Source organism: Ochotona princeps, chromosome 25 (assembly GCF_030435755.1).
Source record: "Ochotona princeps isolate mOchPri1 chromosome 25, mOchPri1.hap1, whole genome shotgun sequence".
Lineage (NCBI taxonomy): Eukaryota > Metazoa > Chordata > Mammalia > Lagomorpha > Ochotonidae > Ochotona > Ochotona princeps.
The window spans coordinates 6,026,988-6,099,076 of NC_080856.1; the positions used below are offsets into that span (position 1 = coordinate 6,026,988).

The following is a 72,089-nucleotide window of genomic DNA, read 5'->3' on the forward strand; positions in this document are numbered from 1 at the left end:
TTCGTAATTGTTTACAAGTATGAAGTTTATCTGTGATGTTAGATATCCTGTATAGAGATCATCTGCAAGAAATCATCTTTTCACTACTAGCAACAAAGAACCAGAAATTCCCAAGTGATGTAAGTGATAGGGAAATTTTCTGATTTCCAAGGCTGGAAATGCCGAGACATTCTGAAATTCAGATATCAGCTTAGTTGACTTGAGACTACCACCACCAAGAAGGTTCCAATTTTTTTTTCTAATTTGGTTTAACTTTTTTACATGACATTCATCTCAATCAGTGGACTGACTTCAACAAGGTTTTTTTTCCCCTTTTTTAATCATGGACCAGCTGCTAGAAATAACTGTCTGCCGCACTGTCATTCTGCAGCAGGATGAGGAAGCCGATTTCTAATGATCAATATTCAGTGAGAGAGAGTTAAAATAACGAAACAAACGAACGAAAAACCAAATGTGGCTGAGGAGTCCCCGTAATATCACAGCTCTGGCCTTCGTTGTTATTAATTCCTAGCTCTATAATTATAGCAAACTGATAAAATCTATCTCCTTCAATTTCTCTGTTCAAGATACATGGCTTGAAATAAGGAATATTTGGCAAAAATGCCAAGAAAAGCAGCATTTCTATAACAAGAAAAATTGTGGAAACTGACCAAGGTTTTTCTTATTTGTATTTGGAACTCAAATATGAATAGAATTAGCATATTACCTAGAGTTGGTAAAATAATCTGATAGACAGGAAGAAGTGGGAAGAAAATTTCCACCAAGCCTAACACTTTTAGAAAACTGCTAAAGAAATGGGATTTCAGTCTTTGGACATGGTTATGCCATCTTCATTATGTGAAAATGAGTAGAAATAGGTAGGCATCTGTTTTCTCTCCCTCCATTCTATTCCCTTGCCAGTGCCAAACTGTGACACCAGGTTCTGTGTGAATCTGCCCTAAATCCAATTTTTCAAAAGTGCTTCCATGGCTGTTATCATTTCTATTCTGCTATAATGATAGGACAGCTACCTTCAACTAATTTTTACAACTCAGAGCTGCAGAAAAGAGAGACAACACAAATTATATTTTATTCTCTAGTTAATATGTTAGCTATAACCCTATAATTCTAGCCATACACAGTCTTTGATGAGAAAGTGATAGGGAGGAAAAATTAGCACTTAGCCATAGAGCATTTCATTGTTTCTGGACACAAGTAGAAAAAATGAATAAACTACCCCCAATTTTCATCAAGGGGACTCTGTATAGCAGCTTTCCGTTCCTGCAAAAATGTTTGAACATAATGAATAGAAGCAGATTTCATTTAAACTAATAGGAGAAACTTCTGACAAAGTTACTAAATGTGTTAAAAATGCATTTTGATCCTTCGGGACTCAGGAGAGGAGCTTTCTGTGGTCCTTACTTAGTTCCAACTTTGAATCTCCATCCTCTCTGGCAATGACCAGAGCCCCTCCCCAAAAACAAATAAACAAACACAATCAAAATAGAGAGCAATGAGGAAAGCTTAGAACCAGATAGGAAACAGTCAGTGTGGATTTACATATACCTTACTAGGCAGGACACAGAGATTAGATACTCCTCACTGGGGAATGGAGGAATTCTCTGCACACCCCTCCTGAAATAGCTCTGCACCTCAACTGTTGACATATGCGTTGCTAGAGTTAAAAGCTAGTTTAGACTATCCTAAAATCAGCCAGGTTCAGCAGAATCATGCCTCAACGCTATGGACTGCTAAATACTAAAACGAGGATAGACATGAGACAGCTGAATAGTACCCTATAGCCATTTTAAGGTGTATAGAAACTGGTTATATACAAACCAAAACCAAAATGTCAAGGAAGTAGTCACAGGATGAGGTTGAGAGCTTGCACCTTGTAACATATTTGGTACTCAATTCCATGACAATTAACACCATAATGTTGTAAACTGTCGTTGATGTTAAGTTGGGGCTTTTTATTGACCACCATGATATCCTGCCAGCTCCATCTCCAGACCAGAGATGATCTCCCCAAAACACCATTGAATGTATCTGGACAAGTAGATGCCGGACTCTTCGCTTGGTATATGCTTGCAATGAAAGACTCTCAACTGAATTTGATTTGTAATATTGCAACAAGGTGGAGGAATCCACCATGGGGGGAGGGGAGGGGGGTTGGGGGAATCCCAGAGCCTATGAAACTATGCCACATAATACAATGTAATTAATAATAATAAAAATGCATTTTGAACCTAAAGCAAATGGTACACAATTATTCCAAATGACCATGCTAAACTTTAAAAATATTCAAGCTCTTAATCAGCTTTCCACTATTCAAAACTACCAGTTTCTAAATACTGCCTATTTTTGATGACCAATAAAGCAGGGGAAGAAGCAGAAAATGTCATGCCAGTCAAGTACTACCTGCCACTGCTTTCTATGACTTCTAAAGCTGGACTACTATTTTTTCAAAACAAGTCATTAACATACATTTTAGTCAGAAGTACGTGTACATGCTATTACAGGTTTTTCTAGAACACATTTTCATGATATAAATGTGTAACATGTGAATGAATGTGACTCTTAAGACATAATCACCTTTCTCTGTGGTGTTAAGTGTTAACCTCCGCTGCACGTCCAAGGCACAGCACATCACCACTCCTGTTCTACTGTGTGTGCTGCCTTAATGACGCTTGCACTAATTGGAACATAAGCCAAGATTCCCACGGGTTTTCTCAAAAGTCTCATTGCTCCTTAAATGCTCCACTGATTTCCTCTATATTACAATACTATCGTCCTTCAAACACCATCCCAAACCCACCGTCCTGCTGCTTAGGTGCATCCTCACAGTGTAGAGTAAGACCATGACAGAGCCCATGGTTCTACTGTGCAGACATGTTTCACAGTTTCACTGAAAGTCTGTCTTTCACTCAGGAGTGGAGACGCACACTGCCATGTGTGTTTGGTTCTCAGTGTATGAGTCCCTGTTACACAGTTCCTCCAGATGAATACACACACATGCATGTTTACCTATCTATCTACTGAGCTTGTTTTTTGTGTCAAGGTTGACTTATATCAGAGAGAAGAGACCTCTAAATTTTGCTGAAGATACTAAGATAGTTCATAGGAGACCCGTTAGTTATTCTAGTGAGAGAACTGTAAAAACCGTAGCCTGGACCTAGCCAAGATTCCTAGATTTCATGGCTCAAGGTAAAACAGGCTTGTTCCTGTAAGGGAATCATCCATTGGTGTATACCATAAAGTCACACACGATTAAGACACCACCCTTACCTCCATCTGAGCTCCCCTGCACGGATAGTCAGCCTTCAAACGTGTCAGCTAAGTACTCCCTTTATGTGGCAAATTAACCTGTATTAAGCATTTTGTTTGACTATATCCATTCTGTTTTCCCTTAGTACATGATGCACTGTTATTTCATTGAACTTGTTTTCATATACACCATTAAACTCCCACAAGAGGTCTTGAAAAAGGAGATGAAGCAAGAATAATATAGTCTGGTCCTGGTGCGGTAGCCTAGTGGCTAAAGTCCTTGCCTTGTATGGGCAAGATCCCATATGGCTTATAGTTCTAATCCTAGCTGCCCTGCTTCCCATCCAGCTCCCTGCTTATGGCCTGGGAAAACAGTCAACGACAGCCCAAAACCTTGGGACCCTGTACCTGTGTGGGAGACGCAGAAGGGGCTCCTGGCTCCTGGCTTCAAATTGGCTCCCGCTGTTGTGGTCATTTGGAGAGTGAATCATTTGGACGGAAGATCTGTCTCCCCTCCTCTCTCTATATGTGGCTTTCCAATAAAAATAAACACATCTGAGAAAAAAGAGAGGAAAAAACATTGAGACACTATTTGAAAAAATTTATGGAAGACACACATTAAAAATTTTTAAAATATACTTGCTAGGCAGAGAGAGCTCTCCCTTCTGTTAGTCCAAGCCCTGAAGGTTCTCAATTCCCATCCACAAAGTCAGGGATCTAATCCAGGGTTTTACGAGAGTGGCAGGGACCCACCTCCATGAGTGGACATGTTGTCTCCCAGTGTGCCTCTCAGCAGGGTGCTGGAGCCAGAGCTGCAGCCTCCATGCGGTGTGTGGAGCCCCTGGCACTCCCATGCGGGACAGCGTGGGCACCTGCGAGCCTAAACACCTGCTTTGTCTCATCGGTGTTTATTATTATTTTTCCCCCCATGGACATTGGGAAGCCCGTGCTGTTACTACTGATGGTAGAGGAGAAGAAAGCAGTGAAGATTCAAAGTTCTTGAGGGGAGCTTGGTTGGTATGAGACCAGAAAAGGCACGAGGCTCCTACGGCTTTCTAACAGCTCTCCTCAAACGCAAACCTCGAAACTTTGGCCCAAAAAGAACTGTTTCCTTCTGCAGATATATAGCTAAGGGGGATATTTTGACCAGTATTAGTCTAAGAAACATCCATGTAATTATTTCAGCGTGTTACATTAAGATTTCACCTAATCAAATGGCGGTGTATACAAAAATCGGCAAAACGGAATGTAAAGTGGATTTTACTAATTACATCCAAAATTATAACCCTATGGCAAAGTTAACCACACCTGAAAATAACGTAACTCATGAGTATGATGATACCAATGGTAGAAAACTGCCATTAAAAACTATCCAGTGGTATACTCCGGGTGAGAACCTCCTTCAGATGCTTTCTTCTGGGGAAAAGACAAAGTGAAAGCGAGCTCAACTTCCGGCCTTCCTTTCCGCCAGGGCGGAGGGCTTTAACAGCTCTCTCACCGGTCACTGCAGCTAAGAATTTCCCGCCGCCACGAGCGGCGGTTCCACACAGCGCCAGCCATCAGCCGGACAGGCGGCTGCACGACCCCACACAGCTTCACGAAGCTTCGCGAAGATTCCCCGGAACGGAGGCCCGCGCACCCTCCGGCCGCGCCGTACGCCTGCGCAGCAGCTGGCGGCCGGCGCCTGCGGGTGACGTCACGGGCGCGCCAGGTTTGGAGTGCGCGGGTGAGTGAGTGGGAAGGCTATGGGGTTTCTGTGTTCTTCGCGGGTCGCGCGTGGGTTGCGCTGGGACCTGGAGTTGTGAGGAGGCTGGCTGGATGAGGTGCTGCTTCCTTCTTCGTGGGTTGAGCAATTTTTTCCCTGACGTTTTGAAATAGTAAATCCAGTCTCGTCAGCTGTGACACAAATACACCCGGAGTTTTCGTAACTCAGAATTTTTTTTTTCCTAAAAAAGATGCCAATTTTTAGATTATGTTTTTATGAATATGTTTTAGAATATGAATGTTTTTATGAATATGTTTTAGAATATGAATGGCTTTGTCCCTGTCATAACGCTTGAAATACAATGTTTCTTATTGCAACATAAATAATCAGGGCTTGTAAACAGTTTGGTTTTTTTTTAAATTGTTTGTTATTTGAAAGAGCAACAGAGAGGGAGGGAGGGACGTGTTGCACCTGCTAGTTAACCCTCAGGTGGCAGCGATCTGTTCTGGGTGACGAGTGTACTGGGAGGACGGCCTGTGCGGGCGGCAGAGGGGACCTTCGCATTTCTCCTGCTGTGTGTAACTGCCCACCTTAGGTGCAGGGGTCTGTTTTTCTTTAAATTTGGAAACTTACTATTCTTGAAACATTTTTTAGGGCATATACATACGTAGCATCTCTGTGGTGTGTGGAAGTTTACATTTCCAGCTGTCAGTTGCACCTGTGATGGCCGGAGGCCGTCCCATACTGCCCCCCAATGTCCCAGGGCCTGTTGGGTTTCCTCCCTTTGCCTTGTTCTGGTGTGTGGGTCGGACACAGGGGGTTATGGAGTGAATGATTTCCACTGGCTTGAAGCTCACTGAATTCCTTCGACACAAACCTAGGGTGCTGTTATGTACATTCAGTGGGTTTTTCCCTGGTATCATTGTCAACTTAAGGACTAAAGAGAAAACAATGGGGAACAGGCAAGGAAGTTAGTAATTTTGATAAATGGGCAGTAGACTACGTCTAGGTATGCCCTGCTAGTTACGATTTTCTGTGTAGACCTTTGTTGTAGCTTTCCTTTTCTAGTTTCCATATCTGGGAACTTTACGTGAAATACAGTTTTCTGAATTTCAGTTGCTTTTTTTACCCCCGCTGAACTGCATTTAAATTATAGCAAATACTTGTTTGAATTCTCAGATTCATTTAACATTTGGTTAATGGGCCCGGCGGCTTGGCCTAGCAGCTGAGGTCCTCGCCTTGAAAGCCCCGGGATCTCATATGGGCGCCGGTTCTAATCCCGGCAGCTCCACTTCCCATCCAGCTCCCTGCTTGTGGCCTGGGGAAGCAGTTGAGGACGGCCCAATGCATTGGGACACTGCACCCGCGTGGGAGGCCCGGAAGAGGTTCCAGGTTCCCGGCTTCGGATCGGCGTGCATCGCCCCGTTGCAGCTCACTTGGGAGTGAATCATCGGACGGAGGATCTTCCTCTCTGTCTCTGCTCCTCTGTGTATATCTGGCTGTAATAAAATGAATAAAATTTAAAAAATTTTGGTTAATTACTGTGCAGTTTCTTGTATACATGTATCTGTGAATAAGCTAAGAATAGAATTTTTGACAGGTCTTTAATGATTGTTACCAAGCTGCTTCTAGGTTTCACACACTTCTGCTTTTCATGTGCTTGCCTAGAAGCATGAAGTGCTAAGGCAGTGGGTTTTTTTTCTCCAATTGAAGCAGTGTAGTAAATAGTCATGTTTTTGTTTATCTGTATTTCTACATATATTAAGGAATGTAATTTTAACATTTTGTTAGTATTTTTAAATAAATCTTCATGTTAGTATCATGGGCTTAAAAGTAAGAAATAACTTTTACTTATTTCTCGTGGTTAGCAAGTTTTTATATGTAATACTCATTAAGAAAATAAGGTTGATAAACTCTTGTTATATAGTTTAATGAAGCCCTTATTTTTAATACTCAGTTTATATACATATACTGTTTGCTAATCAATAGATGCCTCTTATTTTTTTCTTCAATTGTATTAAGTGCATTTTATGACTAAAAATGCATTTATAACTATTCTGATTGTGCAGCAAAGGCGAGGAAACTTATTTCTGCCAAGGGGCATTTGCATATTTATGATCATTTGTGGGTCAGATAGTTTTCAACTTAAAAGTCATCCTGGTGTTGATTTATTGAATTTTGAATTCTACCTGCCATTGCTGTGGCAGGACCAGGCCAGATGGTATCACAGGACTCATGTGGCCTGGGGGACTAGCGTTCCTCAGGCTTGGCTGTGACTTTGACAGCTGTGTTGGAAACATGTAGCCATAATCCTGGAGCAGCCATGTTGTGGGCTGCCCACCCTAGGGCTTTGCCCTTCAGGACGCCTGACACTCTGATGCTGTAATTGCATCTCAGGAACACCTTCCCAATGAGATGATAGTCATGTTAGCCTGGTGTGTTTCTGATTTCTCCAGGCTGTGTTTATCAGCAGTATTCCTTCCTTTATATGGGGGACAAGAATTCTGTTGCAGCCTGGTTATTTTTCATCCTCTATGTAGGAATATTTGTATATTCCATTTATATATGTGTGAGAGAGAGAAAAGTGATGCAAATATTCATGTGTAGATGTTTATGTGAATGTAAGTTTTTTCTTTAATTTGGTTAAATGTCGGCTAACCAGCTAGTTTCTAGACAGCAGTGTATACAGTAGCTTCTCAGCCAATCAGCTGTACTTTAGTAGATTCAGCTCAGAGAGACTCAAATACATTTATATAGCTTAGTATCAATGCTGTGATTTAAGTTTATATCCTAATGTTTCCTGGGAATGATTCTCTGAATGTGTCCTTCCCCTATCCTGCCATGCTGTTTTTCAGCCTGACCCTCCATGCACTCAGTGCAGGAGCCACACAGAGCCTGAGACTGGCGGCTGAGCAGCCTCTTCATAGGAGGACAGTAGAGACGGGCCAGAAAAGACGGGCAGTGTCAGAGTGGTGCAGAATATCTTGGGAGGAGAGAGTGAGTTTACAGAAGGAAGAAGGGTCAGGGACCGAGTTCTGAGCACCACTTGTGGATTCTGATTGTTAGTGTCTCCTGTGATTTGACTTTTATCTTTAATTCATGAAATTTTTAGTAAGAGGATTATGTATATGATGAATTTCAGAGAAAGCATGTCCCTCTATTTGCTGCTCCCTGTTTAAAGTCAGAGTGCCGTATTTTACCTTTGGGTTTCCTGAGCACAAACAGTTGAATATTTTATGTTGAAAAAATAGGACTTATTAACTTGGATGTATGCCAAGAATGACTATAGGTAAAACAGGGAGGATGTCAGAGATGGAGCCTTAATGATGGGGCTGCCTTTTGAGAAATCTGTGGTTAAGTGATTTCCTTGTTATTTGCATGTTATAGAACATGTGCTAACTAAAGACAATGATGATGTCACCAGTCAATATCATGTTAAGGAAGCCGAATTGTACATGCACTCCATTATCGATTGAAATGTCATTATGATGCAAGGCTGTATATATTAATTAACCTTACAAAATTGCATAGACATTGAAGACCTCATTCTGTTCTCTGTACTTGTACCATCAGGTATATTATATACTATACTTGATTCCACTTTAATCAAGCATTTCTGTTTAGGAAAGTTCATTTTCTCCTGTTTTTTAAAATGAGTATATTCATCTGTCCCTCTCTTTTCACACATAGTTATAACGTACCTTCTCTGTGGTTGCTCTTAGGGCAGAATTGGGACAGGCCTTGTGACTCCATGTCACCATCCTCCTGTTTTTCTTTTCACAATGTTCAGTGGCATCCTAAGAGTTAAAGGAGTCAATTCTGATTTTAAAATTAAAAAATTAGGATGGAAGTGGGTGAGGCTTTTAGGTTTGTGGGGTGCTCAGAGCTGCATTTCTGTCCTTTGTCTTTCTGAAACAGTTCATAGTACAGGAAAAATGATTTAGTGACTGATTTTTTTTGCTTCTATGGAAATGGCAGAAGTTTCTTCTATTTTGAGGAAAGTCACTCAATTTGTAAGTCTTAACTGAATTTGTATATTATAGAGTAAATTGTGGCATTCTGTTACAATTGGAAGCCTGTAGTTATATTGGAGCTAATTGTGTACAAGTAAGCCTTTTCTTTTATTTTCAGGTTTATTCTTATCCAATAAGAGATTTTTCTACAGAATCGATGTCTTTGGTAAGATGTTATTTAATTTTAAGTATATATAGAGAGTGACACACATAGGTAGAGATATAAAGTCATACCTATGCATGTAAATATATAGTCTGATTTTTTTTAAGGATTTCTTTATTTTGTTGGAAAGGCAGATTTACAGGAAAAGATCTAACACTAGTTTGCTCCCCAAATGGCTTCAGTAGCTGGAGCAGAGCTATGTGGAGCTAGGAGCCAGAGCTTCTCCCAGGCTCCCCACGTGGGTGCGGAGAGCCAACCTCCACTGCTTTCCCAGCAACTACCAGGGGAGCCATATGGGAAGTGGACCAGCAGGTACCAATATGGGTTGCTGCCACTTGCAGGTAAAAGACTAGCCAGTGAGCCCTGTACCAGCCCCTGTAATTTATAGTTGGTGTTTAGCAACTTTCCCCCCAGGTGTGGCATCACCTTTTTTAGGCTACCACTTCTTTTAGACACTTAAATAGATAAAATAGTTACATGGATTTGCTAATTGACATATCTGACTATAGCATGATTCTAAACTGTAAATTCTTACTACTGATGTATTTGCTGTTTTTTCATTATTTAGATTCCAGCAACACATTATACATATACACCCCTGAATCAGCTTAAAGGGGGTACAATTGTCAACGTGTATGGTGTCGTGAAGTTCTTTAAGCCTCCATATTTAAGCAAAGGAACTGGTACGTAATATAATTGGTAGATTGTTTGTGGACCAACCTGTCTTATTCATTTGAAACACAACTCCTTCTGTTTCTAAGTGTTACAACAGAAGCTTAATTCTGATTTGTAATTAACAAAATGAATATATATTCTTGAGCCTTTTATCAATATAATAAATATGGTCTTGACACTAAAGTCTAGTTGAAATAAATGAAAAGGATGAAAGTAAATACAGAAACACAGAATACTGCAGTAATATGAGTGGTGAGTAATGTTAATTGCATTGTAGATATTGAAAGACAAATGTATAGGAAATAGTGTTTAACTGAAGTTAAATTGTTTTCGGCGTAAAATAGATAGTTATAACCAAAAGATGTTTTGTGTAAGCCAATTTGTAAGCACAAAGAAAAAAATGAAATAAAACACACAAAACAAAATGAGAAAGTAATTAAAATGTATTTTTAAAAAGCCAATCACTTAAGAGTTGGCATGAAAGAAAATGAGAGGAAGCAGAATCGTAGGACAGTTAGGAAACAGGCAGATGGCCGTCCTGAGTCCTTCCTGATCAGTAATTAATCACAAGTGGAGAAAATTCCCAAGTGAAGGATATGGAATAACTGAGAACTTTTCGAACTGGAAAGACCAACTTTCACTTTCAGTGCACGTGTATCCTGAAAGTGAAAGAATCGAAACATTATTTTGCACACTTCTGTGCTGTTGGGGTGCACTGAAAGTGTGTGCATTTTTTTCACATGTCAGTTTTTGAAATGATTATGAAAAAGCAAAATCTATTATAGCTTTTATTACAAATGGTGTTAGAAGTGACTGCTCTCATTGCAATGCAAATATTGGTTCTTGTTTTCATTTGTAGTATTTTATACATGACTAGCAAGACTATCATTTTCCCATTTGAGTATTTTGTTATGTATACTATATATATATTTTAAAGATTTGTTTTTATTACAAAGTCAGATATACAGAGAAAGGAAGAGAGATAGAGAGGAAGATCTTCCATTTGATGATTCACTCCCCAAGTGACCGCAACGGCTTGAGTTCAGCCAATCCGAATCCGGGAGCCAGGAACCTCCTCCAGGTCTCCCACGCGGGTGCAGGGTCCCAAAGCACTGGGCCGTCCTCAACTGCTTTCCCAGGCCACAAGCAGGGAGCTGGATGGGAAGTGGAGCTGCCGGGATTAGAACCGGCGCCCATATGGGATCTCGGCACATTCAGGGCGAGGACTTTAGCTGCTAGGCCACCACACCGGGCCCAATATCATGTATAGATATATATATATGCATATGTCATGCTCACCCACTCCCTATAATACATTCCTATTATTTTTTCCAAAGTTATTATAATAGCATAGTCATTTATTTCACCATTACAGGCCTAACTTTCTGTTATATAAATATATCATGATATGGGAAGTATAGGAGAAGGAAGAAAATAAAGTAACCTAAAAGTGTAAATATTAATGAAATCCTACTAATGGTCAAGAAAAGACACGTGCTATATGGATCCATTATTCCCCGTGTGCTAATGTACTGTCTTCCTTGAACACTTTGTGTATATACACATAGATATATATGTGTGCATACATGTTACCACTTTTTATAAAGTGTTTTTTCATTCGTATTTGACAAATGTAACTATAAAATCTAGGTTTTTGCAACAGTTTTCATAAAATATTGTGGACATTACATGACTCTTCATCATATATTTTACAAATACTTTTGTATTTACTCTAAATTTAACCAGATTGAACTTACAAATAAGATTTATATGTTAGAATGTACTTTATCTGTTTCATGATTCCTGAACATTGAGGCTAAAAAAAAAAGAAAAAAGCAATTACCTGTCCATACAATTTATATTAAGTAGGATTTCTGTATGTTTCACACAACTTTGTAAGAGTCATTTTTGTAGAGTAATTGATGAAATCATCTGGTGGTGTGTGTTACCAACCAAGAACATGTCTGCTGCTCTTCTTCGGGAAGACTTAAGTAAGGACTCCCATCTGTTTGTTGCTCTGAAGTGAGCATATTCGTGTTTTTATCGAATGCTTTGAAACGCTAACAGGATGCATTCTTCTGCTTCCCAGATTATTGCTCTGTTGTCACGATCGTGGACCAGACAAATGTCAAATTGACCTGCCTGCTCTTTAGTGGAAACTATGAAGCCCTTCCAAAAATTTACAAAGTTGGAGACATTGTTCGCTTTCACAGACTGAAGGTATAACATGTACTACCTAGACCTGCGTATTTGAAGGAAAACTCTGTGTTGTTCACTAAAAGCTATCACTGCTCGTGTAGTTGCTTTGTTCGTGAATGACATCAAGTATTTCAGAAAAGAAGAGGAAATGTAAGAGAATTAGACTTAGAGTTATGATGAGAGAACTCTTTTTTTTTAGATGAGCTTTCTGCCTTTCTTCCCCAGCAATATATTAGATGGCGTTATTTAGGCTAGTTCCATTCTGGCTTCCTGCTTTCAAATATACAAGTATGGATTGATCCTGTAAAAACTTCCCTTAAAATATTTGATCAAGGATTTTGTTTGTTTGTTTGTTGTAATTTTTTATGAAATCAAGACTGATGAAATTTGAAAACATTAGGTATAAAGCGAAGTAAAATTCTCATATAGGAAACAAATGTTAAATATAAGCAGAAAGTTTTAAAATGGTGCTTTCAGTTCAGTGAATGTAAGGAAACCTTTAATTTTCTATATTTAGCTGTTTTTGTTAACTTTTGTTGAACTGTTCTTTGGAAATCATTACATCCTACATTTTTGTAGTACTTTTAATATTTTGTGAATCTTATATTTTAAGCATTTCAGTTTCTTTATCTTCCTTCTGCTACATGGATTTCCATGTAAACACTACATTATCTTTTTTTCTTTTTTTTTTTTTATTGTTCTGATTATTTCCTGTGATGCAGCTTTGTAGCTATAGGGACCCCCCCCAGCCCTCCCCCACCTACACCGTTTTCCTCCCATTCTTACAGTAGTGTAGCCCTTCAGCAGCACTCCCAAGTCCAACCTGCTGCTATTTCAGTGTCTGCTGGCACTGTAGGTGTCGTTAATAAATGAGTGTGTTGCTTTTGGAAGTTTAGTTTCTGCCCTGTGAGAAATGAGCCGACAGATAGGCTCTCTCCGCCTCTCAGTGTGCAAATGCTTAGTGTCACCTGCATGTTTTCACCTCATGTTTGTATCTTAGGTGTTGTACTTTCCTAGTCATACATGTAAATGCCATGGGTTAGCCTTTAAAAAAAGATTTTATTTGTAAGGATGTCTGGAAAAGACAGAGAAAGGAACCTTCCATCCACTGGTTCACTCCCCAGACGGCAGCAATGGCCAGGGCTGAGCCAGGCTGAGCCAGGGGCCAGGAGAATCATCTGCATCTCCCATTAGGAGGGAGCTAGACCGCTAACTGGTGGCTGTGTGGGATGCCAGAACTCAGGTGGCAGCCTGCCCTGCGGTGCTGCAGTGTCTGCCTCACAGGGGCAACCTCGGAGGGACTCGAGGCACTGGTTCCCTAATGAATATAAACAAATTGTCAAGTTTTACAATTTACATGATACTTGTGCATTTTAATGTAATACCAATTGACTTTACAATTTCATATGTTAGTGAATTAAGGAATTATATCGTCAGTAAATAATACTGGAAATATTGATGACTTCTCAGATTTCATCAATTGCAGGGTTCTCTGTTATTGAGCTGTGTGTGTCTGTTTTCTACTTCACTGTACCTTCTCAGATCCAGCAATATAAAAATGAGATTCAAGGTATCACCAGCTCTGGGTTTGCATCTTTGACCTTTGAAGGAACTTTGAGTGCACCTGTCATACCTCGCACTTCAAACAAGTATTTTAGCTTTACTACTAAGGACCACAAGATGGTAGAAGCCTTACGTGTTTGGGCATCTTCTCATATTTCCCCTTCTTCGGCCTTATTAAAATTGTGTGATGTTCAGCCAATGCAGTATTTCGACCTGACTTGTCAGCTTTTGGGCAAGGCAGAAGTGGATGGAGCATCATTCCTCCTAAAGGTACGGAAGGTCATACTTGTAAGTCTTAAAGCCTAAATCTGTCAGCATTTTACTGCGGTAGATCTGCATAATGCATAAAGTAACAAGAACTCTAAGCTTAGTTTGCCACTTATGCTGAGCATCTCTTCTCTTACACTCAATTCCTTTCCAAGGGAAATAGTGTCTATGTCTTATATATAGTGTTTTCTATTTTAGGGTCTTTAACACATGGGCTTTTATTTATTTTTTTTTTTTAAGATTTATTCATTTTATTACAGTCAGATATACACAGAGGAGGAGAGACAGAGAGGAAGATCTTCCATCCGATGATTCACTCCCCAAGTGAGCCGCAACGGGCCGGTGTGCGCCAATCTGATGCCGGGAACCTGGAACCTCTTCCGGGTCTCCCACGCGGGTGCAGGGTCCCAATGCATTGGGCCGTCCTCGACTGCTTTCCCAGGCCACAAGCAGGGAGCTGGATGGGAAGTGGAGCTGCCGGGATTAGAACCGGCGCCCATATGAGATCCCGGGGCTTTCAAGGCGAGGACTTTAGCCACTAGGCCACGCCGCCGGGCCCAACACATGGGCTTTTAAAACATGTGGGTTTTTTTATCTTCTTTGAGTACAGATAGAAAGGGTGATAGGGAGTGGGGAAGAGAGAGACAGAGAGAGATCTTCTATTGATGGTTCACTTCCCAAAGGCCTCAGCAGCTGGAGCTGGCCTGGTCTGAAGCTGGGAGCCAGTAGCTTCTTCCAGGGCTCCCAGCTGAGAGCAGGGGGCCAGGGACCATGTGCCTTCCCAGGCCATAAGCAGAAAGCTGGGTCAGAAGTGGAGCAGCTGGGACTGGAACTGGCCCCCGTATGGGATGTCCCACGAGTGAAGAATTAGCTTCCTGTGCAACCACTCTGACCCCTGCGCTTGTGTTCCAGTGTTAGCTTTAGTTGTGTTTTACATATAATTATTCTGCTTCCATGTCAAGGTCACGTTCCTTGTCATTCATTTGCTTTCTTGGATTTCCCATTGCCTTCATTTATACGTGGATCATATTAAGGAACAATATAGAGAAACATGAGGAAATGTTGAAGTTGAACACTTTAGCACATTGTATGCTCTGAAAACATGTAGGCACGCTCCACAGTGAATAAGTCAGTTGTGACTTGATGAAGATAAAGCAGCAACATCCAAGCAGTCAGATGATCTCTCTTAGGTAAGCCAGCCAGATTTACCGTTCTAATAACATCGTTAACAAATGAGCATTTGTTTACCAGTGTGACTACAGAGCATCATCTTTTGACTGCTGTGGTGTTAGAAAATGTATAAATATTGCATAAGTGAGTCTATATTTTTATCATTAAAAAATATATCATATGCCTGCATCCCATTTTTAGATAAATAATTTTGCTAAATACAAACAACTCTTATATTACTACTGTTTTAAAATACTGCATTGAGAATTGAATTTAAGAAAGTAATAAGGTCTCTTGAGGATAATTTAAGAAAAGCAGGATATTAAGTCAGTTTATTGTCTCAGAATAAGATACATGTCTACACACACATATATCAGAATCAGACATATACATGTCTTATGCATACACACACACACGTTACAAATACACAGAGCAAATTATGAGATACTACCGATAGTATGTTAGTATGTCATCTAGGCTTATAGCAGTGTGACTTCTCTTCTTTCCATTCTTCATTTGTACATTACCCGAACTTCATATGTAGTTCTTTTATAATCAGAAAGTGAGGTGGATCCTATTTGTAATAGAGGCATACATGTCATTATTGTTAGTATTGATACCAGGAAATAAACTTCTCCCCTCAGCAGGCTGCTGTGTTTGTTTTGGAGCGCGGTCGAGCTCTGTGTTTCCTCTCGTGCCAGGTGTGGGACGGCCACAGGACACCCTTCCCGTCTTGGAAAGTTCTGATACAAGACCTTGCACTGGAAGGTGATTTAAATCAACTCCATCAACTGCAGAATCTGACGATAGACATCTTAGTGTATGATAACCATGTTCAAGTGGCGAGATCTCTGAAGGTGATACCGAGTCGCAAAAATACCTCCTACTTTGTTGCTCTATACGTGGTGGCGATGATTGCATTTACAAGTGATATTTGCCAGAGTGGGGGGGAAGTGGGCAGTCACTATACCTATCAAACTATCATGGAAAACATAGAAATAATTTTTCAAACAAGTAATATCTGGAGTCTAAAATTAGCTTGAAATTTGCATTGTTTAATTTTAGATTTAAGAAGTACTTGTAAAATGAATTATAAAAAATTAAATAGATTATTCTTTAAAATAGAGTAGATTATTATTAAAAATAAGTTACTCTTTAAAAAATGTATTTCCCAAATATCTAAATTTCCTAAGTATGGACAGTTGTGAAAGCAGTAAGGAAAATTTATCATGTGAGATACACTGCTTTAAAATGACCCAGGGTGAATCAAATATTGCTGGTTTAAATGTCCACCCTATTTAATTGGTTTAATGGAATCTGGAAAGCTTGGTACTAAGTAGTGTAAAAAGTTACCAATGAGGTATGTATTTACTCTTCTTAAATAAAAGTCTACAATTTAGAAATGACAGTTTTTAGTGAATTGACAACACGAGTTGTAGGGAATAGTTTTCTTCTTTTTATTTGAAATAAGTAATATCATCAGTAATGGCATCTGCCAGACACTCCATGTGTTTTGGGTGTGATGCCCTGTGGCCTGTTCTGTCGATCACCCATTTCCAAATCAGGTACCTGGCTGAGAGCAGCTTCCATGCACGGGCTGTGTCTAGGGCTCGGAAGCCCTAAGTACCGAGAATGAATGATTTTTTTTTTTTTGATTGCAAGCTATCCTTCAGTCTACATGTAGGAAGTTAAAGGACAAATGTAGAAATGTTCCTTAAAAAGAGAAAATGTATGAAGGAGAAAATGTTATTTCTCTTACTTTGCATGGCAAATAAGCTCAACCAATTCACACAAGCGGATTAAAGGCAGGACTTTTGTGGGAGTGTAAGTACTTGTGTGTAGGAGGAACCAGAAAATAATTAACTGTTGAGGATATACGGGGTGTTTTCTTCCCCGAAGGGTATTGCCTGTATGTATGAGTTAATTTCAACAATTAGAACTGTGGTAAAGCCTGCTATGACCATTTCTGGAGAGCAGACAGTGGTTGTAAGAACAAGGCATTTGCACTTCAGCGGTCTGTGCCGTCCGTGTGTGGACCTGCGTTTCCTGTCTTGGGTTCCTGCACGTCCCTCTGCATGCCCGAGGCGTGCGCGTCTCTGCACGTGCCTTTCAGAGCACCTTCTCCCAGTGCTCCGCACGCGGTGAACGTGAGGCGCACCTGCCGGGGACGAACCTCTCCTTGAGAGCTGTGAATTGTCTTCAGATATTTTTTTCTTTGGAATCATTATTTTACCTTGCCCACTAGAGGGTGATATTAGCACATACAATTAACAAAATATATGGCAATATATTTCTAGCTAAAAATCTCAGGATTATTCTCAGTATAATATAAAAATGAAGGTTTTTTTTTTCTGTAAACGATGAACTGTGGGCTGTAAAGAACATTCACGCCCCGTTCTTTGTTTTCTGACACCAGTGTAAGAGAACGCTCAGTCACATGGCGGAGAAGAAGGAGTTTAAAACAATGAATTCCTATTAACACTGCAAGACAAATGCTTCAGATTGCATCGTATGTCGTAATAAATGAAATCAATTCTAAAGACTTGTGATGTTTTAAATAAAGACAGTAATTTTACCGTTACAGGATAAGCAATGCTTTTACAGCATTAATTGTCCTTGATGCTTTTTAACTCTTTCCTGACGTTGCTATTTAAGAAACTTAGGTCACCCCAAACATTTTTACACAGACACACACATACAAGCAGGCATTTCAAAATTTGTCCAAAGCTAGAAACATGTTTTAGATGCCCTGTCCTGTCCCTGTCATGTTTTAGTAATGCTGAGATGCAATGTTTTCTCACATGTTGATATCTATAAATGTAAAAGTGTCTTGCAGGGGTGTGTGTGTGTCTGTGTCTGCCCAGGAGGGTTTTGTGTGTGCACAAGCCTGTTTCATTCCAGTGTCCTTTGTGGGGTGGTGATCATTGTTGTTCATGCATGTGACAGTCCGCTGTACCAGTGTGACACACCAGGACCTTTTCTGACCCGTGGTGTCCCAGGGCTGGTTGTGATCACTACCCCATAGGGGCTGTTAACATTTCAGGTATCAGAAGTTCGTGTTTTCTCCACTTTCAGATCGGAAGCTTTCTTAGAATCTATAGTCTCCACACCAAACTTCAGTCACTGAACACAGAGAGCCAGGCGACACTGCTGTGCCTGGAGTTCCACCTGCACGGAGGCACGAGCTATGGCCGCGGGATCACAGTCTTGCCGCAGAATAACTCTGATGTGGACGAGCTGAAAAAGTAAGATTTTATGTACCTTTTTAGGAAATGTATTGAGCTGGTTTCTCTAGAAGCTGTGACATTCATTCTCTGGGTCTTGGGATTCGCATAATCCGTTTTCCCTGGTTTGTTTATTCTGTCATCCTGCGGCGCCACTTGTGCGTCTCTGAGGGTGGATTTTTAGTTTTCAGGGACTTGAAGTTTCAGATTATCTGGTAAAAGCTATGTACCCTTTTCTGTGGAATGTGTATCCGCACAATGTTTTGCATGTTGTTTTGATGAATTCTTGGGTGGATGCACGGAGCGCCTTTGTTGTGTGATATGAACGTCTATGCTTCCATGTCTAGGGCGTTAGAATCTGCAGACTGGACCAGTCAGCACTCCGATCGCTTCTGTCCGTCAGAACACGAGGACAGCTTTCCAACTCCTTCAAGTAAGGGCCATTTTTAGTTCAATAAATAACTGTGTCAATGCAATTCTTTTTAATGTCTTCCTCTCTTTTTATTGACACATTTTAAAGGAATACCCGAATCTTTATGTATGTCTTAGGCAAAGGTATATATGCCTAGTTCCTGCCCTGATTATGTGAACATTTTGAACTGGAGTGATAGTAATTATGTGTATATAATGAATGTGTGAATGAACTCATTAAAATATGTATGGGTGTCGGGGTAGAGCAGGTTAGGCCATTGCATGGAAAGTCTGCATCGCACGTCAGAGTGTGGCTCAAGTCTGCACTACAACCTGCCAGCTCAGCTTCCTGCTAATTGCATCTTAGAAGCAGCATTGGGGGCTCAGATGCCCCCCACGCCCATGGGAGACTAGGGTGCCAGGCTCTTGGCTTCTTCCTGGAACCTGTACAGGCATTTAGGAGTAAGCCAGAACATTGAAAATCTCATTATCTCCTCCCCTTATCCCTTCTTCTCTGTCACTCTGCCTTCCAAATATAAATACATACTTTCATGGTGTCTGCATTTTTCCCGTCCTTTGTTTTAATGGATGATATTAATAGACAAACTCGGTAAAAGTATACCATGTTAGCCTCAGAAGCCCTTACTAATTTTCTTGAGATTTTTAGGATAATTATTAGTGGTATTAAGGAAGGAGGACTAGTGATCGATGTGTTTATATAGGAAGGCCCATAAAATGAATTGTCGATTAGAATGTAAGTTAAAGCAGTTGTAAAATATACTTTTTAGGAACTAACTTCTTCATTTTACAAAGACTTGTAAACTTATTTGTTTGGTGCCCACATGATGACATAGTTATCTAACCCTCTAGCTGTGGCACTGACATTTCTTATGGCTGCTATTTTTGTCTCCTGGCCATTTCACTTCCAATCCAGCTCCCTTCTGTGGCCAAGGGAAGCAGCAGAAGGTAGCTCAGGACCTGCTGTGGCAGGGGAAACAAGAGAAGGTAGCTCAGGAGCTTGGGTTCCTGGGCCCACGTGGGAGACACGGAGGAGACTCCTGCACTCTGGCTACAGATTGTCTCACCTGAGGACATTACAGGCATTTGAGGAGGGAGCCAGCAGAAGGAAGAGATCTCTTCCTCTGTTTCTCCTTCTCTCTGTTACTCTGCATTTCAAATAAAAATTAATTTTAAATGAAAGTATTGCTATTTTTTGGGTCTTTTAAATTCTATTTTGTGATTATAAAGATTGTGAAATCATCTTTCTCTTTTTATTTCTTTCACAATGCATTTCTCCAACATAATAAAAAGAACTTAAGATACACAGAAGTTACACAGTTCTTCAATGAATACTTGCATACCAACTACCCAGATTTTCCAATTAATATGATACTCAGTTTGCTCCATCAAATACATATCTGGGTCTCTATTAATCCATCAATTCATAATTTTTGGTGAATTTCAAAGTAAGTTCCAGACACCAGTCTACTTCCTGAACTCTTCACTGTGAACAAACTAGCTAAAATCTAGTAGTTGTTTAGGAATCTTCTTAATTTTTTGGAAGTGTCACGTGGAGATGAAATTAGCAACCTACCACTTACCTATACTATTGTATATGTTTTCATTAGGACATTAGCAGGTGTATCGCCAACCCATCCAGATTTCCCTGACCTAGCATTTAAGTAGAAGGATTTCTGTGTGTTATGTACTCTTTTGCATATTGGTGCTGGTCTAAATGACTCATTCCTCTGTGATGACATGCGGCTCCTGAGCGAGCCACGGGGTCTGGAACGGACTTGAAGCTATGATTTCTTTTCCTCCCTTCACAGGCTCTGGGTCCGTATCGCTGTACGAGCTGGAGAGATGCCAGCAGCTGTCTGCCACCAGTAAGACCTCGTGTGGCGTTGGAGGAGAGCGAAGGCTGCCTTTCCCCTTCCGTCTCGTTTGTTCTTATCTGATAGCAGACACCAGGAGGGCGAAACTGTGCCCCGTTTAACCTTTAATCCTCTCTGGTTCCCCACATTGCAACTCAGACAGATAATGTCTTTAGATTCAGTAGTTATTTTAAGTTATGTGTCTCTTAGGTTTGTAAAGATCTCATTATACTACTTAACAGTATAATAGGACTTCATTTAATTTAAGGATATAAATTGTGCTCACGTTGTGCGTCTAGCAGTGTGCCAGGGAGAAGCTTCTACATGCGCTGAGGACGGCGGCGACAGTAATATGAAGAGAATTTGGCAAACAGCATTTCTCAAATGTACCACATTTCAGTTAGAACTCAGCCTGTTGTCCAGTAGATAGCTAGGGGAACAGTGTACTAGTGAATATTTTAAAAATAGTTCCCAAATAGCATATTGTTTTCTTCATTAAATTGTGCAGTTTTCCCTAATGTGGTCCAGAAATGTCTATTAGTCCCATAAAAATGTATTTTCATACATAGACTATACAATTCGGGGTTTTTTTGTGCCAGTTATGCAGCATTTATCCATTAGATTTGTTAAAACCCATGTACCTATTAATACAGTTTAAATTAATTGGATGTAATACTATGTATTTGGGTCAGGGAGTAGCTGTGAGTGTACTTACGATTTCTGTCCATCCTTCTCCCCAGTACTCACTGATCATCAGTATTTGGAGAAGACCCCACTGTGTACCATTTTGAAACAGACTGCTCCTAAACAGTATCGCATCCGAGCAAAGCTAAGATCCTACAAGCCGAAACTCCTCTGTCAGTCTGTTAAGCTACACTGCCCTAAGTGCCATTCACTGTAAGTGCTTCAGGAAGAAGAAGCAGCTTTGTGTATTATCGTACACATGCAGCTATAAAATGTAAACTCCTGAAAAGGAGTAAATGGCTCTGTGGTCTCTCAGCCGGTTCTCTGAGCTCTTGTGCAGGTGTTTGGTGTGTGACCGGCTGCCCAGATGGGTGTCTGTTGGGGACAGTCACTGGGCCGTGTAACACAGCCTCCACCTTGCTTTACCTCTGATGGAGCAGAACTCTGAAGAAGCCTGCCTGGCGAAAGGTTACAATTATGTAACGCAGAGAAAGCCTAGTTGGAACTATTTCTGCCTGCTTAATAAGTACTATATACTAAATAAAATGCAGATTTTCTTTAATGATAAGAATTTCTTGAGACCTGGAAGCCTTTATTCCAAGCATAACTTATTATATAAATATGTAAATAAATTTATAGGACTGCTTTGTTATCTTAGAAATATGTACCTATTTAATCTGTCAAGTAAATTTCCATATTGTAAGTGGCTTACTACTCTGCGTAACAATGTGTAAGTTGTATAATTTCTTTGTGTAAGAATTTTGCGGTGTGTACCAAAACTGTTTTCTGTTGGTTTCAGGCAAGAAGTTCCACATGAGCGCAATTTGGACATAATTTTGCAAGAGAGTGCACCCAAAACCCCAGATACCAAACTACACAACACATCACTGTATGATTCAAAACTGTGGCCCACCAGGGAGCAAGGGGGGCGGCACGTGGCCGTGCACTTCGTGAAACACGGTGGCGTCCTCCCGCTTGCCAGCGACTGTGTGATTCTCATAGAAGGTGAGACACGTCACCACTCGGTAGAATATCACTTTTGCATGTTTTAAAATAATTATTGGTAGATGGTTTTCAAGCAATCTGCTACATCAAATTACATGTTTATAAAGTGGCATATATTATATAGCTCAGCTAGAACCAAATATGTATAAGTAGCCGTATCTGTGGCCTTGGAGGTTCCACACGAGGGTGCTTTGCGTTCGCTTGTTGCGGCCTCCTCTGCTGTGGCGTGTCCAGTAGCCACACTGCAGGCTGCCTGTGCGCAGTGGCTGCGGTCTCAGCCTCCTGACGTCACTGCTCTTTCATGAAGGTAGATGAAGGGTGTCTGGAGAGGCGGGGACCAGAGAACGGGACACATTTGAAGAGAATAACATTCTGTCACACTTATTTTCTTGATTTTCTTTAACACTTAATATATACCAGTTGAGGATCCCTAATCTGAAAATGCTCCGGAATCCAAGACTTTCTCAACACCAGCATGACATCACACGTGGAACGTTTAGCATCTGGTCTCATGAAATGGGTCATAGACGAGCCGTGGCTGCGTTAACGATAGTGTGCAGGCTTCCCCGGGCTGCGTGCACGAGGTGCCGTGAAAGGCTAAAGGAGCTGGGTAGACCTGCCTCCCAGACACTCCGGAATGTGAGGAAAATCAGAGATTCCTCTGGTCCCATTTCAGAGCAGTGATGCACAGCACAGAAACATTTTTTTCCTGATTTAAATGTAACATTTCTTTTCGCTTGGAGACCTTCTTCCTTCATAACTTTCTAAAAATAAAAGGAAAATTATGTTTATTTTGCATTAGAGAAATACTTAGTTTCACTTAATAAAGAATCGACCTTGATGGTAGTATTATTGCTGATATTTTATCTTTAAATTTGTATCATTTTTATGAACAGAAGTCTGTGCCTACTACAGGCATTTGGGTAGTGAGCCAGCCAGTGGGATCTCCTCTGTCGCTCCCTGTCAAATAACTTTAAATTTTTTAAAAGAAATATTAACTTATTTAGCCTTTATATAAAGCAGTATTATGCCCTGTGTTGCAAATGAAGAAACTAATAGACCATTTCCATGTTTTCCCTGAGGTCATTCAGCCCGTGTGTTGGGAAAACCAGTGCAAATGGCCAGGATGGAGGCTCACTGGTTACCTGGAATACTACTGCTTCAGTGAGATGGGCACAGGAGGAGCCTTTCATCTTTACCCTTTGCAACCTTGAGAAGAATGGGGCAGGGGTCTGTTTAGCAGAGCTGCAGTTCAGTCTCTGGAAGATAGGCTGGAGCTTTGGAGCTGTGAAGCATTTTAGTTGCATGCTTAAAGAAGATTGTTTTAAGTTTTTGCAATGACATGATCAGGATCAGGCTCTAACTGCAGCACCGAAGCGCGGCTCCCCCTCGTCAACACACAGCCAAGGGACACAGGAAATCCGAAAGGCTTCCGGTTCACGGTGTTGAGCAAGACAGCCATTTCTCTGATCTTTCTTAGATTCTTCTAAGCCTCTAGTTATTGTTAGATGAGTTCTAAAAAGTTATGGCGTTTGACATTTTCTATGCTTGTTCTTATTTTTTTTGTGGGAATGTGCACTTTTTGGAAGTTCTTCTGACAGGCCAGACACGCCCCTGCTCTGCGATTGAATGTTATCATTATACAGGCTGCTCCAATGGTAGGACTACGCAGAGGTGTTTTCCTGGAGGGAGGAAAGGTTATTAAATCTAAACACAGAGCACTCCGGACAAAGTACCGTAGGTTTGTGTTTCAGTGATAACATTGCGGTCTAATGACGACGCGCCATTGGGCATACTGCTTTTGTCTCATCCAGCTTAGTAATTTTAATGCTTTACCCCTTCATAGAATTCAACAGTTGGCAACGACTTTCCCAGGAAAATGAGTAAATATTATGGAATGAGTTCATATTGCATGAACTTCCTTCTATGTGTTTTAATTCAATATTTACCTAAAGGTTTAAAAGATTTATTTCATGTTCAAAGCTAAGCTGGAGTAATGATTAATGGTAAATAGCAGGTTTAATAGCAAGAAACCTTCATATTTTGACTTTCAGTTTTATTCTCTGATTTAAACCGGAGTTCCTAGTGTAAAGAGCAGTTGGTCTAAACTTAATAAGAAAGTACCAAGGATTTTGCAAGCTTTATCTTTTACTCAGATTTGTACAGTGATTATTAATATTTTTCACAAAGAGAATATTGAATCTACACTTGTGGCTTCTTGCTTTGTTTTCCGTTCGTCCATTTCCCCGTCCCAGTACTTCCTGTGTTTGCTAGCTGTCCACCTTGCCTGCGTCGCTGCCACTTAGAGGCACATTTCTTGTTTTTCCAGGAGGTACAGTCTGTGAAATCTATAAACTCGCTGGCAAGTTCCATAGTGTAATTCCTGTGCGATCTGGCCCGGAAGATCTGGAACTCCTGGACCTTTCAGCACCATTTCTCGTACAAGGAAGGGTACTCCACTATGGGTATGTCCACAGTGTGCACACTGGGGTCAGACACGGCCTCGGAGTAATTCTTATTTGTGGTTATGTCAGTGGCTACTGTGCTTGAAGCTCACTTCCTGAGCACACACACTTCGGTCAGTCTGTGACGTCACAATTGCTGAACTTCATAATGGCAGCATACACTTATGTTAAGTAATTTACCTGAAAACTACATCTTGAATGCAAAAGTAAGCTAAAATAATGAACTGACACATTATTTTAATCATTGTTAATTTCAGATGTAAGCAGTGTTCTACTTTGCGACCAATACAAAGTCTGAGTTCTCTGGTTGATACAGCATGGACTCCTTCCACTGTGGCAGAAGGTTGGTGAGATTCTGACATCCTTCAGCTCTACCTGCTTGTACATTTTAGATAAAAGAGGTTAGAGACAGATGTTATAGCTCTTTACCCAGCAGCTGGAGGAAGACTCGGTGTGCACCTTACTCTTCACTGTGCTCATCACATCATTTCAGTGAAGAGAGAGCCATGATGCTCCAAGACAGCGTGGCCCTCTCCGTGTTAGACCACTTACTGTTCATATTGAAGCGAAATCTGCCTACCTGTAACTTCCACATGGACCAGTTTCTATTGGAATTCTTCATGGTACGCCTACTTCCTCTTCTGTGACGTGAACAGATTTTGGACTTTTGAAGATCTCTCTCAAGTTGCATTTTATTGTTACTTCTCAGACACCCTCACTCCTTTGGCAGCTGTCCACACAGCTCACTACATTGTCTTGCCTCCTTAGTGCAAGTCCAGTTTCCAGAGGCTTTTCACAAACTCCGGCATCTCAGCTGGACGTGGGGCCATTGTGGTGAAGTGTAGGTGGCTGACAGAACACACGCAGAGGGGAGGTCATCTACAAGCCGGGAATCAGAACAGCAGGACCCAGTTCCGCTTGTGCAGTGACCCTGCCTTGAGAGCTTCCAGTGCCCTGGAGACCTGCTGAGCCTGAGCCCTGCACACCGCCATTGTTAGCAAGTCGCTCCCTCCACATACACACCTGTTGGAAGAGGTCTAGGCTGGGCTGGAAGCCCTGCTTGGGCTCCCTCTGGCTTCTTTATGTTGCCTAATGTTACAAAATCTGTACAGGAACCCACTTTTTTTCAGTTACTAATGTAATTACCTGGCTGGATTCCCAGAAACCTTGGACACAGAGCTAAATGGCTAATGTCATTGCTAATAGAAGCATCTTGAGCACGATGGAGCTTGTGCTGAGAAAAAAGCTTGTATTTTATATTTTGATTCCTTTTCATTTTGAAATTCCTTGTTTGTGTTGGACAGTAAAACTCATAAGTTTATATATTAGTAAACAAAATTTATGGTTATATACAATCGTAAAACAATTTTAGCTTTTTAACACTTTTAATGTAGAACTCACATGCCATGATTCTTTGCCCCTTTCCTTAGTGCTGGGTGTTGTGCCCCTCCAGTATGTGTTTGTCATGACATTCACTTTTGATGATGGGACTGGAGTGTTGGAAGCCTACCTCATGGATTCTGTAAGTAAACATGTTTCTAATGAAAAGATAGTGTTTTAGTACATGCATTCATGCTCACTTTGTTTTTAAAGGAATTTAAGGCAACTTAAAGCATAAATAAATGTGAACATTTAAATCTGTGTGTATCTCAACATTGTAAATCTTAGTATTTGAGAAGTTAAGAATTGAGGAATAGGGCTCGGCGGCGTGGCCTAGTGGCTAAGGTCCTCGCCTTGATCCCATATGGCCGCTGATTCTAATCCCGGCAGCTCCACTTCCTCTCTCTATCTCTCCTCCTCTCAGTATATCTGACTTTGTAATAAAAATAAAACAAATCTTTAAAAAAAAATAAAAATAAAAAAAAGATTTGAGGAATAAAGATCTGAGAAGGGAGTCATTCCGTATTCCATGCAGAAGTTCTACTCTAGATCAAACTGCAGAAGTGTGTAGCTGTTATTTACAGGGAACATGTCACATTTTCCTCGATTGGGAGAGATGAAGTTACTTGGGTAGGAAATTGTGGATTATGCTGCGAAAGTACAAGGCAGTCCGTATGATCACTTTCATGATTACAGTCTACCACAGTTAAAGGATCTAGACTAAAATCAGCCAGGAGTGAGGTGGAAGGGCAGACTCTAGACAAGTCACAGGCCTCGAGCTGCCAGGCCATCTTCCTGCTGTGGAGGTGTGCCCGTGTGTGCCAGGCCGTCTTCCTGCTGTGGAGGTGTGCCCGTGTGTCACGGGTACATGCAGTGCCGCCCACCTCATGCCAGCGTCTGGCGGCCTGGGGAGGCCCCTCCATCACTGGTCAGCTGCTCTTGTCTTTTGCCTTAGTCCCTCCTGAGATCAGCCTGACAATCCATGCCCTATCCTCCACACTGTCACGCTTTGGCTTGTCCACAGGACCAAACAGCTCTCAGCTGACGGGCTGATAGGCTCGGAGTTGAGCAGTCACCTCTCACAAGCTGAGAGCAAAAGCCAGACCTCTGTGAGGGTGAAGTAACTTCACTACAGGCAGCTGAGAAGAGTATAAGATGATGCTGAGAGAATCTGTCTCCCACCTTCTCAGTTCATAGGTACCTGTGGTGTACCACATAGTATTCTATGTATATTAGAGATACAGAGAAAACAGACTTACACTGGAAACCTGTATATTTCACAGTTAGCATGGGATGTATTTCCCTACACCTAAAGAGAAGAATGAGTCTGGTTTTGAATCATCACTGTTATTAAGACAAAGCAGTTTGGTTGTATATGTCTCAAAGCTTTTGTAAGATTAAAGTGGTAAACCAGATTTCAGAATGTACCAGCACTTTAATTAATGCTACAACGTTCATAGAGTGAAATGCTGTGCTTATTTTAGCCGAAATATTTTCATATTATACCTTGGAAAGACACTAACATCATTTTCTTTTTTCCTTCTATGACCATTTTTGAAGGACAAATTCTTTCAGATCCCAGCATCAGAAGTTCTGGTTGATAATGACTTCCAGAGAAGTGTGGACTTAATTATGGAAATGTTTTGTCCTCCAGGAAGAAAAATTGGTAGGCACTAACATGTTATAACTGACTCTGTTTTGAAGTGGAGTCTGCCTTGTTCTCCAATCTGTACGTTTTTAGAAGTCTGAAAACTTTGAATCCAAATGAATTAGCAAGTTTGGAGGATTACTGTATATTCCAATTTTGGATGAAGATAGTGGCAAGGATGAAATTACTATGGATCATAACCCTGCAATAAAAAAATTGATATTCTGAAAGATAACTGAGGGGAGGCAGTTCTGGTCCTAACTTTCGCACTCTGTGGAATAAAATCTTTATTGAAGTTGTACCAAATGGTTGAAATTTTGAAGAGAATCGTCTTCTATTACAAAACTCCACAGTTTGCTGAATTTCCCCTTCAGTGTTAACCAGTGTCACATTTTTGAAAATTTTTATCTTAACTTTTCTCTAGGCATTGGATTGAGTGACCAGATCATGAGTATTTCGAATTTTCTAGATTATACCTGACATCACCGAGTTTTCCATCTTAAGCTGTTATTTGGGTTGGACCTTGCAGCTCCGAATGATCTTAACACAGTGTGACTAGCTTGTTTGATTCTTCTTGTATCTTTTCACCGATAACATTTTCCCACCCATAGATTTAAGCATTATTTGGACTTTCATAAGTTCTGTTGAACCAGAATTTGGTTTCCCCTTGAGGAATCTCTGCATCTTAAACAGTTGTAAGAGGGGATTTTTTTCATGTGTGGCAAAGTTTACTTGTACACCTTTATTTCTGGCCACTTTTACCTTAAACTTGCTTTTGATTCTTTTGATTAGATTTCTGAAAATGAAATTGTCGTACAAAAAACCCAGCCCTCCTGAGCTTGTCACCTTTCCTGCCAGCCTGTCTCACGCTGTGTCTGGGCAGAGTTCTGCCAGCAGAGCACGCTGTTTCCCTGTCTTACGTTGGACACTGCTTAAATCCCTTTCAGACTTAAACTTTTACTAGAAGTCATAAAATTTGTTAGTTTGAGCATCACTTATATTGGAAATGGCCAACATTTGTGGTTGCCAGTACTACCTGGGCTCCGTAGCTGCTGTGATCAGCGTATTAGCTGGGAGGGTGTAAGGATTGGGGCTGATTGGAAGTTTAGTTTCTATTTCCATCCAGTAAATCAAGAACAAAACAAAACAGCAGAGGTCACTCAGCAATCAGAAAAGGAGGAAATAACTGGGAATGAGATTAGCTACAACCTTTGCTGTCAAGCATTCTGAAAAGCTTTGGTTTAATCACTTTCATCGGTTGGGAAAGTCAAATTGGTTATAATTGCAGCAAAACAATGACATGAATCAAATATGTATTTGGAAGAATACATAATGTTAAATTTGCTAAGTATATTTATTTTCTTTCTTTAAAATATAATTTTAAACTGAGCTTCATGCTTACATGCTTATCTCAGAGTTTCTGGTTTGGTTGTAATGGTTAGATGACGTTTTCTTTTCCATTTCTAGATGCATATCCGTGGTTGGAATGCTTCCTCAAGTCATACAACGTGACGAATGGGGCGGAGCAGCAAGTTTGCTATCAGATTTTTGACACCACAGTTGGAGAAGATGTTATCTAATATTCCTGTGCTGAAAAAACCAGCTATCAGGAGTATAAAAGAAAAAAAGATTAAATAAGCTAGGATTGTGTTTCCATTGACTCTTAAAGTCCTCCCAGAGAAGTCATTTTATCTCCTTACACCCGAAATTGTTTATCCACCATGGTTCCTCTGACATCCACATCTCTGATCAGAAGTCTTGCTCTGTCCTGATTACTGTAGCAGCAGTGTTCATTTCCACATGGATGTGGAGTTAGAAAATGTTCCTTTCTTAAGTTACCTTTTAGGGACTAGCAACCACTGATTTTGTTATATTTGTGCTTGGAAAGGTATTTGTCTAAAAGCGCCCCAGGGACCTGCCAGAGCGATCTGCTTCAGGTTGAAGTGGCAGAGTGTACCCTCTGGGTGCTCATGTGGCCATCCCAAGGTCAGTGCTTCCTTAGACCTGGACCATGTACCCTGAGTGCGTGTTTTCTACGATGTTAGTGCCTATTTCACAGTAGTCAGATTTGTCATGCTAGGGACCTTAACATCAAAACTATACCTCTCCTACTTTTAAGGCCTCACACAGGAGAGTACAGCTCACCATAATGGTCTACTTTTCATCTGACAGTGATTGTAAAATTTTAAATCATGGATATTTAACTTTAATATAAATATATTTGTACATGTATATGACTTGCATATTGAAAATTCAGAATACCAGTGAGGAATAAATAAACGCACGCCTTTCACTGCTTCTTGTCACATGACCCTGCTAACCCACTTCTGGTAATATGTCCAAAGGAAATGAACTCTGCATATGAGAAAGTGACCTACAATCCTATATTTCCAGCAGCGCAATCTACAATAGCAAAGACATGGAAACAACAGATGCCCCTCAAGACAGGAGCAAATAAAGAAACTGGGACATCTACTCCATGGAATGCTACTCAGCCATTAAAACGAATGAAATTCTACCATTTGCAACCAAATGCTCCCAGCTAGCGACCATTATGCTCAGTGAGATAACCCAACCCCAGAAGGACAAATATCATATGTCCTTTCTACAAAATACAAGATTTTCATGCAAAACACACGATCAGTAGATACTGAGGTAAACATGCATGTACATGTAGTCATCTGGAGAAACTGTATAATAGAAACTCATATCCAGAAATAAAGATACAGTGCAGTGTGCAGCTCCACTTCCAGATCAAAGATGAATTCCCAATGTTAAGTGTATCTTGACAGTAGGATGCTGAACTTTGCCATTGTCCATACCTACAATGGCAGGATACAATTAAAGAGCAGGATGCTGAACTTTGCCATTGTCCATACCTACAATGGCAGGATACAATTAAAGAGCAGGATGATGGACTTATGCTTTTCTTTTTTTTAATTTATGTGGTTTTTTTTATTATTATTGGAAAGGCAGGTACACAGAGAGCAGGAGAGACAAGGAGGAAGATCTTCCATCCGATGGCTCACTCCCCAGTCGGCCGCAATGGCCGGAGCTGCACCAATCTGAAACCAGTTCCCAGGACCCTCTTCTCGGACTCCTACGCAGGTGCAGGGTCCCAAGACTTTGAGCTGTCCTTAACTGCTATCCCAGGCCACAAGCAGGGAGCTGGATTAGAACCGGTGTTCATATGGATCCTAGCATGTTCAAGGTAAGGACTTTAACCACTAGGCCATTGCAGTCAGCCCTGGTTTTTTGTTTTTTGGGTTTTTTTTTTTTTAAGGTTTATTTTTATTGCAAAGTCAGATATACAAAGAGAAGGAGAAACAGAGAGGAAGATCTTCCATCCATTGATTCACTCCGCAACGGCCAGTGCTGCGCTGATCTGAAGCCAGGAGCCAGGAACTTCCTCCAGGTCTCCCACACGGGTGCAGGGTCCCAAGACTTTGGTCAGTCCTCGACTGCTTTCCCAGGCCACAAACAGGGAGCTGGATGAGAAGTGGAGGTTGCAGAATTAGAACCGGCACCCTATGCGATGCAGGTGTGTTCAAAGCGAGGACTTTAGCCACTAGGCCGCCGCCCTGGGTCCCAGGCCCTGTTTTTTAAAGACTGTACTACTTCAGTCATATAGGAGACATCAGTGGGGAGAGGAGAGTTGCAGAGATTGCCTGGGAGAAATCCCAAAGCCTATGCAACTTACCATGCAATAAAGTACATTTTACGAATGTTTAAGTATGTATGAATCATATACATATACATATAGCACATGAAATCTATTCCATTTACATAAATGACCCCCTAATATTCATACTACCCAAAGTAATTTACAGATTCAGTGTGATCCCAATCAAAACACCAATGCCATTTTTCATAGTTGTAGAAAAAAAAACTTGAAATTCATGTAAATACACGAAAGACCTCAAGTCATTAACATATTCTTGAACAGAAAAAAAGTTGGAGGCATCATACTACCATAGTTCAAGACACAGTACAGGACAGTCACAATCACAAAAGCCAGATATTGACAGAAAGATAGATATGCAAACTAATGAAACAGAATATGCCAAAGAAATAATCCATGTACCACAACCAATTAATCCTTGACAAGCTAGGTACAGTCACTAACTAGAAGAAGGGTGATCTCTTCATCAACTGGTGTTGGGAAAGTTGAATTTCCATATGCAGAAGATTGAACCAGGAATCCTGCCTTACACTGTATAGGAAGTCAAGTGACAGTGGATCAACAATCTAAACCCAAGACCCGACATAATCAGATTACTAGAGGCAAGCAGTGGCAGTGTTTCCAGACATTGGGCTAAACAAAGACTTCTTGGATAACCCCCAGAAAAATACCCAATAAAAAGCAAGCAAATAGAAAAATGGGATTGTGTGAAGCTGTTTCTATACAGCAAAGAAAGCATTTTAAAAAGAACCAACTAACAATATATTAGGAATTTATGAAACAATGGAAAACATTAGATGCTGTTTTCTCAGGCAGTAGAGAGCTGGATCTGGGGCACAAAGCAGCACCGTTGGGGATGTTTGAACCGCAGGAGAAGGCCTGGCCCATTTGCCATAGCACAAGCCCTAGAGTCTTTTTTTTCTCACAATGTATAAAAACTAACTCAATGTCAGTATACACTTAAATAGAGTGATGGCCTTACAACTGTTTATGAAGGACTATGCTACTGAAATAATATATAGAAAATTAATTGGGAGGGGGGGAAGGGAAATCCCAGAGCACATGGAATTGTATGATAAAATGATAAAATAATTTTTAAAAATCAACTCAAGGGATCAGCACAGTGGCATATCAAGATAATCTTCCACCTGCAAGCACCAGCATGCCATCTGGGCACTAGTTCAAGTCCTACTGCTCCACTTCCAATCCAGCTGTCTGCTTATGGCCTGGGAAGGCAGTAGAGATGGCCTGAGGCCTTGGACCTCTGCATCCATGTGGAAAACTGGGAAGACGCTGCTGTTTCTCAGCCCTAGATTGGCTCAGCCTGGCTATTACAAACATCTGTGGGGCAAATCAGTGGGTGGGAGACATGTCTCCTCCCTGTGAAAACCTGCCTTTCAGATACAAAATAAACTCAGAATGGAGTAAAGACTTAAAATATGAGAAGTGCAACTGTTAGAAGACGACTGGAGTGAGCAGATTTTCTCCATCAGATCCCAAAAGCACAAGAAATAAAAGCAAAATTAAACAAATCAGATTTCCTCCAATTGAAGGCTTTTGGGGGGAAAAAAAGCAAGACAACCTAGAGAGTAGAAGAAAATACTTGTAAGGTATCCACTATAGATAGATAGATAGATAGATTATTTATATATATACATATATATATATATATATATATATTAGAAACTCAACTCATAGCAACCTTGCCAGTAATAGTAAAATCCAACTCAAAATGGTCAGATCCAGACATTGGTCCCAAGAAAACACAGACGCCGAACAGGTACCTGCACAGTGATGAATGTCACTAGTCACCACGCCAGTAAGACTGGCTGTTTTCAAATAGGAATGCTAATTTGGGTTGGGAATGTAGATGAATAGAGCCAGTGTAGGAAACCATATGGGAATTTCTCAAAAAAAAAAAAACTAATATTAAAATTATTGCATGATTCAGCAGTCTCAGTCGTGGGAATGTTGCTACAGGAAATTAAACCCATCTGTCAAAGACACATCTACGCTCACATGCTGACGGCAGCAGCCTTCACGATGCCCAGGAAGCGTCACTCAGCAATGACTGGTGAAGAAAATGAAGTACAAATATGGAACAGAGTACTCCCAAGCCATTAAAAAGATGAAGCGTGTTATTAGCGACAACATTGGTGCAACTGGAGGACTGATGTGAAGTAAACCCAGCACAGAGATGCAGTTACTGCATATTCTCACTCATTCGGGCAATTGAAAACACAGGTGACCTTAGAGGAGTTAAAAACAGGGTTGTGATTCCCAGAGCCTGGGGAAGGAAATAGGAATGGAGGGGTAGGCAGAGGTGAATTCATAGATAGGAATAAGAAACTTCTGGGGCTCTTTTGCCAAGACTAATTATAATTAACATCACAGATAATTTTAATTCAATGCATATTATTAAAAAAATAAAAATCAGATTTGGGGCACTTTCACTACAAAGCAATGTTAAATACTTGAAAGGGTAAGTGTGTTGACCCTGATTGAATGTTAACACTATGACTAAACGAAAAGAAACATCACAGAGTACCCATAAGCGTGCAAAGTTTTAGTCTGGCAAAAACGTCTAGCAATAGAAGTTTCAATGGAAAACCTCACTACTCCAGGATCGGGCATTGGATCCCACATGGACGCCGGTTCTAATCCCAGCAGCCCTGCTTCCCATTGAGCTCCCTGCTTGTGGCCTGGGAAAGTGGTCAATGAAGGCCCAAAGCTTTGGGACCCTGCACCCGCATGGGAGACCCAGAAGAGGTTCCTGGCTCCGGCTTCGGATTGGCTCAGCTCCAGCCACTGCGGTCACTTGGTGAGTGAATCATCGCATGGAAGATCTTCCTCTCTCTGACTCTCCTCCTCTCTGTATATCCGCCTTTCCAGTAAAAATAAATAAAATCTTTGAAAAATTTTTAAAATTTCTGCATTCATTGACAAAAAACGTTAAGATTATTTTATAATGCATTTGTCATCTGCACATGTTATGTTTTTATCCATACAGGAGGTCAGCACATGCAATCTGCCTTCCGCACTATCAATTATTTGATTTCAAAGCAACATATTTTACTAATGAGCTTTCCTCCCCTTTTTGCCTCAACAAAATGGGAGTTGACTTTTACAGGCATGAGAAACATTTACATCCAATCTCTCATGGCTTGCCTAATGATGTGCTGCAGATCCCAGCGGTCTCTAGTGTTTCTGACAGCTCCATCGTTTACACAGCGCTCACTTTCCATGAAGACGGGCTGTGTGTGCCATAGCCGTGGCTCTTCAGAACCTCGATGCCACATTTGCTCGGGCTGTAAATGTGAGCCGACACAGAACATTGATATTCTCCTGCAAGTCTCCTTTTATCCCATAAAAAATGGAATTGTCATATTATGATAATTCTCTCTCCATCAAATGGCTTTTCATAAAAGGCAGACAAATTGAGGGAAGATAAAAGTTAGCAAGAGGTATGTAAGAATAAAAGAAAATTGCACACTGTTAAACCCTCAAAGGCTTTCATGGCTGCTGTCACTCCGATGACACAGTGCTTGCAGACCCTCGGACCGTGGCCAGCCTCGTCCAGCTGGCCAGCCTGGGGTTCCTGCTGCTCTCGGAGTGCTGCTGCTGCAAGGGAGGGCAGCTTGAGAAAGCCTTTACTCCAAAATCACAGAAAAGTCGGTCAAGTCCATCTGCATGGGTAGCTTCAAACATACATCTTTATCAAATAAAACCCTATGATAACATGCCAATTTTTTTGGAATCCTCTCAATATTCTGATCCATTAGACCTGATTCTATCATTTCATTTAGCATGTTCCTTATATTTTATGCAAGTGAAACTTTAATGAAATTCCCCTGTTGAATTGCCATAGTTCCATTAGAAGTTATTTTGCTTATTTTTTCCCAAAAATTATGTGTAATGACCACTTGGATCTTTATTTTTCTGTATTTTTAAAATTACTTTCAACTGTAGACCCAAAGTTTGCCAGCATCAGAGCATTAGGATAGCTACTGAATGAATAGCTCAACTGGGTAATGGATAAATCAAAGTGACTGGAAAGCATCGTTGTATTTTGAACATGAGATGGGTTGGAAAGTTCTTTGGCTCCGAGGTGTGTGGAGTAGTGTACAACAAGGCAAACAGAGGAAGAGCACCTCTGTGAAACTGGACCATGTGTATCTTTGTCACTGTTTACTAACAGGCAAGTTTTTACCCATTTGACCTAAAACACTGCAGTTCAGGCGTATGACTGCACCCATCTTTGTGCTGTTACATGTACATAGTGTGTACAGCTTGAGGAAAGACTTCATGTGACATTTTCTCTTTTTTTCAACACCACCAACCCTCCATCCCTCCATTACAACATATGACTTTCCTTCCTTTTAAATACTGCTATGTAAAAGTATTTTAAAATACTGTATTTAAAATACTGTGCAGTACTGGTTAACCATTTGGCACGTAGCTACTAATTGCCAAGGGCTGAAGTCAAGAGGAACTTGCATGCTGCTAAATTATGAGTTAAAAGAAAAACAAAAGCACAATCTGATGTTGTCGCTGTTGCTGTTTCCACAGTAGCAGCTGCTGAACTGGAAATGAGAATTGCAACCTGACAAAGGTGTGGTACTTACCAGCGGCATTCAGTAACAGCCTTAGCCACACATCCTGAAGCCAGCAAGGGAACAGGCTGCGCATCTGGCATTAAAACTGGCTTTGTGCTGAGACTGGGTGTGGGGATATCAAAGGATATCAAGAAACAAATTAAGAAGAAGTCTGCTTATCTTAGAATGAAGGAGATACTCCTGCTGAAAAACTCTGGTTGAATGCTTCAATGACTTCACCCCTACACCTTTGACGCTGGAGAAAGCTGTGGTGGAACAACTTTAGAAGAGTTTGGCATTTCCTTTTCTTTCGTAACACGCTCAACACTCCGTACCTTTAAGTAAATTTTTAACAATTATGACATGTACGATATTTTGCAAAGCACTAATTCTAGAGCCAGTATTGTGATAAAAATGATACTATCACCTGACATTTATATTTTAGATAATCTAGTTTTCAGATCTAGAATTTCAGTATGCTGTGTTATACCTGCTGTATCTATATTTACGTTCTCATCCCACCGCAGTGTGAGCGCCCTTTCCTTGCAGGTCCTGAAGACAGTTACAATGTGGTTGTAAAGGTGCTGTCCGCTAGGCCATCTCGGCTGCTGCTCTGTTTCTGCTGTCGCTTTTTCCTCTTGGTATAGTATTACTCTGCGTGTTTCAGGATGTTTGTTAAATGTATTTCTAGGCATTACGGATGACACTTGGAGGAGATAATGAATTTTATTCTTATTCTTTTGGTACTGTTGCTTTTGCTATTTCTCCTGGCACGCAGTTCCATTACTGTTGCTTTACTTTCATCCTATGAACAGTTATCTCTACACATTGTCACAGCAGGAACATTTTTGCATGGCTTATGTCTTAGGGCAAATCTGATCGGGGAAAAATCCTGTTAGATAGGCTTTAATCAGAGTGTAATTCTTCAGTTGAAACTCCAGAAAATCTATATTAACAATGCAGCATCTGAATTTCTCCAAACTTAACAGGCTCTTCTCATTTGTCATGAAATGCACTGCAAGTATCTTCCCTGTCATGAAAATTGGCCAAGATTTCTGTTGAGCGTTTTAATTTTCCAAGATAGTATTTCCTAATGACTTCTTTGCTTTCTCTATCTAGTTTCTGACGAATTGGAGGAAGTCTGGCTTTACACCGCGGCGCTCTATCCCACCTGGGGAACAGTCTTGGCCACTTCAGCAGCTGCAACTTCCGTCCTTTGACATTTCGGGTAAAACAAACACACACATAAAATAAAAAGCCTGCAGCTCTGTGCTTTTTGGGTTTTTGCTGCCCTGTGTACACAATGAGGGTGGACGAAGAAATGAACGCAGTTGGCTGAAGTCAGGGGTTGATTTCGGATGTTTTCCAGAGCCTTCGTGGTTCCCTTCAGATTTCGCAACTGTTGCCTGTGACAGAGAATGGAGAGACCTGAATAGACTGTAATGCATTTCAGCAGTACCAGAATGGTAACACCTGGTTCTGCTTTTTAACTTTCAAAATGTTTTTGCTTTCTGCGAAGACTGTGGCTGAGATTCTGACTGGGATCACATTGAATCTGTACATGACTTGTGGTGATATGGACATTTGATGATGCTGATTCTGCTGATGAACCAGGAACATGGTGAGTTTCTCTTTTAATATCTTCTATTTCTTTTTAAATGTTTTGTCATTTTTATCATAGTGGTCTTCCACATCTTTGATTAAGTTTATTCTAAGGATGTAAAATACTTCACTGCTAGTTTGAAAGGGACTATTTTTACAAGTTCTTTCTCAGCTGTGAAGTTATTTGTGTATTTCTGGGCCATTGATTTATGTTCATTGATTTTGGAACCTTCTACTCTGCCACACTCTCTCCTGAGTTCCAACAGTCTCTCTGTTGTGTCTTTTGATTCTCCTAAGTATAGAATCATTTCATCTGTGAACAGGGATAATTTTAATTCCTCATTTTTAAAGTTGAATTCCTTTAATTTATTTTTCTTGACTAGTAGCTGTAGTAAGGACTTCCCATAGCATACTGGATAGCAGTGGCAAAAGTAGGCATTCTTTTCTAGTTCCAGATCTTAAAGGGAAATCTTCCAGGGTTTCGCCGATTAGTATGGTGCGTGGGTTTTTCGTATATTGCTTTCATTGTGTTGTACAAGGTTTATTCTATGTGTATCTTGCTTAGAGTTTGTGAATTAAGTGGTTTTGGATTTTATAGGTACCTTCTCTGCATCTATTGAGTTGATCATATTGTTCTTATTTTTCAATTTGTTGATTTTGTGTATTAGATATATCAGTTTGCATGTGCTAAACTATCCCTGCATTCCAGGGATGAATCCCACCTGTTGTATTTCATCAGTAGTTTCCAATAGCTTATAATGATTTCTAAAAATTGTTTATTTGGAAGTTACGTGATATCTTCATCAGTTAAGTCTGAGATTGACATACTTTTTTGCTTCTTTCCAGGGAAACTGTCAATAACCTCTTTTATTATGTTTGTGCTTTCTCCTTTGTCTTTGGTCATGCAACTTCGAATAGTGGATTTTTCTTTTTGGGGCTGGCATTTAAGCTGTTTTGTCTGCTGGTCCACAGACCAATGTTACAGATCCTGACCATTGCCAGGTCCTCCATTTGCCATCACAAGCAGGACTCCATCCAGCAGGGTTCAGTCCTGGGCTCCTGAGTTCTGGCTTTCACTGCCACAGCTCCATTCAGCCTTTTTCCTATCCTGGTTCCAGCAGCACTTAGAGTAGGGCGACACCAGCTGTGATTTTAATTTATGTCAAATTGCTGTCAGTGGTACCTGTTCCAGGGATTATAAATATATATTCTCTCCTTGTCAGAACCTTCTAGCAGTTAGGTCGGGGGGCAACCCAGGCATATTTTGGATGGAATCGATGTGATGCCAAGTCAACATTATTTTCTGGTGGGATCAGGGCAATGCATTGCACCAGAAGTACATTCCCCACTGGCTCAGGGCTCGGACAGTCACTGTTGTTCCTCCCCAGAGGCTTTGCCACAAATGTGGCACCAGTGGGAGTCTGGGCTGTGAAACCCACTCTATTGCTACACCCACCTGCTAGGACTCTGCCCTTCAGCTTCTGTTCATGGTCAGATTCTAAAAATCAGCAGGATCTGCAGTTTATGACTAGATTAACCTCCTGAATTCCCAGTGATCTCACTTCTCATCTGACGGCCAGTGAACTTCTGAGCGCCACTGGGGTGTGTGCTCACCGCACCCCTGCCCCGCCGTCTCTGGGCGCCACTGGGGTGTGTGCTCACCGCACCCCTGCCCCGCCGTCTCTGGGCGCCACTGGGGTGTGTGCTCACCGCACCCCTGCCCCGCCGTCTCTGGGCGCCACTGGGGTGTGTGTTCGCGGCACCCCTGCCCCGCCGTCTCTGGGCGCCACTGGGGTGTGTGCTCACCGCACCCCTGCCCCGCTGTCTCTGGGCGCCACTGGAGTGTGTGTTCGCGGCACTCCTGCCCCGCTGTCTCTGCTGTTGCCCTGTGCCCACGTGCTCTCCAGGTGCCCCTCTGCCCTCAGCCTGCATTCTCCTATTTGCTGGGTTGGTGTCCTCCTCGCTTTTCCTCTGAAGATCCTTGCCCATCCATTTTAATCTGTCCCCACACTATTCTGCCACGTTCCTCTCCCCCAACACTGTAAATTTTAGTATTTTGTCTTCATATAAAACTCAAAATTCACTTCAAGTCATAAACGTGTCATTTGCCTCTTGATTAGCTGCCACAATGTTCTTTGTAACAATCTAGTTAGACGCGTACATAAATCCCAACTGGACAGACTCTCACTAATTCCAAAAAATTAATGAAAAATCCTTTTTTTCTGGAAAAAAATATAGCCAATGTACAAATTAAACATTTTGTTTACATGCATCTTTTATAATGAATATCTAATTATGTTTGTTTATATGTAAACGTTGGATTTATAAAAAACCAAGGACTGTAAAGAATCTAGCCAGACTGAAGTGCAAACTCGGTGTGATGACGTTACAATTTCCTTGCCAAAGGCACCAAAGGAGCCCAAACTGACAAATCTCACACACTGGCAATACCTTCAGCAAGGCAGCTGAGGGCGCTGTTTCCTACAGTTCTAGGCTCGATTACAGGAACAAAACCTAGAGTGAGAACTGAGCCCAGTCAGAAAAAAACGCCCCCACAGATTCAGGCAGCACCCAGGCAAATGTTTATTTTGCCACAGCAGACAAGTTGATTGTATGTATCGCAGCCAGAAGCAGGGAGGCCTTTGTTAATTTGCGGAGGTTTCAGACTTCTAAACGATTGGGAGGAAGACTCAAGTCGCACTGTCCACCCAGCATTCATGAAAGCAGGCTTTGCACCCCACCAGAGAGGTGCATTCCCACCTACAGCTTCAAACATGCCTGGGGCTCAGCTGCATTAACCTGGTCAGCGCTCTGTGATCAAAGTCCTCTGAGTAATTAAGGCTGCAGATTTAGGGCACTCTTAACTCCTGGCTAAGTTGTGGTGAGCTGAAAGATGCCACAGTTCTGAGTATATGATGGGGCTTGGCATTGGATTGCACAACTCTTCCCCCACGTCCCTTGTAAGAGTTATGAGATACACAACAGAAGTTCTCAGTCCTTGGAAGCCTGGGGTTTCAAACCCCTCAGCCATATCTGTGAAAAGATTGCGAATTTGCATTGTGTGAGAGCAACAGAGTCTTCTTGCGTTCTTTTTATTTGCTTTAATCTGCATGATAGTCACAAACCTCATTTCTTTACTAAAACCATTACAAGGAACATGGACATGTACAGTTATTCGTCACTGGAAAAGCAGAACATGTTCTTTATGCTATTAGGCAACTCGTGTTACTATAACAGAGTGCACATGGAAAAACTAACAAGTCTTGTGGTACATTCAAATTGGCATGATCTAGAGTGAGAAGTGAGCCCAGTCAGAGAAAAAACGCCCCCACAGATTCAAGCAGCACCCAGGCAAATGTTTATTTTGCGACAGCAGACAAGTTGATTATATGTATCGCAGCCAGGGAGCTGGATGGGAAGTGGAGCTGCCGGGATTAGAACCGGCGCCCATATGGGATCCTGGCGCGTTCAAGGAGAGGACGTTAGCCGCTAGGCCACGCCGCCGGAAGCTACCGTCGTGTTTTAAAACCTGACATGCTGCAGCTTTGCATGCAGTCTGCCCTGTTCCTAACATCAGTCTTACTTTTCCTTGAAGTCAAGGATACATCTCTCTCTGCTTTTCTGTTCTCTCCCTGTCCCCTGCTCCACCCATATCATCTTCTTCTCTTACCTGCTGATGCTCTCATGGGCTATTTTTCTCCTCCATCCATTTTTTTTTTTTTTTTGCCTTGTGGCTTATTTCTCTCATTTTCTCTTTGTCCACCCCTTTCTCTAACTTCATTGAGAATAGCATAAAGTAAATGTATGGTTTTAAAAGTGTTGCTATCTATTTTGTAGTAGAGTCATCCTTGTACCTGTGTTTCTTTCAAACCACACTGAGCGTGTGTTATCAGTCAGCTGGTCAGATCGGTGCAGTCTTTCTGCTAAACCACAATTCCAGATGCCTTGAGTTTGTCCCTCTCCACCGTTCTAGACACGACTGCTTAAAGCTAATCTGCTAAAGTCCAGCAAGAGAGAGAAAACAGTCATGGTGCCCTTGGCTAGAGACTCCAATATGGTAATTGCATATCTACTGCTCTAGCAGCCTTTCCCAGATAGGCTGGTCCGTAATGTGTAAGTAGCATCGTGTGGCCCTTTCTGGTACAGTTCTTATTTGACTTAATCAATGGACTTCACAGATACTCATGTGAAATGGTCATGATTTCTTTGTAGGTGGCTCATATAATTTGCTTGACATTTAAAGAATTTTACAGTACTTATATAAGTTGTAGCGCTTTTTTTAATATCTGTATATTTCCTTTTGTGGTTGCTTATTCCAGGAAATACCTTTCTATTTTCAAGGCAAAAGTAATTCTTTGAAATTTAATGTATAAATTCACAGTCTGTAGAATAGTTACACTAAAAAAAAGACTATCGAGTATTGATGAGAATGATGTTTTAGAGAAATCAGAACCCTCACGCTCTCTGTTGGTGAGGATTTCAAATGGTACAATGTCTGTGGCAAATAAGATGGTAGTTCTACAAGTAATTAAACTTAGAATAATCATCATTTGATCCAACAAGTTTACATCTGGGAGTGTATTCAAAGAACCTGAAAGCAGGAGCATGGGACGGTGTCAACATGCATCGACTCTGGCTCCCTGCCGCCAGCCTCGTGCTCTTTCAGCTCGGGAGGCAGCAGAGAACGGCTCTGTGGTGGGATGCCCGACACCTGCATGGGTCCTGGCTGGTCCTGGCTGCTGGCCTCAGCTCAGCCCGGTTCTAGCAGGTGTGGACACCGAGGGAGTGAAAACATCGGAGTGGGTGCTCTCCCTGCACCTCCGTCTCTCGAATAAATAAATACCATTATGTCTTTTTACAAAAATATTTCAATGAGTGCCCTTGCTTTTGATACCTAAGGGTATTTAATAATTTCTCAAATCGCTCTGATGTGAATGTTTGTGTTTTCTTTGAGTCTGGTTTGTTTTCCTGTCTTCCTCTAGGGGCAGAATGGCTGGCTGGCTCACGCTGACAGATCAGCTGTGACAGGTCTGCCCTTGCAGAAAATGCTCCACCCCACAGGCTCTATGGCTCCTGCGGGCAAGGGAGGCTCCTGAGAAAACGCTGTGGTCAGCGAGTATGCATTGTTGAAAGCATGCAGTAAGAAAACTGTCAGGTGTTATTCAATGTACAGATTTTATGTAGAAAATCATGAAGAAGTTTTAGGACACTTACCATGGATTAAAACAGGAACCTTTAACTTAAATGTTGAGAATTTCCCGCCTCATTTTTATTTTCTTATTTTTCTTGCTGTCTTTAAAATTAACTCATTTGTCCTTGCATTTTTTTTTCGAAGACACATACTTTCCTCTGAGAATTAGTTTAACTAACACTACTGGGCTTCACTTATCGTCTATTGCATACCTCTTGGTTTGAAATCATCAAAAGAAACCTTCCTCCAGCTAAGACCTCAGGCACAATAGGTATCTTTGTGCAAGATCTCCTTTTTACCCCTGTTTGTATACACAAAGCACAGTGCACAGTACTGATGTCCTCTACTTGTATTTGTTGAATTAGTAGCACTTAAAATACTTATGTATGTGCGAATTTGCTCAGAAATCACTTTCAAAAAAAACCTTTAATTTGATCAGGACCTGGTACATTTTTCCTTTTAAATTTCTAAAACATAAATTAGACTAATTAATCTGCCTTCTTCAGTGGGACCACAAAGGTGGCGGGATAGGTGAATTTGGCCCAAACCAAATTAATTCTCCATAAAAATGGCAATAATTAGAGCAATAATCCGTTAAAGGCACATGTGTTCATGGCTACATCTGAGATAATTGCTTTCAGATTATTTTCCTTTAAGTTGCTAAGTTCAGGGAAGTACTTAGACTTGGTTGATAACTAAAGGATCTGGGAGATAAGTGAGGGTTTGAAATCCAAGTATAACAAGTTACAGTAAAAAAATCAAGTTAGTATTAAAACACTAGCATCTAAATAAACAATTATAATATGGAATATTCTCTTCTAGCTCAATTAAAGCCATAATTGGTTAAATAATAGAAAATCAATGAAAGCGAGGGGTCATGAGATGTGATTCATATATTCAATAAATACCTTATTTCAATTTGAAATATATAAATGTTTGTGCATTCAACTATTTTTTGAGATGAGTTCAAGACCTTTATAATATCTGCTAGTGGAAAAGATTTATTTTCTTTCTTACTTAAACCAAATATATAACATAATGCTTACACATAGGCTTACAGAGTCACAGAACTTCATAATTTTAATGCTATCCAAAGGCTCAAACATTTTTAACATTTTGTCACAAGATTTTATAGTTTTTTCACTCAGATCTGACAGCATTTTAAAATCTTTATGGAAAACAAAGAAACAATTCTATTTTCATAAACACATCTCTCTTTGAATGTCAATTAATTTACATAATTGTAATGACAAGCACCATTGGGTTTCCTAGGTAAACAAAGCACATTGATTTTGACATTGGTGAGCAGCACGGTGCAGGAGAGGGCGGAGAGCAGAAGTCAGGGCTCTGTCACCAAACCGCCCATCAGTGTCAGAGCCACCCGCTCTCGGTCCATCTTCCTGGGTGGGACAAAGGGCATTAATGACAACAAAGAAATTGGTTAATTCTAAACGGAGCAATTCTGCTTTCAAAGTTTGTGTTTTCCCTATTTTATGCATAATATGTTTATTGCGTGTATGAGATTTGCAAATAGCATAATGCACAGTGCACCGCCTGGGAGACCACTGTAAGTAGTTTCCATTATTTTTCCATTCATTCGACACTATGATGTTCTTTTACACATGGAATATTTATAATACAATAATTTCTAACACAGCCCATGCTATTAGATTTCCTTTTCTTACAAATGACTGCAGTACAAAACAAATATTTTCACAAAAAAAGTTAAGGTTATGAATCATTATTATGAAAATAATATGAATATTATTTACATTTTTTTAAATGTTCACATGACTTGATAGAGCCTTGAAAAGGTTTGGGTCCTGCCATCATGAGCAGCCAGGGAGTGAACCAGCTGATGAGCAATCCTGCTCACTATAGGTATCTTTTTCTTTCACTGCGTCATGAAATAAGCTATTAGAAAAAATTAAGAGAAAGCATCCATTCAGTTTCTGCTGACTGAATTATAAATGCAGAAGTGAGAATGATTTTGGCTGGCATATTTTATCATGTATTTGAAGTAGGACGAAAACTGAGATTCAGAAAAAAAAAAAAAACACGAAGAAAAGCATGATTCCAATCTGTTTCCTCTGCCTCTACTCTCCCCATCACTCCTGAGGGTCTCGTTAGGGTCAATGGTGTTCTCTTCTGAAAAATCGAAAGTCCATGTGAAATGTATCCCTTATTGCCTTTGATCCGTCTCTTTCCACTTCTATTTTAATCTCTTTTCCCAGTCAGATTGCATTATTGCTATTTTTGTGAGCTTACCTTGTTGAATTCCAGTTTCATGCTAGCTTCCATTGGGACTGTCGCCTCCTTGCTGTCCTTATAGTATGGACTTGCACATTCGCTTGCCTTCCTCAGGGACATCTTGAGTCCTGCTCTGGTCTATGTAAAGACACTTTTTTTTCCAAAACATTATGTATTTTTGGAAAGAGTAACTCTGACAGGGGGTGAGACTACGAAAGGCAAAGTTTTTCTGTCCACTGATTCACTTCCCAAATGCTGACAATGGTTGGGGCTGGGCCAGGACAAAATCAGAAGCCCAGAGCTCAGTCCAAGTCTCCTACCTCAGTGGCAGGGACCCAAGGACATGAGCCATTTTCTGCTGCTTTTCCGTGAGTATGAGCAGAAAGCTTGATAGAAACATCAGGGTATAAACTGATACTGTAACAGATGCTTAAACCACTAAACCTTAACGCTTGCCCCAAGATACCTGTCTATGTTTTTGCCACATCTTTTATTTCTATTCTGCTAGGACTAACTTTGTCATGGTGTATTCTGGTTAAATGCCTATTTGCTTGATTTGATTCCCTAAGAAGTATAAACCTTTTGAGGATTTAGATCATAGCAACTGTGTCACCATTGTATGTCTAGCCCATATAAGAGAAGATCTGGCACAAAGGTGAGAAGTACTGTTCACTAAACAAACAGATTAACAAGCAAACGAAGATCATTATCCTATGGTCCTTTAAAACAGACGAAATAGTGGGCATATGTTGGCAGCTCAGTGGATTTGAGCACCTGGTCTGCTTCCAGTTCCTATTCCTCTTAAGGCTTACCCCCGGGAACTGGATAATGGGTCAATCTGCTGGGTTCCTCCTAGCCATGGAGTAGGGTACTTGAATTGAGTTCTGGGCTCTGGCTTCTGCCTGGCCCAACTCCGTAAGACATCTGGGGAGTGAACCAGCAGAGGGAAAATCGGTCTGATCTCTCCGCCCTTTAGATAAATAAAAAATAATTTTTAGGGCTTTTTTTTTAAAAAAAAAAAAAAAAAAAAAAAGAACATTTTGATGGAAGCAGAAACTAGCCGTATTAGAACCAGCAACACTGAACTGCTCCATGCTCTCCGTGTCCCTCCTGCTGTCCCACTTGTTGCTCGCGCCCATCTCTGCTCTCCGGGTGGACTCTGTCCTCCCCCCTCTGCGTCTAAGTCCATCTCCTTGTACAGGAAGTCTCTCAGAGCCCCTAACTGGCTGTTCCTCCTGTTAAACAGCAAAAAGTTGCTTCTCAGTCCGAGTTGCATTTCTACTTTAGTAAGCGACATAGGATACACAATCTCGCCAACTTTGGTCTGAAAGTTGGAACTGAAGTCTTGCTGAGTTGTAAATGTGAAGCTCAGGGAAGCATGCTGAGATCACGAAGGGATCAGCATAAAACTAGGGATCAGGTGATGACGTGCACCACGGAGCAGCTGGGCTTCAAGTTTGGGGAATGTGAAAGCCTAAAAGGGCAAACACTTGGAACCATCTTGTTTCAAGTGTTCAAGTTTTATTAATTTCTGTTAACTCTCAAAGTTATATTACTTTGGACCATCCAAAAATATGACATCACAGCCACTTTCTGTCAATATTCTGACTGAATTAAAAATAGATACAATTCTGATCTCCTTCTTTTACTTTGTCTTGTTCCTCGACCTCCATCCTGGCAACTGAAGAAAATAATAGAAGGTTGGGAAAAGCAAATCAGAAGGATCATAGTGGGAAAGTTTTCTTTTTGTGGGCAGAGTTTTCTAACGCTTTCAAACAGACCTTGATTTGGAATTCCTCATGTTTCAAATACTAATCAAGGAAGCTATTGCTGCAAGAGCCGAGACTCAAGGCTTAGGTGTGTCTGTTGAAACAATTTCTTACCTGGCGCCCTAATTTGTTTTCCAAGAAATTTAAATCAATGATGTAATACCTTTCTAGATCCCTTCTCACTGTTTTAACCCTTCCCTGTTCATATAGAAATGCATACTCATACTCTATATAGAAAAATTACATTCTGATTGCTGAAATTCAAATGCAATGATATTTGGTATCTTATGCAATGACTTATGCTTTTTAAGATTCATTTGACTTAATTTTTTAACATTTGCATATTATCTGATATAAATCAGAAAACGGACTCAGAGAACATTAGTTGCAGATGAAGCAGTGGAAGAAGAGGAGGGTTGCTTTGGCTAGTCTTGGAAGGAATCTTGCTGATACAATTTACAGCTTGAACGAATATAATAGGAGAAAGAGACAACATAACCATACTTGTGTCATCATGCATATTTGGCTAATTATTTAAAAGTTCTGGCCACTATAATAATTTACAAGATACAAAATTAAAGTAACATAGTTGCTAAGGAAAAAGCAGTATTAGAGAAGGCCTGAGGGATGGAGACTGAGATGTTCCGGTCTGCTGCTTCAGTGTTGACTCAGTGACACACGCATCAAAGGAGTGTTCATTCTGAACGAATTTTCATTAAAAGATTAAGACTTCACAGGCATTTACTTCCCTTGGAAGCTACAAAAACCTGAGAATGTTTGAAAATCTATGTTAACTTGTTTCTAACTTTTATCTCTTCCCACATGTAAATTTCTTTCAAAGAGCTTGGTTATGTAGTAGGATACAGTGCAGTGGTCCACATGTAGGTCAAAAATGTGTGTATTTGAATGTATCCTGAAAGTTATTTTTGTGTTAAATGTCAATTTTAATTTTTATATCATTCTAAGGTGTGACATTTTACTTTCCGGATAGACATAACCATAATGGTGCTATGTCCCAAATAGCACCAATTGGTTACATCCAATTAGGTTGCCATATGTGCAAGAAGAGACAGAATAGATGGTTGATGAAGGATGCCAAAGTGACAATTCATAATTCAGGGACAGAATTTATGACCAGAAACTGTTGCTAAAGAAGATGTATTCTGAGTCTCAAAAAGTAACAACCTATTGCTTATAACTCACCATTTCTTTTAGAAAAACAGCTCTTTTGTGTTCTTTGAAGCAAAAAGGAAAGAGATATTACTTTGGACATGAATTGTGTGCTGTGTAAAACTTCTTTTCTGTTCAGCGATCTATTTTAACTTGAAATAGCCATTTCTCTTAATTTGTAATGTGTCTTATTTCAGCGCAGCAAACACTAAATGGAGTGTAATGGATTTCATAGAAATGCCAAGACAGGTAGTAATTTACATCTTCTCATTTGTACAGAGAATCAGTTTTATGTATTATAAACTCTGTGGAATGCTGACACCAAAAAATCCATGTTCAAATTAGTTCTTTCCGTACAGATAAATAGATTTGGATGTGAACCAAGCAATGATTAGCTAAAGTTCTTTCCTGATCTATGCTTTTGAAGTAGGCCGCAGAAACACATGAATTGTGACTGTTGCCATTTAAAACATTATAGCTACAGCTGACATAGTATTGGAAAAAGATTTGAAAGACATTTGTTTTTCTTATTGCCATGGATACATTCTAAACCTAACACTACTGTAGACTTTTATTTCTCAAACAAAATCTCCCTCTGCATTTAAATGTTCTTGATAGCATTGAAACTTGGCTAGAAACAACAATTAGTCATATAAAAGTAAGAAAAGTAATACATGATTTTTGCTTATGGTGTCTTTTCATACCTGTCTAGCCAACATAAGAACTTAGATGGGCAGATCTGAGATCAGGTGCAGAATTTCTGTTTTATAGATTGAAAAAAAAAAGTGCTTATAGAAAGATTTAAAAATATTGCTGTTTCAGGCTCCAACAGTTACAAGGTAAGAATAAGCCATCACTTAGGAGACAGAACAGGGCAGACAGCCAAGCAGGAGGGCATCCCTGATCCAGGGAGGAGGGGCTGTGCAGGAGCAGCGGTGATAACTCAGCCAGCACAGCCATGCACTCCCCCTCATGGCTGGGGTGTCCGCTTAGGCAGAGCATACATTAATTACAATGGAGATGTTGGAAAGAATGGAAAGGGATTTTCTGATTCAGGTTTTATTTTTTTACTGGGTATGAATGGGAATTTGTGACTTATTTAAATGTTCTAAAACAAGCATGAAAGAAAAATATTTACATATTTAACACAAACTCCAGGCTAATGAGATGAAGGAAGAGGCTGTATTAGTCATTTTTGTTGGCATTTTTCTTCTGTTACATCATTAACCCAAAGTTAACTCTTCTGAATTCTTTTTAATGAAACCAAAGAGTAGAATAAAACTTCCTTTCAGCCATTTCCATTCCTTTATTTCCTGAGTAACTAATATTCTGAAGTTGCCATGTATTTCAAACATTATTTGCACCAATATAATCTTGTCTTTCAAATCATTCCTAAACACTTTTTACAAAATCTTTCCTATATTGTGTTACATGTTTTATTTTTAAGATTTATACAATTGGAAATATGGTACAATAAAAATATTGAATTCTGTTTTTCCCCATTTATGTTTCTGGTATTCAGTCTTGTTGAGTCACGTGTCTATTTTGCCCTTTTCATAAGTACACTTTAGTTGGCTTTTTTGCTTCCTGTATTAATTTACATTTGTATTGTTTTCATTCTTTTTATTCTGAAAAACAAGTTTGGAGGTTTCCTAGCACTTATGTAGAAAATTTCTTTGGATTTATACTAATATAAAGTACGAGTACTCTTCAACAAAAATCACAGAGTCATATATGTTATGAAAAAAGGTGTACATAAATTTCAAAGTACTTTGGACCAAAATGAGTTTATATTTTAATTCTGTAGTCTACAGATCTGATTTACCCTGATATTCAGAATTGAGCATGGACACCTTAACACATTATCAAATAACTTTCTCCAAAACAGTTGTGAAAATTTTCATTTCTCCCTATCCTTTCAAAGAGTTGAGTGGTATCATTCTTATTCATTACTGCCAGTCTAATAAAGATACGACTTCATGGCTGATGTACAATTCTCTCATTTTTGTGCTGTTGAAAGTTTTATAACTTTCTTACATCACTTAGGATTTCTCACTTGTGAAATTCCTGATTCCATTCTTTTTTCCCCAGCTTTTTTCAATTACAGAGCTAAATGACCAATGATAGCAAGGAGCCTCACAGTCACATCATCCCTGGTGCGCCCATGATACACGTCTCTCTTAGTCCCAGAGTGAAGTTACAGGAAATATGCATCAGGTAGAGATACAGTTCTCCTACGGGGTACCCCTGAGAGCTCCTGGAAGCCTTTACCAATGTGCATACAAAGTAAGCAACTCTGTTATGGTGACATGATAGATAAATTGATTCTAGTAGCCAAAAAAGAAGGAAAAAAAAAGAAGAAACTATGACATTTGCAGCAGAGTGGGTCGTTATGCCAAGTAAAATAAGCAGGCCAAAAAAAAAACAAAGACAAATACCTTATGTTCTTTTTTCACATGTGGAAATTTAAAAAAATATTGGGGCAGGTCTAGGGCCAGATTGTGTTAAGTCATGGGTTGGCACACCTGCATCCTGAATGCCTGGTTCAGTTCCTGGCTGTTCCGCTTCGAACACAGTTCTTGCTGCTGCAACTTGGAGGCAACAGATGACCCAACGCTTGGGTTAATGCCACCTGCTTGGGAAACATGGATAGAGTTCCTCGTTTCTTTGCAGCCCAGCTCAAACTGCTGTGAGCAACTGTGGAGTGAACCAGCAAATAAAAAGATATATTTCAGTGTGTTTCCTCTTATGTGTTTTTTTCTGTCACTTTGCCTTTCAAGATAACAAATGATTTTGTATAAAGATTGGTAGGTATATCTTTTTAGAAAAAGGTTCAAGTGCGGGAACCTAGTGGCTAAAGTCCTCACATTGCATGTGCCAGAATCTCATTTGGGCACTGGTTCTAATCCTGGAAGCCCTACTCCCCTTGCAACTCCCTGCTTATGGCCTGGGAAAGCAGTAGAGGATGACCTGAAGCCGTGCGACCATGCACCTGCATGGGAGACCAGGAAGAAGCTACAGCCTCCTGGCTTTGGATCAGCCCAGCTCTGGTCATTACAGCCACTTGGGGAGTGAATCAGCAGATAGAGATCTTCCTCTCTGTTTCTCCTTCTTTCTGTATATCTAACTTTCCAATAAAATAAATAAATCTTTTAAATTTTTGTAACCATATGTGTATGTATTACAATATTACACTGTTCCCCACAAAACACAAATCATTGCAAATCAATTTAAAATATTAAAGTAAAAAACGTTTTTCAAATGAAAATGAAACATTCTTTTCTGAACATACGCCCTGGATGCTTATTCGTAAGTGATTTCCCCTGGGCAGCTGTAAACCAGCACGGCTCTGCTGTTTTATCTTCAGAGGACCAGAGGAGCTGGCTCACCGGTCCTAGTATACAGCACCAGATTTCCCCAATCTTTCACAACACAATCTGCTTCCAACCTGTGCTTGATTAAAATTTTGTTATGGTTTCCTTAGTGTTTCAGATTTGTAAAACTTGTAGTTGTATTTATCACTGAAGTCCCTTATTTCTTTTGCCTTTGAGTTTTACTTAGGAAGCCTTACCTATTTCATTGTTGTAGTGACATCTTCCTAAATGTTCTCAGATGAGGCACATCTGGTTGCTACCCAGCATCCCTTTTAGGTTTTCTAGGCAAGCCTATCGAGAGACAATGCCAATTTTATTCCTTTACATTAACAATTTGGTTTTTGTCTCTGTCAGAAGTATTCTCAGTACATTGTCACATGAGAAAATGCTCAGGGTCACTCGCCATCAAGGAAATGCCAATTAAAAAGATGCAACGAGATGTACCTCACCCCAATTAGAACGGCTATCTCCAAAAAATTATTTTTAATAGACATAAAATGCTGGTGAGAAAATGGGGGGAAATATATCTTAGTCCCCTGTTTGTGGGAATATAAACTAGAACAATCACTGTGGAAGACACTATGAAGGTTTCCCAGATGTTTGAACATAGCTCTGGGATATGATACAGGCAAGCCACTCCTGGAATTTGCCCAAACTAAATGAAATCTGCATATGAGAGTATTTTCATTTCAGGATATCTTTCTTCCCTCCCTTCCTTCCTTACTTCTTCCCTCCCTCCCTTCCTTTCCTTCCCATCTTTAATTTGTCTGATTAGCTACCCCCCAACAGCGTCTGCAGCAGCGCTTTGGGGTTAGAGTAGAAAGCCTGGGGGACAGGCTTAGTCATGCCGGGAGTTCTCCTCCTGTGACCTCCCTCTTATTTTTTCATTATGACAAACTCCAGGCTCTGTGCTCTCAGCGGTCCAAAGTTCAGGCAGGAGGCTTCCTAACGCAGTGTGAAAGGCACAGGTACATCCGAGCATCCTTAATGGTCCATCCTGCTTGCGGGACTGGTGATTTTCTATCGGGAAAACCTCTAAACTCACACTTTTTAAACCTGAGAGGTGTGTGCCTCACCTTACAACTCCCTAGGGGCGAGGTCTGGGCATGCGTATTGGGCCTGGGCCGCTGGAGGCGGTAGCGCCGCCCTAGCCCCGTCTACGCTCCCTGCTGTCCCTCCCCACCTGATCACACCTTCTTCCGTCTCCCCTCGCTCCCCGCAACCCTATCCTGGCTCAGGCACCTGTCCGGCAGGTTCCCACATCAGTCCCTCCCATCCCTCGCTTCCTGCCACGCAGGCTCCGCGCATCCGCCCTTATTCCCTCGGCGCACCCAGCCCCTACGAGGGAGGACCGCTACAAAAGGCTTGCATGGAACGCGTGAGGGCTTAGTGGATGGCAAACCACCAGGGGATCCTGTCTCCCCACAAACCAGCGACTCCCAGAAGCAAGGGGGGCGGGGACCGAGGCCAGGAGCGGCTGTGTCGCGGGCGCGCGCAGTGGCTGGAGCGGCTGGGAGAGGCCGGGCCACCTCCCCCTTCCCGGCCATGCACAGCCTCACCCGCGGCCGTTCCAGGCACCACACTCCCCGCGGTGCCCGCCGTGCCAGTGACACGCTCCCGCGGCCCGCGGCACAGCGGCTGCCTTCTCTCCCGCAATTCTACCCACGACTCCCTCCTCCTCTGGGGCGCCGCGCCCAGCAGCCGGGGCCGCCCCTTCGTCAACTTTGAGCTGGAAGAGAAACAACTTTGGCCGTAGCTGCGGGTTTCGAGTCCCGCTTCTTTTGGGCACTAGTAGCCTAGCCGCTCGCTGGGGTTTGGTGGGGCGAGCGTTTCCCCCGCCCCGCGCATTAGCTCTGCGTCTGACCTCGGCAACCTGTTTCCAGCCAGCCAGGAGCGGGATTTGTCTGCCAACCATCTGGGGCGGGGGAGGGGACCTTGTTTTTCTTTGCGTCTGGAGACCTCCGTTTGCAACTGGATAAAGCAGTGTGGAAGGGATGTAAACAGGCAGAGAAACTGTACCCTAGAAGGCAGCCAGCCCGAGGCAGGAAGGAGCGTGGGGGCTTCGTCCCAGCTTCTTCCAGGCGCAACATTAATCGACATTCAGGTGTTGGTTGCAACTTTTCAAGGTCAGCCACCGGGAGTAGCCTTTCTGTCTCCGAACCGTAGGGGCATCAGAGCTCGGATTGGGTTCGGCTAAGAAAAGCACAGAATGCCTAACAAGCAAGGATTGTAAGGCAGATAGCGCGGGACCCAAGGCCCGCCCCTTACCCTCCTGGACAGCTTCAGGTTCGCGCAGCCCCTGCGGGGTGAGTATGTGACATGTGTCTAACTCCCTGGAGCAACTTCTGCAGCAGGTGTGCATCCTAAGCAGGAGCCGCCCGTGCCCGGCGCGCCCTCGCCCAGCCATGCGGGCTCCGGAAGCACCTCTCGCCGGCATTTCGCGGCTGCTGCTTCTACTCCTCCTCCAGACGTCTGCCGCTCCTGCCTTTGGGTTCACCCTCCCTGCGCCCAGGAATGAGACTTGCCTCGGGGAGAGCTGTTTGCCTAGACTGATCCAGCGCCGCAGCCGAGGCACTTGGGGACCGGCAAATTCTGCTAGAGGCGTTCTCCGAGCCCGCGCGCCCAGGGAGGAGCAGGAGGCAGCTCTGCGCTCTGCGCCCTCCTGGGACTTGCCAGACACCTCGAGCGGTGACCCAGGTGCTGGCAGAGGGGCAGAGGTGTCCACCGCTGGGCCCTTGGGACCTTCGAGCAGGCTGCCTGGCGCCTGGAAATGGAAAGGTGTCCGGATTCAGGATGTGTCTAGCACTTTGAGGAGAGGGGATGCTACGGCCCTCCAGCTCTTCCTCCAGACCTCAGAGGAAGAAGAGAAGGGTCCTGGGGGCGCTGTCGTTTCCAGACGCAGTCAGGAGCGCAGTGTGAAAAAGGAACCCGTAGCCAGCGATCTCTACTGGCCCAGGAGAGCTGCTGGCCATCTCCAGGGTTCCCACCATAAGCCCCCAATCAAGTCGGCCGATGGGCTGGCAGGGAGCGAAGGGCGGACATTTGCACCCCCAGGCAGGGCACTGGCCCAGAATGGGTCTTCAGAAGAAGGGATCCACGAGCGCGGGGGTTCCCGCTGGAGAAACAGCACGAACCGGCGAGTGAGGCTAAAGAACCCCTTCTACCCGCTGACCCAGGAGTCCTATGGAGCCTACGCGGTCATGTGTTTGTCCGTGGTGATATTCGGCACCGGTATCATTGGCAACCTGGCGGTAATGTGCATCGTGTGTCACAACTACTATATGAGGAGCATCTCCAACTCTCTCCTGGCCAACTTGGCCTTCTGGGACTTCCTCATTATTTTCTTCTGCCTCCCGCTCGTCATCTTCCACGAGCTCACCAAAAAGTGGCTGCTGGAGGACTTCTCCTGCAAGATCGTGCCCTACATCGAGGTAACGATTCCGGGGGGGGGGGGTGTCGGGAAGCTAGCTCTAGCTAGGCTCCTAGCGCCAGAGCTGCTGATAGACCCGCGCTGCGGGAGGACCCCTTCCCCCTTCTCTGGGTCCCTACTCCAATCATGCCTACATGACAAGGGGCAGCTTTGCTAATACCCTCCAAATTCATCTATTTGCATGCTGCGGAGGGAATGAGCTCATAATGTGTAAAATGGGTTAGATTATAAACCTCATAAATCTCTCTGTGAATATGGTCAGGTGTATAGTATTGATTTGACTCTTATCAGAGAAACTAGGGTTAAATAAGTGGCCAACCCATGGTTGTCAGTTTCACAGCCCAGCGAGAAAATAACATCAACAGTATTTGCTAAGTTCCCAGTGCTTAACGTGGCTTTTGCCTCCATGATTCTTGCACTTTTTAAATCCCAAACTTGGAGCAATATTTTATTTTATAAAAGGAAATCTGCCTTTGTTTGTCAGCTGGCCTCATGATATATTAATGGCCTCCCGACTTAGCTGAAGCGTCTGGCTGTGCTCTGTGCGATCGCACCCAGATCCTGTCAGCTCTTGTTCTTTTTCCTTGCTCCATTTCTTCACAATCTTACTTATTTCTTGCATGAATGAACTTAAGCAAAAATAAGACTTTGGCCACAACCATCCAGAATGCATCACTGTCAAAGTTTACAGTATATATTGGATATCAGTGTAAAGAACCTGCTATTTTATGGAACTGACTGTAAGACTCACATTTCTTAAGCTGTAAGCATTAGGTTCCAAACTTTGGGCGCGAAAATGATTTTGAATAAAATTTCACTGCCTTATCCCGAAGCTCAAGGAGCGAAACCCTCAGTGTGTAGTTGGCATTTGCTCTTTCAATGGCTTCTCTGTAAACACCAGCTCTTGGACGCACCCCAGTGTTTTTCTGCCAGTGATGTCTTTAGCCAGCTGGCCCTTGGGTTTCTCCATTCAGACTGTCCATTTCACGTATAGAAGCAGAAGAAGGGGAACTCTAAGTATGCCAGAGCCCCTGATCCTGTCTGGCACCAGGGCCGGTGACACTGTGTTCAACATTGTCCTAGGGCTTCAAGTGAGAGGCGAAGCTAACAGGAAACAGCCCCTCCTTACAAGGACAAAGGTAGAAGACAGTAAATGAGGCCCTCCATTGCCCCAGCAGGGATCAGGTGCGGTTAGTCCGGGGCCACTGAGTCAGCTCTTGCTGCTTTGCCAAGATTGGCACCTCCCTGGATGCCAAGTTCTGAAACATCTCTATCTACTTAGCAGACAGTTCATTTGTGGATTCTGAAGGACTTGGTTGAACTTACATTAGTGAATATGTGTTGATTTACCAACTTGCTTTTCAAGGACAATTTCACGTTCACATTCCTTTGATTGCTTATTTGGATGGAACAGAATTAGTTGACTTCTGCAGAAAGATCAAGGGAACTATAAAGTGAGAGATCTAGAAATGTGTTGGACTTGTAGAAATCTTTGTACAGTAGAGGGAAAAATAATAGAAAAGACAGAGAACAACAACGAGAGAGGAAAAAAATTACCAAAGTTCTTGAAAGAAAACTTTGTAAGAATTTCATCATTCAGGACAGAAGATAGAAACTTTGTGTGATAAGATCTAGCAGTTTTGAGCAATGTTTTTTTTGCTATGTATGTGCTCTAATTTTAGTTTTAGGTTGAAAATTTATGTAGATGTAATTGTATTTTCTTCCTTTATTTCTTTAATTTTCAATTTAATTTTATTCTTAAGAATATCTTGATTTTGCTTCATTCCTTGTGGATGGGGAAAAACTGTCTTTTATTGGCTGTGTTCTCACTTAGTTTTGCTCATTCTTTATAACTCTGCCTATTTTTTGTTTTTAAATTATTTTTAAACAAAGCCTTTTTTTTTTTAAATTGTAAAGTCAGATTTACAGAGAAAAGGAGAGACAGAGAGAAAGAGCTTCCATCTGCTGGTTCACTCCCCAGATGACCACAATGGCCTGAGCTGAGCTGATCCAAAGCCAGTAGCCAGGAGCTTCTTCTGGGTCTCCCACTTGGGTGCAGGGTCCCAAGGCTTTGGGCTGTCCTCCACTGCTTTCCCAGGCCACTCAGGGAATTGGATGGGAAGCGGAGCCATCAGGATTAAAATGAGCTCCCATATTGGATCCTGGTGCATGCAAGGCAAAGACTTTAGTCACTTTGCTATTGGGCCAGGCCCTATTTTTTTCGTTATTGATGCTGAGATTTATTTAGTACTGAGAAACAAAGGCTTAAGAAATTAGCTTATACAGTTTTCAGTTTCAGACTTACAAATGAAAAATTTCACATAGCATTATTGTGTTCTACCAAACACTTATTCCACAGAAACAACTCTATCCTGTCTCAGCATGTTTTATACAATGATTATTGGGCAATGATATTGGCTTCATTACTTCCTGATTGTCCAGGAGCACCATTGACCAACATAGGGCATTCCTGCCTGCAGGAGGCGCTGCTGTTTTCATTGGAAGAGGGAGAATTTAATGCCTGTTCCAGATCAGGTTCCTGAAATAAACAGACACTAGGGCATTTCTTGCAGCACCAGGTGTGCCTTAAGATTTAATATCTACCAGGTAATGAGAAAAAACAAAAAAGCCAGACTTGACAGAGGAAGAAGTTGGATTGTTATGGAGCTGCCACAAAGAACTCAGCTGGCAGCCTGGACACTAGAAGTGGAGTTGCCATGTGGAGATGTGACTTGAGACAAGAGGGTGTGGTTTTCCGTCCTTTAATGTTCAGTCATCGAATGCAGGATGCTCCCAGGGATGGGGCAGCCCTTGAAGTGGTGGATCCCCATGCTTCAGAACAGTTTCTAGAGAGAAACACCAGTCCACAACTGAACACCCCAATCTCTAGGGGAATCGGGGCTTCATTTCCGTAAAACTTCGGGAAGAATCCACCTACACGCAGAACCACAGCAGACCTCAGAGTGGTTTTCGACTTGTCGTGTTCAGTTAGAAAGAGCCTCCTCATCTCACTGAGAAAACACAGGGCTCTGAGAAGAGAAAGAACCATTCTAAGCTCGTGGATGTGACCCTAGTGAGCCTGTGAGTCTCAGTGCTTCAAGCTGACTTTTATCGGTTATTTAGAGATCCACGAGGCCAAAGCTTTCCCAGAAATGTCTGCCTTTGCTTTCTGCTCCTTGGCATCCTTAAAAATATATACTATATAATCACTAAGCAGAGAAAAAATATTTTAAGCTATATAATTTGCTGTCTGGTGAAATGCATGGGTTCTTTTGTTCTTATATTTCCTCTTATATCTCATAAACATGTGGAAAACTCCATAGTTGGTAACTGATCATTTCACAGTTGCAATAATCTGGGATAACTATGTACTTTAATGTGTCCAATGTAATTGTTTTAGTGATCAAATCAAAATATATGTTACATCTTATGTTCTTCGAATCACAATGTGTGTTAGATTTGTAAATGATTTTACAAACGCATTCAAACTTCCTTCAAAATTTACCTTCTCCTCACTATCTTTGACTTTGCCTTTAAGACTTCCAAAAATTATTTTACATTTTCCTCTTATGCATCTAGATTCAGTCTTTTCTTCAGTTTTTGTTTTCTTATTTTATTTCTTGGCTAGTTTCCATTTTTTATAAAAAAATACGCCATCCTACAGATTTATATTGCAGTTGTAATCACTTTTGTGATAACATAATTTGCCTTTCCATGTGTTATTGTTACTTTTTCTTAATTTTAAATGTTAATCACTATTGTTTTTATTATTAATTTAACATTTTTCTCCAATTTTTAATTTATTCTTTTATTTTCTCCAGTTTATTTTTGTTTTTCTCTTTACACCTTAGGTATTAGTATATTTCGAAAGGGATAATGGAATTTTACTGTCAGGTTTGTCTAGAAACATAGGAGACTTTTTTGGAGCAGAAACTATGGAATCTTCACAATTTGCTTTCCTAACTTCTATTTATTTCAGCCTGCTGATCTCAAGGATAGCAGAAGCTTCCAGGTTCTGTTACTAGACAAGGAGTTTTGTGTTCCTTGATGTGGGAATGTGCCAGGAACTGTTATAGTTGATAACCTCTCCCGTTCTAGTCCATGATATCTTCATGGGCTTGTGATAAGGTTCGTAAAGACAAATGTCAGCTGCAGTGGTGGTAGACAGCAGGAGGGGAGGGGCATCTGGATGGGGTCATCGTTACAGACTAGTCCACGCTCAAAGCAATGGTTTCATGTGCTGTGGGGGGGGGTGCGTTAGGGCTGGACATTTTGGTGTAGATTGCAATAGGAGGATGGCAAAGAGTCCCCATCATACCATTCTCGTAAGGATCCAGCGAATGTTCACGTTTAGGTATTGAATACAGCAACTGGAAATGCATTTTGCTTGCTGCTTGGTGAATGGATCATCTGACCCAACTCCACTGCCAAATACATGCTTCTGTTTAGAATCTCACTGGGGATTTTGAATGATACAGGTTACAATTTAAAGAACTCCAACCTTCACAAGGTGTGGTAAAGCAGAATGCTTCAAATCGTTCTGAAATCGTCCAGATCTCACTATTTTAACAAGCTTTTTGCCTGGTTAATACAGGGAATGCATCTCATCAGGATCTCACTTCCTGGGATAGTTTGAGACCAGTATAGAATCTCCTCTTAAGAGAAGAACTGAAGCCTGGCGTGGTAGCCTAGGGGCTAAAGTCCTCGCCTTGCATGCACCAGGATCCCATAGGGGCACTGATTCTAATCCTGGTGGCCCTACTTTCTATCCAGCTCCCTGCTTGTGGCCTGAGAAAGCAGTGGGGAATGGCCCAAGGCCTTGGGACCCTGTACATATGTAGGAGACCCAGAAGAAGTTCCTGGCTTTGGATCAGCTCAGCTCAGGCCATTGCAGCCAGTTGGGGAGTGAACCAGCAGATGGAAGTTCTCTCCTTTTCTCTGTAAATCTGCCTTTCCAATAAAAATAAATACATCGGGGGGGGGGGGCAGTGTTTACCAGTTTCTGCAATGGTTTTAGAAATGTTTATTCTAGACTGAGTGGGACAGGTAGCTCTTTCTTGTTAGAATTGACCAGTTAGAAAAGAAGGGTGCTGGAAGAAGATAATGTCAGTAACCAGTTCTACACAAAGATGCCTGCAACCCCTGCACTCAAGTGAAAACCTAGGTACCCCACTAGCGGTACATACAGTAAGTGTAGCTATAGAGTATTCTAACAGGCTTTAAAGTGGAAACACACAGTTTAAAAAAACACACAAGATTTATTTTATTTATTTGAAAGACAGAGTTACAGAGAGAGGGAAGAAGGGATAAAGAAAGAGGTCTTTCATCCACTGGCACACTCCCCAGGAGCTCAGGGGAAAGAGCCGGGCCAGGGCAAAGCCAAAAAGCAGAAATCAGAATCCAGGAGCATCTTTGGGTTTCCCATGTGGTTATGAAGGCTGCTGTTTTCCCGGGTGCTTTAGCAGGGTTCTGGACTGGGGCTAGCAGCTGGGGCTGCAGCCACTGCCCATATGGGATGCCAGTGTCCCAGGTGGCAATTTTACCTGTTGAAACTGCAAGCTGGCCCAGTAATAAGTTTTATTTTAAAAAATGAAGGTTACTAATAATACTCTCAGGGAAAATGGACTCAATATATGAAAGTGGTGCTCATCAAATATTTTGTGATTTCTTAATAATCCATTTTGAACCACCTTCAACATTCTCAGGTAAAAGGAGAAAATATTTAGCTGAAGACTATTTGGGAAGAGACAACAGTTTCTTAGAGGATACTTTTATTTGTAACTTCATTCCTAAATATATTGTGAATCTAGTGAAATTTGGGACATATCTAAGAAGAAAAACCCTTACAATATTCAACAGCAAAAATAAAAGCATTTGCACAATTGATTGTAGTTCAAATGTTCTCTTCTCTAAAGCTATTCAATGAAGTGCAAACAGCAACAGATTAGATTTTTTTCAATTATTTAGAGATATTGTCTGACATCTTTTAAAAATTATATCTAAAATGGTATCACTGAACTGATTAAAAATTGAATAAATCATCATTTTCTTATAATCCTTTACCACAGTGCTATTTTTAATTTATTGTTTCATTGACTATTCATTCTTCATCAAAATGTTTTGAGCATTTTTTTCTATGGTAAAACACCACGTGGACAGGGTATAGAGGTTGGAAAGCGGAGAGGGGAAGCAGGGAAGCGTTATGAAGTCTATGACAAAGGTTATGTGAAAGCAGTGCTCTGCGGTGTGATGAATACCATAATAAAGGTTTGAAGAAAGCATTATGGAAGTTCAGAAGTGACCCGGAAATGGGCCTACTTATAATTTCTGTCGATTGTGACCAAAGAGAAAATCAAGCGAAAAGTGAGCTTTCTCCAATTCTTTTTAATTGCATTCTTACTACTACTAATCTTCATGCATATATTCCAATTTTTAATGAGAACTATAACTATGAAATAATCTGAGAAGTTACAGAGGCAGAGAGCATGCAGGAGAGCAAGTTTCCATACTGCTGGCTCGCTTCCCACATCCAGAGTTAGGACGGAAGCTTGGAACTAGGAACTCAGTGGGGTCTCCCAGTTCAGTGAGAGGGTATTTGAGCCATCACCTCTACTTCTCAAAGCCCACATTAGGAGAAAGCTAGAGTGAGGAGACAAAGATGGCTATGAAGTGGAAATACTCTCATATGGCATTCAGCAAGCTGGCCAAATGCGCCCCTGAACTGTTGCTTCTTCAATACTTATTCTCTTTAGCTTTCCTGGGATAGAAAGCCCAAAATAATGATGATATTGACAAAAGAACAGCATGTAGGAAATTCTTTTAAAATACAAAACATATGTCTAACTTACAGTAGCTATCTTTGCTTTTGCAATAATAGATCTTACTAGTTGCATAAGCATAAATAAATTATGACATTTTACTTAAATGAATGCTTTTTGTAACAATGTGGTACATTAAGTTAAATCCCTTTCTTCTGAAAATCTGAAAAACATGCATGTTATGTCATTTGACCTTGGGAAACCTAGGAAAGAAGGCCAACCATTGAGATGCTTGGAGTTATAGAGTCAGAGAAAAAAAAGAAGTATAAACAAAATAATTTTCCCCCGCCCCCTGGCAAATGGAGTAATCTATCAAGTACACGAGAGTAAAGTTTTATCCCAAGTTTCCAAGGACTTGCAAGATGTCCCGCCTGTCAAAAAAACATCATTCTATGGCGGAAATGAATCAAATATACCTAGGAAAGCAAATTATCTCACCTTGTGAAAGTACCCAAGGCTGAACGGTGAGAGTGTATCTGGCCGCTTATTCCTATGCTGCATGGAACTTGTTAGAATTTTTTTTTTTAACTTGTAGTGCATGTAACAGTTTTCTGTGGGGAAGTACGTGGACCTGCATCTGGGAAGTATACTGTGCAGGAGAGAAACAAGCAGGCACTTTGCAGTGAGACTTGCCTCTTACACTGTACTTCCGCTCCCACCCTCCAGGGATGCTCTGTGATTTTACTTTCCAAGAATTGTCCCGCCAACGTTCCAGAATTGACTCCTTTGGTTGCCAAGACTAACTCTTAAATATTTTAATTAGCTTAGTGCTTTGATGCCCCAAGAGATGATCTCATCTTGAGTTTTAGAGGACAGTGGAGAATAGGATTGTGGCAAATTTAGATGTGAGGCCTATTTGCAAAGCAACTGTGGGTAATTCCTATGTGACTTACCCACGACACAGAACACAGTGATAGTGTCAGTCTTGTTTATGAACTAGAGTATTTTTGAGTGTGTGAATTTGTGATTGCTCTAAGTGTAAGTTATCTGTGTCCTTGAATGCTTCATAGCATTTATGACTTCAATCCTGGCTAAAATGACTCATTCTTGTTGGGTCTAACATTTCACTCTGGCTTGCCATTTTTTATTTTTTATTTTATTTTATTTTATTTGTAAATAGTTTCCTCTTTGTCATTCTTACCCATCATGGCTTCGGCTCTTACTTTTACTGTCTTTACCACTTTTGTTCAGACCCTTCTTGCATATATCATATATATATATGATAATCTAAGCCACAGCAAGATATGAAATGTAGTCCAGCCCTCTTCAGTGGTCTGGGAGAGCAGTCGAGGACAGTCCCAAGTCGTTGGGCCCTGCACATACTTGGGTGACCTGGAAGAAGCTCCTAGCTCCTTGCTTCAGACACACTCAACTTTTGGCCTTTGTGGTCATGTGAGGAGTGAGCCAGAAGATGGAAGATCTCTCTCTTTCTCTGTCTCTCCTTTTTCTGTAACTCTGCCTTTCAAGTAAAAGTAAACATTTAAAAAGGTGTGACATTTCCACTTCTTTAGAGGGTTGGATAGGAAAGCACTTTTAACACACTGCCAGTGGTGGAATTTTGGTGAAATGTGAAGAAACTTCATCTTAAAAAGCGATTTCTCAGTATCATTCAAATCATGACTACCCAAGTACAAATAATTTTGGTTTTAGTTTGGGTTCACCACCATGAAAATCAGTCACAAGGATCTAACAAGAAAACATGTGTTAATATTCTGGAAAAGCATTGAAACTCCTAAATGAACAACCGAGGATCATGAAAATGGTAAGGTTCAAAAAATGAAATGTGGATGTGAGGAAAAATACTATGTTGTAAAAGTACTTTCTAATTATTGAGAATGAATATAAAGCTTAGTAATTTAACTTGTTGATTTTATTAGACAGATGTATCTTGGAACAAATGGTGCTAATCTTACCTCATTCACATTTTTATATTAATGAACACTTGACAGACTTACAGTTTAAATATGTTAGATAAGTTTTAGTTAGGTGATTTTCTTTAAGCATAAAAGGAATCAACCTTGCTACAGATGTTGTCATTCATAGAAAACCATAATTTTGTCCTGAGTTTCCTGTGCCATGAAACAACACTGTAGCTGGCTGCAGCTGCCTGAAGCCTGTTTACACTGAATGTTACTGGGTCGGGGCTGAAGGACCTCATTGCTGTTCTTTTGGGATGCAAAGAAAAGCAAGACACTGCCAGTTTAATGAAAGATTATAGAGTTGTTTCTTTTGTTCTTTGCCATCTCTGTATTTTGATACAATTCCATGAAACTGCCCAATGCCTGTATTCTGAAATGGTCATTTTTTTTTCTTCCAGCTCCCTGATCTTGGAACTTTCAGAGTGTGTAGCTTCATCTGTGTGTGCAGTTGTGCTTTTGTGGCGGCTAATTATTCCTCCAATGACAGTTTAATTAATAAGAGATTGCATCTTGCCCATTTCATCTCTCAGGATGTGGTTCAGAGAACTACCCATCCAAGCCAATGCTCAGCAGCTTCGCACCCAAGAGCATATTTTATAGTGATATTGAATTTTAGCAACCAGATACGTCATTACATGCAGAAGATCCAGCTTGCACCACACAATTTTACAATTGCATGTAATTGCACTCTGCATCTTAGTAGAATTGTTAATAAGCTGTACATTAACAAGTACATTTAAAAATCGTGATGGATCAATTATTGTTTGAGGTGTGCTGTTAAATCTTTACACATGTTTAAAGTCTTCTATAAATAACTTGGCATAGTACTGAGGAGGGCCTTTGCATATTTCTTTCACATTGCTGAGTGAATTGCCTGAGAGATCTGTTAAGTAGCAACACTGCAGGCAGTGGCAGCAGGACAGTTGATGCCTAGGTCTGGCATTTCGGTTGCGGTTGCTGTTGGCAACTGCATTGCAAAGCTGTCTGCTTCTGGAGCAGTGTTGCTCTGCTCCTGTGTTCCTTAGCACTCCTCTCCGATGCTCCCTTGGCCCTTCTGAGCTGTTCATCTCCTTTCAGTTGGTGCCTACTGCAGAGAATGTTATCAGAGAGAACTGAAATCTGAAAATATGAGACCAAACACAGGAGCTCCGGAAGTATGAGTGTGACAACTAGGAGGGACCCTTTTGTCCATGGTTTGTCAAGAGGACAACAGATTGCATTGTATTCGTAGTTCTGATTCAGTGGCTAAGCTTTTTGGAGTTATACTGAAAAACTGAGCCTCTTCAAGTAAACTGCATGGTAGACAAATTTCTGAGCAAAACGTTGAAAAATAGGTAAGTTGTGCTTAAGTTTGCTTTTTTATCTTGGAAGATGAAATATGCAGAATCAGGAAGTGGTGTTGTGCTTTCCGAGGCACAGAAAGCCTGCTAATTAGGAGTGGATATGTGGTACAGCCTCTGACATTGGCCTTCTACCTCACCTGCTGGAATACATGTCCACCCACCTGCTTTTCTTGATGCTACTTCTCTTTGTCTCACTTGGAGTTAGGAAGGCAAATGCTAGCACGAGGGCTAATTGGTCTGTAATTCTACATCTCCACATTTAAACTTAGGCAGGTGAGTGGAGAAAGTGCCGTCCTTTGTGCATGGTGGGCTTTGTAAGTAGTGTTGCAAAACCAGCACACAGCAGACGGCCTGAACTTCCCTCAGAGTTGGTCCCTTGACAGTCGCAAAGATCCTTGTATTACCAAGGTTTCCTCTCAGTATAAACGCTCATCATTAGTTTCAAATGACCCAGAGCATGCAAGCTTTGTAGTTTTGTCTTTGTGGACTGACTCAGGGTACACTGTGATAGGCACATACGCCCAAGGTCTGCCTAAGGGGAGACTGCACGGAAATTCATACCAAGTGTGTGTGTGCATCTGCTCATTTTCTGCTTTCAGTTCTTAGGGAACGTAAATTGAAACAGTCAAAAACTAATGCATAAATATCAAGTTTCAAAAAATCTATGAAACGAAGCACTTCAATTCCTACATCGTACAGTTGGCAAGCCCTTGTCAGATTTCCCCAAGTGTGGCAATTATAGGTATTCAAACATGAGATTATAAGATAGTTCCACGGTGTGGATTTCAACATTGGAAATAATCTGAGACTCCAACAAGAATTCAAGACAAAGTTCTGTCAGCTTAAGTTGAAGGTTAATTTTAAATGTTAATATAGTGATAGAAACTTTCAGCAGTCACAAGTCACATTGATTAAAAAAAAATGTTTGCATCTCTGCATGGAAATCAAGGATGGACTCCCAATGAAACTGTTGAATCTAGCCTGATAATGGGATGCTGGACTCTGAAATTACCAATATCTACAAGGTCAGGATACACTTAAATAGTGGAATGATGCATTTTTTTAGTTCATAAAGGACTACTCATTGTACTAGTAAAGGAGAAATCAGTAAGGGGGAAGGGAATAGGGAATCCTAGGGCTTATGGAAAACTGTATCATAAAATAATAATAATAAAATAAATACAAAAAATGTTTCAAGATTGATTTGTTTGAAAGGCAAAGAGAAAAAAGAAGAGGTGAGATGGAGAGAGAGAGCTCTTCCATCTCCTGATTCACTAAATGCACTAAATAACAGCAATGATCTAACTGTCCAATCTGAATCCAAGAGCTCCATCCAGGTATCAGGTGGTTGAGCTATTATTTGCTGCCTTGCTACGTGTATTAGCATGGAGCAGCCAGACCCAGGGTTGTGATACAGGATGCCAGGTGTTGCACAAAGAGGCCACTTAAAAAAAAAACAAGTTCTTAACCACAACCTATGATTTGCTCATTGACATTTCAATTTTAGTTTGTATACAGGACCAGCTGCTATATACCTTAAAATGGCTATAAGGTACCATTCAGCTGTCTCGTGTCTATTTCATTTTAGTATTTAGCCATTTGTTGTGTTGAAGTATAATTTTACTGATCTTGGCAGATTTCAGGATAATCTAGACTGGCTTGTAACTCTAACAAGACATTTGTCAACAATTAAGGTGCAGAACATTTTCTTTTGGGGGGGGGGGGTGTGCAGGAAAGATACTGGTTACTCAAAACCATGTCAATTCCATAATGTTACAAATTGCTGTTGATGTTATATTGGGACTCTTAATTGACTGGGATGATATTCTACCAGCTCTAACTTTGGACCAGAAATGGTCTCCCCAAGAAACTGTTCAACCCATCTGGACAATAAGTAGCTGGACTCTATGTTTGGTATATGTTTGCAAGGAAAGAATCTTGATGGAATTTGAACTGTAATACTGCATCAAGGTGGAGGAATCCACCAGGGGGGAGGGGCGTGAGGAGGGGTGGGGGGATTCCCAGAGCCTATGAAACTGTCACATAATGCATAATAATTAATAAAAAAAAAGAAAGAAAAATTAAAAAAAAAAGAGGCCACTTAACTTGTTGCGTGACAATTTCAGCCCTAGATTGATGCTTTTTTTTTAATATTGGTGTTTATGGGTGATTTTCTGTGAACATCAAAAAGTTTGTTATAGGGCCTGGCAGCGTGGCCTAGTGGCCAAAGTCCTCGACTGAATGTGCCGGCATCCCATACGGGTGCAGGTTCTAATCCCTGCAGCCCTGCTTCCCATCCAGCTCCTTGCTTGTGGCCTGGGAGAGCAGTTGAAGAAGGCCCAAGGCCTTGGGACCCTGCACCCACGTGAGAGACCTGGAGGAAGTTCCTGGCTCCTGGCTTCGGATCGGCGCAGCACTGACTGTTGCGGTCACTTGGGGAGTGAGTCATCAGACGGAAAATCTTCCTCACTGTCTCTCCTCCTCTCTGTATATCTGACTTTGCAATAAAAATTAAATAAATCTTAAAAAAAGTTTGTTATAAGCTCAACCATATTTTTAAATCATATTTTCTTATGATCTAGAGCTTTTTTGGTAATGCTTTTTTTCATTTTTGCTTTTTTCATAATATTTCATTTCCAGACTGTTGCGATTAGTAGATAAGAGAGTAATCAAAATCTAATTTTTCCTGTTTTCCCTATTAAACATGTTCAATGTTAGTAGGAGAGAATATTTGATGTTGTGTCTCAGAATGTACAAGGCACGTTAAGGCAGTTTTCAGGAAAGTGACAATTTTAATGTAGCACATAAACAGCCGATATTCTGAATATTAAAATTGTATGACAGATTGTATTCATTTTGTCAACTTAATTCTTTTTTTTTTTAAAGATTTATTCATTTTTTATTACAGCCAGATATACACAGAGGAGGAGAGACAGAGAGGAAGATCTTCCGTCCGATGATTCACTCCCCAAGTGAGCCTATCCGATGCCGGGAACCTGGAACCTCTTCCGGGTCTCCCACGCGGGTGCAGGGTCCCAAGGCTTTGGGCCGTCCTCAACTGCTTTTCCAGGCCACAAGCAGGGAGCTGGATGGGAAGTGGAGCCGCCGGGATTAGAACCGGCGCTCGTATGGGATCCGGGGGCTTTCAAGGCGAGGACTTTAGCCGCTAGGCCACACCGCTGGACCCCAACTTAATTCTTTCAAGCCCAGGCTGCTGTGAGCTTTCAGGGAATAAACCAGTGGATAGAATCAAAGTAACAAACAAACAAAAACCAACATAACGATAACCTTAGGCATTGATTTGTTTTTTCCTTGCCCCTTTGTCAAGACATGAACACTGTCTCTGTTTCTTCCATTTTCCCTGCAGCAGGCAGGGCTGAGGCCCATGCTGCAGTGTTTGGGCGTGGCCCCATGCATCCCATCCACCGACAAATCTACTTTTCATCCCGTGTTTTATCTGAAATCTCATTAATAATTTTCTTTCTAAGTTTATTCTAAGGTTTTTCTGTTAACATATAGAATATTAATTGTCCTTATTTAAGCCTATAAATAAAGGCTGTAGATATTAAACATTCAGTTGCTTAAATTTTCACCCCAAATACTTGAACCAGTTTGATGCTTCTGCCTCCCTTCTAGCTTTGAGAACTATCCTTTTCCTCCCACCTCTGGTTCTCTTGAAGGCAAGGATTGCTCTCGTATCTCTTATTGATCTCAGATATTAAGCACAACGACAATAGAGGTGATGTCAAGAAATGTGTACTTGTATTAAACATGTTTGGGAGCTCTCTTTGAGCGAATGAATGAGCCTCGGCCGATATTTGGTAGATAAATGAGTAATTGTTTCTATTTGCGATACTCATTTATGCTTGCTTCTGTAAGGTTTTTAGCGGGTAAGCACCTGAGATGTGTCTTGTGCATTGTGTAAATGTTTTGTGCACTTAGATTTCTTTGACGTCTATGCAGTCTCTCTGAGGTTTGGTGTGCACATGTATCCTTCCAGAGAAGAGTGTGCAGCTAATTCTCTCATGGGCTGAGGATGATTTCCGTGGTGCGATGGGCTTTGCTGAGCCTTATCAATCATGTAGATCCTGGCCTCCATAGCATGAACATCTAGGCACCTGGTTAGAACTTGCTGGGCTTCCACCACCACCTCTCCTGCCCTCCTTTTTTTCTAATTTTCCCAGACTCTAATCCTGTCATATAGTGTCTTGTCTCCCATTATTTTTTCTCTTTACATCTCTAAAGATGTCAATATTGGGGAAGTGTCAAAGTCAAAAGGGAGTCTTCGACTGAACTGCCACCAACAGTACTTCCATTCTGTCTCCTGCCTCTCTGTACTCAGGCACCTGGGCCTCCTCCTTCAGGCCCACACTAAGGACATCTCCATCTGTAGGGCCAGGTAGATGTCCTGGGTACCAACAACAGTCTGTATGGAAGAGGAGGGGCTGGAATTTGTTTTCGCATCAACTTTAGCCCCTGCGCAATTTCCAGCTGTTGTTTTCTATAAGCATATGTTTTTAAATGAATGTGAAAATAATGTCTTTTCCATTCAGGAAAAATGGAGATTTCTAATCGTGGAACCCATTCAATACATTATTGCATGCTCAGTGTATAGGCACATTTCTGACCGTTGTACTGAAAAACACAACCATCCTTTCCAACAATGCCAAAGGGACGCTCTCCACAGACTCTGCTCTCCGTCTGGGCCTCCTGGTAGAGAGTACTGTCATGGTGATTGAAATCCTAGTGTCTCCAGGTCCTTGTGTGTGATAAAATGATACTGGATTATTTGACCTTGAATTAAAAAAAATTTTTTTTGCTCCATGCTCCCCGAGTTTCTCTGTTTTCTCCTCGTTTTCATGCTTACAAAGATTCCACAGGAGGCAGGAGGACTCACCCATGCTACTTGTTTGAAATTTAATTTTCTGTCTCTCATCTGTCTCATCACTATTTCTAGTTCTCTCTCTCTCTCTCTCTCTCTCTCTCTCTCTCTCTCTCTCTCTCTCTCTCTCTATTTGCACTCATTTCCTGTGCTGCGATCTTTCAGAAAACACCCCCAGTAAATGCATTCTGCTTTGGCCCCTAGGTCGCCTCTCTCGGAGTCACCACCTTCACGTTGTGCGCTCTGTGTATTGACCGCTTCCGGGCTGCCACCAACGTGCAGATGTACTATGAAATGATTGAAAACTGTTCCTCCACCACTGCCAAGCTTGCTGTGATATGGGTGGGCGCTCTGCTGTTGGCACTTCCAGAAGTTGTTCTGCGCCAGCTGAGCAAGGAGGATTTGGGGTTTAGTGGCCGAGCACCTGCAGAACGGTGCATCATAAAGATCTCTCCCGATCTGCCCGACACCATCTACGTGTTAGCTCTCACCTATGACAGCGCGAGACTCTGGTGGTACTTTGGCTGTTACTTTTGTTTGCCTACGCTCTTCACCATCACCTGCTCGTTAGTGACTGCGAGGAAAATCCGCAAAGCAGAGAAAGCCTGCACCCGAGGGAATAAGCGGCAGATTCAGCTAGAGAGCCAGATGAACTGTACAGTTGTGGCATTGACCATTTTATACGGATTCTGCATCATTCCGGAAAACATCTGCAATATCGTCACCGCCTACATGGCTACAGGGGTTTCCCAGCAAACAATGGACCTGCTTAATATCATCAGCCAGTTTCTTTTGTTCTTTAAGTCCTGTGTCACGCCAGTGCTTCTTTTCTGCCTCTGCAAACCCTTCAGTAGAGCCTTCATGGAGTGCTGCTGCTGTTGCTGCGAGGAATGCATTCAGAAGTCTTCCACGGTGACCAGTGATGACAATGACAATGAGTACACCACAGAACTCGAACTCTCGCCTTTCAGCACCATCCGCCGGGAGATGTCCACCTTTGCTTCTGTTGGAACTCATTGCTGAAGCGCAGTCTCTGGTTGGATCAGATGGGTTTCATGTTTTGCTTTTTCATATCTTGTGAAAGTTTTTAATTCCTATTTTTTCTTACAGGGAAAAATGCAAAAAAATATGCATTAACAGCTATAGAACTGATTTTACAAATTAATACTTGTGCTTTGAAAACAATGTTTATATTTGGTTATTTAAGCAGGACAGAGATCAGCAGTTTAGGATCCTTTATCTGGTATGGTGCTAATATTTTATTTGGAAAAAAAGCTACTGCACCTTAACTTAATTGCTAAATTTCTTTCTTTCTTTAAAAAAAAAAACATAATTATTGTGTATTGATTCTAGCCATGTAGCTTTGTAAGTTATTTTACGTTTGAATTGTGATTGACAATATATTGTCCATGGAATTGTGAGATGACTTGTACTTACAAGCTTTCACCAAGTAGCACCAAATAAAGGACTCTTTATTCTTTAATGACATTTTCAATCTACTTTTAACCAAAATTCAATAAATCTTTCAACTGCCTTAAAGACACAACTACTGGCTCCATGCACAGTTTTAAGTTGGCCTTATTGCTTTATAATTATGTTTTCCACTCAGAGAGGTAATCAATACGTTGTTAACTTTTCCTAGCAGTCCTATTTTCTCTGCGTGACTGAAAAAGTACACTGTATTATGACAAAAATGTATTTTAGTAGAGATAGATGCAAATTGTCTGAATGTTTATCAAATATTAATAAAAAAGAGCAGAGCAGGAAGATAGAACCCCTATTTTCAAAGTTGACCCTTGAACTAGAACATGCAGCTATAAATTTTCTCATGAGACATAACAGAATCAGCAGTAACAGTGCACCTGCCATATGATCTGCTCTGAGCAGTGGCCTTTGATGCCTTGTGAATCCTACATGAAGCGTTCTGAATTACTAATTTTTCCTTTTATTTTTTTGAGAACTTGATTAAATCTAAGCTCAGTTTTCTCTAAGAGGAATGAAGGTACACCCGTAGAATAATAAAATATTAATACATCTTGATTAGAACACTTGAATGTTCAAATGCTACCCTTAAATTTATACTTGTTAAACTCCCAATAGAAACTAACTCTACGGTAGATTCCCTTGCTCATCTCCTGAGTTTCAGTGTGGCCGTTGTGTGGGACGTGTTTCCTGTGTGACCTACGTCTACCTCAGACTGCAGCCGTGGCCGCCTATGGCAGATGATAGTAACAAGCGCCAAGGAAGATGTGTGCTTGAATATCTGTGTCCTCAGATAAATACTTCCATAGCGGAATGCATTTGTGGGGGGAGCCTAGAAAAACGTTCAACTTCTCTGCGATTCAAAGGGAATCAGTACTTGCATTCGTCCT

General features: G+C 41.3%; 2 protein-coding genes across 3 annotated transcripts; both read left to right on the forward strand.

The window, feature by feature from the left end:
* The first annotated feature begins 4,992 nt into the window (after positions 1-4,992).
* POT1 (protection of telomeres 1) lies at positions 4,993-29,838 on the forward strand. Of its 2 annotated transcripts, none has more exons than XM_058654981.1 (16): positions 4,993-5,123; positions 9,083-9,130; positions 9,696-9,810; positions 11,892-12,022; positions 13,544-13,834; positions 15,703-15,858; positions 18,077-18,246; positions 18,573-18,658; positions 20,466-20,522; positions 21,251-21,407; positions 21,994-22,199; positions 24,529-24,664; positions 24,922-25,007; positions 26,095-26,186; positions 27,605-27,710; positions 29,160-29,838. In XM_058654981.1, exons 2-16 carry the CDS (start codon positions 9,122-9,124, stop codon positions 29,270-29,272), a joined length of 1,911 nt encoding a protein of 636 aa, XP_058510964.1. In that variant the 5' UTR covers positions 4,993-5,123; positions 9,083-9,121; the 3' UTR covers positions 29,273-29,838. The 2 variants fall into 2 exon arrangements, with proteins under 2 accessions (XP_058510964.1, XP_058510965.1); XM_058654982.1 differs by having other exon boundaries at positions 4,996-5,069.
* A 22,793-nt stretch (positions 29,839-52,631) lies between these two features.
* On the forward strand, positions 52,632-71,250 carry GPR37 (G protein-coupled receptor 37). Its single transcript, XM_004592493.3, has 2 exons — positions 52,632-54,756; positions 69,922-71,250. The coding sequence occupies exons 1-2, from the start codon at positions 53,731-53,733 to the stop codon at positions 70,738-70,740; spliced, it is 1,845 nt and encodes a 614-aa protein (XP_004592550.2). The 5' UTR covers positions 52,632-53,730; the 3' UTR covers positions 70,741-71,250.
* The last annotated feature ends 839 nt before the right edge of the window (positions 71,251-72,089 follow it).

Excerpts from the sequence above, each read along its gene's own strand:
- POT1 (XM_058654981.1), top strand. Across the intron at positions 24,665-24,921 it reads GGAAGGGTACTCCACTATGG|ATGTAAGCAGTGTTCTACTT; the intron begins GTATGTCCACAG and ends TGTTAATTTCAG. Across the intron at positions 25,008-26,094 it reads TCCTTCCACTGTGGCAGAAG|TGCTGGGTGTTGTGCCCCTC; the intron begins GTTGGTGAGATT and ends CCCTTTCCTTAG.
- GPR37 (XM_004592493.3), top strand. The coding sequence starts at position 53,731 with ATGCGGGCTCCGGAAGCACCTCTCGCCGGCATTTCGCGGCTGCTGCTT. Across the intron at positions 54,757-69,921 it reads AGATCGTGCCCTACATCGAG|GTCGCCTCTCTCGGAGTCAC; the intron begins GTAACGATTCCG and ends TTTGGCCCCTAG.